Source organism: Lynx rufus, unplaced genomic scaffold (assembly GCF_022079265.1).
Source record: "Lynx rufus isolate CCGP_SWC_20201006 ecotype Redwood Valley unplaced genomic scaffold, mLynRuf1.p SCAF_2, whole genome shotgun sequence".
NCBI classification, from domain to species: Eukaryota; Metazoa; Chordata; class Mammalia; order Carnivora; family Felidae; genus Lynx; species Lynx rufus.
Window position 1 is genome coordinate 26,364,057 of NW_025814834.1, and position 67,298 is coordinate 26,431,354.

General features: G+C 36.5%; 1 protein-coding gene across 1 annotated transcript; it reads left to right on the forward strand.

Moving 5' to 3' along the window:
* Window positions 1–19,112: 19,112 nt before the first annotated feature.
* Window positions 19,113–40,700, forward strand: MYL1 (myosin light chain 1). Its single transcript, XM_047085591.1, has 6 exons — window positions 19,113–19,238; window positions 31,606–31,633; window positions 35,459–35,602; window positions 37,486–37,659; window positions 38,114–38,191; window positions 40,672–40,700. The coding sequence occupies exons 1-6, from the start codon at window positions 19,113–19,115 to the stop codon at window positions 40,698–40,700; spliced, it is 579 nt and encodes a 192-aa protein (XP_046941547.1).
* The last annotated feature ends 26,598 nt before the right edge of the window (window positions 40,701–67,298 follow it).

Genomic DNA, 67,298 nt, shown 5'->3' on the forward strand with positions numbered 1-67,298 from the left:
ATTGTGGTGAATAATTATTTTACTGTATAGTTGGATTTGGTTTGCTAGTATTTTGTTGAGAATTTTTGCATCCATGTTCATTAGGGAGATTGGTCTGTAATTCTCCCTTTTAGTGGGGTCTTTGTCTGGTTTTGGAATCGAGGTAATACTGACATCATAGAATGGATTTGGAAGTTTTCCTTCCATTTCTATTTTTTGGAACAGCTTCAAAGAATAGGTGTTAACTCCTCTTTAAAATAATTCTCCTGGGAATCCATCCAGCCCTGGATTTTTTTTTCTTGGGAGATTTTTGATTACTGATTCAATTTCTTTACTGGTTGTGGGTCTGTTCAAATTTTCTATTTCTTCTTGTTTTGGTTTGGGTAGTTTATATGTTTCTAGGAATTTGTCCATTTCTTCCAGATTGCCCAATTTGTTGGCATATAATTGCTCATAATATTCTCTTATTATTGTTTGTATTTCTGTGGTGTCGGTTGTGATCTCCCTCTTTCATTTGTGATTTTATTATTTGTGTCCTTTCCTTTTTTTTTTTGAGAAATCTGGATGGGGTGAGAACCAAGGCTTTAATGAAACTTGGACAACTATGTCTTTGCATCTGGGATTTATTTTTCCTTTTTCCCTAGGTTTTTGTTTGTTGTTTGCTATGGTTCTGACAGTTGCTGGAAATTTCACTCTATGAATATTGGGGTGACATTTTTGAAAGATCACAGATATTTAGATATAATTATTGGAACATATAACTGGTACAGCCATTCCAGGATACCAGTGCCAAACTTCAAGATGTGTATTTCTCCAGAGACTATATGAGAAAAATTCCAAAGCACTATATGGGATAAATTTAATCTGTAAACCCCTAAGCACTTGCCTGAGGAGAAAAGTGCAGCAACTACATCATGTACAGAAAAAAGCTAGCCACTCTCAGTGTCCTTTCCTTCCTGTCTTCCTTTCTTCCTTTTCCTGAACTCTTATGAAAGACTGAAAAGGCAAACAGAAAGCGCAGGAGAGCAAATAATTGTTGAATGCTCTATTTTAAAGCTTATTTAGAATATGTGGGGGAAGCAGTTTAGAAATCCTAAAGCATGTAGTTGTCACTTTTATGAACCTAGATTTATTTCTTAGGATCTTTATTTTTTAAAAGCCAGATTTTTATATATAAATCAAACATTACAACCAAATAATACATCAAGCCAAAAAGGACCTTGTGTCACCAATGGAAGTGAAAGAGGGGTACATTTGATTTTATACAAAATAATCACCTGGATAAAAAGTGAAGTCAATGTTGGAAGCAGCAGAGGTCTATATAAAAAATACAGAAATTCCAGTAAAAAATATCACAGAAAATGTTTGCACACAAGTTGATTAATGTTAGAATTCTTTCCCAATTTTTACCATTAAATAACCACACTTAACAGTTCTCAGAAGATTTTAGCACTTCATTTGGATTTTTAATTACAAAATATTTCACAAAGAAAAAAATACTAAAACAGGGGCACCTGAGTGGCTCAGTCGGTTGAGCATCCGAATCTTGATTTTGGCTTAGGTTATGATCTCAGAGTCATGGGATCAAGCCCTGCATCAGTCTCTGCACTTGAGTGTGGATCCTGCTTAAGATTCATTCTCTCTCTCTCTCTCTCTCTCTCTCTCTCTCTCTGTCTCTCTCTTTCTCTCTCTGCCCTCCCCCACTAGTGTGTTCCCTCTCTCTCTCTTATAAATAAATAAATAAATAAATAAATAAATAAATAAATAAAACTCATACATTCATCATGTAGCACAAGAAATAACACATTACAACTATAATTATACCCTTTTATCTACCTTCCCCAGACCCCATTTGCCTTCTCTTCTTCTTACAAAGAAAATTTCTATCTTAAATTCAGGGTTTGTCACTTTCATCAATGTTGTACTTTTATTCTGTTTAGACCACCAACAATACATAATATTGTTTTGCATGTTTTAAGCTATACAAATGGAATCATATGCATGTATAGCTTCTACAATTTGTTTTTTATCTTTTTTTTTTTAATTTTTTTTTTCAACGTTTATTTATTTTTGGGACAGAGAGAGACAGAGCATGAACGGGGGAGGGGCAGAGAGAGAGGGAGACACAGAATCGGAAACAGGCTCCAGGCTCTGAGCCATCAGCCCAGAGCCCGACGCGGGGCTCGAACTCACGGACCGCGAGATCGTGACCTGGCTGAAGTCGGACGCTTAACCGACTGCGCCACCCAGGCGCCCTGTTTTTTATCTTTAAGTGTAATGTTTGAGAGACTCGTCTATGTTGATATATGTACTGTTTTATTCATTTTTGCTTCTGGAGAGTATTGCATTGAATGCATTATATCAGTATCTCATATATTTCATGGTTTATGTTGCCACTCATTTGTGTTTTTACCTTTTATGCTTTCTAAATGTTTCACTACAACAATGCTCGGGGCACATTTTCATGCTGTGTGGCTGAGTATTCCTAATATATGTACCCAGGACTGGGATTACTGGGCCATCGGATATACACAACTTCAACCTCACTGGATACTGTTAAATTGATCTACAAAGTAGTTATGCCATAGATGTATACTCCCACAAGCACAGGATGAGAGTTCCTAATTTTAATTTTCTGGCAGTCCTTTTAAAATTCTCTTTAGCAAAGCCTAGCTACCAAATCACTTAAAGGAGAGTCAGAATGAATGACATTCTCATGATATAAAATGTCACCTGATGCACCACTGCTGAAGTTGGGTTTTACAGTCTTTGTACCTTTTATGGAAAGATAACTTGGGTAAGTATTAATGGAGTGTGGATATTTTTAAAAACCCCAAAGCATTTTACAAATAAGTAGGATATAAACTTAAAGTAGTTGTGTCCATAGGGTTAACATATATAAAACAGTTTTTGGTGATGAATTATGACTAAGGTAAGTAGGTACAGGATTAGAAATACCCATTCTGTGTGTTGGACATTAAATTTAATGACTGGAATAAGCTTCACCAAATGCAAGTACTCTTTTTTTTTAAATCAGAGAAAAAGAAAGGGATAAAACTACCCATGAGTGAAAGTGAAAGAATTGTCTGGTTTGTGTTGAGTGGGTTTTGAGTCTTTTAGGCATCTACTCAGATGATGAAAGTTAGAAGTTAATAGCATGCTTAATTATTTTTTATTAAAACTGATATGTATTTCTGAAGACTGGTAATTGTATATGGAAGTCACAGCACAAAACTTGCCCTCAGGTTCATGAGGGAAGAAATCAATCCCTTTGTTTGCTTTTTCATTCTCACTCAAAAAATTTTTTATTTGTGGAGAACACTCTATATATTGTTGTTTATGCAGGCACAGTGATAGGCCTAAGAGATCTCTGTGCACACAGAAATTGATATTGATAAGCACAAACAATATTGTCTCCCTGCATGCAGATATCTACTATGGTGTCTTCTGTGTCCTGAGCTATCCCTTTATTACGGGGTTGATGTGGCTACTGGCTGACTGAGGAAAAGAAGCAGAATGAAAAAACCTAGAAACTAAAGAGAGGCTTGTGAAAGCCAGCTTTTAACAGGCCTCCAAGGATTTTTGTCTCCTGGTATCCACACCTTTAGGACGTCCCCTTCCACATCAAATAGGTTGACATGAATAAAAATAGTACATTGAGAATAAAAATGCGTGACTCTCAAGGCAAGGTCATAAAAATCATTGTGGCTTAAGATTGCTCTCTTGGATCACTTGCTGTAGAGGAAGTCACCTGCCATTTTGTGAAGACCTTCAAATGGTCATAAACAGAGACCAATCTGGCAAGAAATTGAGCCCTCCTCTCAATATCCAGCCCCTATAAGCTAGCCAGGTGAGTGGACCACGCTGGAAATGGACCCTCCAGTTCCAAGCAAGTCTACAGGTGACTGCAGCTCTGGCTGACATATTGACAACCCCATGAGAATCTCTGATCCAGAACCACACATTTAAGCTGATCCTGAGTTCCTGACCCATAGAAATTGTGTGAAATAATAAATGTTAATTGTTGTTTTAGGCTGTTTTGAGGTAATTTGTTATGCAGCAATAGATAACAAATATAGGGTTGGAAAGAGGAATGAAAAGCAGCTCTCTTACTTCCTTTCTCCAAAACTGTAATGAATGTTTATTTTTACTTTTTTTATTTAAAGAATTAAATCAGTTGGGGCACCTGGGTGGCTCAGTAGGTTAAGTGTCTGACTTCGGCTCAGGTCATGATCTTGTGGTTTGTGAGTTCTAGCCCCACGTCAGGCTCTGTGCTGATAACTCGGAGCCTGGAACCTGTTCAGATTCTGTCTCTGTCTCTCTCTGTCCCTCTCCTGCTCATGTACTCTCTCTCTGTCTCAAATATTTAAAAAAATAAACATAAAAAAATTAAAACAGTCCTCTCCTGGGGAGAGGTTGGGGAGACATCTAAGACACCATTCTCAGAAAAAAAAAACCTATAGTAAAAAGAAAAATATATCACCAAAAATGAGTTTATTCATTCACTTATTCAACAAATATGTATTGAGCATACTATATGTCAAACACTGTGCTAAGTTAGATAACTACAACACTAAACAAGAGAGTCATGAATGCTGCCTCATGGGATTTGCATTGGAATAAGCAAGATGCACAACAATCAAGTAAACAAATAATTCAAATTCTTATAAATGCCATGAGTTCAGTGAATGAAGTATTGCAATATGTAAGAGGGGAAGTAGAATCTACTTCAGGTTAGTGTGATAGGTAAGGCCTCTCCAAGGAGATATCTAGGCTAAGATTTGGCAAATAGGAAGAAAACGATCATTGAAAGAAAGGTGGGAAGGGCAATCCAGGGAGAGAAGATAGCGTATCCAAGTATCCAAAGGTGTTGAAGTACATGGATAAAAATGAATGAACTGAAGAAGGGAAGAATGACAAGAATCCAATGTGTGAGGAGAAAAGTAGCAGGACCTGAAGTATGAGTTTATCCATGTGTCTTCAACATTCTAGGAGAAATACATCATGGTGAGAAGACTATAAAAATAATCTCACTCACATACAAGGCCTGCTTTAGATAGTCCTTCTCCTTCACACTTAAAGAAACATTTACAATTTGGTAGAAGAAATGGGATCAAACCAAACAACAAACTTGAGCACTCAACCTGCTGGTTCTTCACTCTTCCAAGCCCCAACCACATGTCTTCCTCTTTTTGCCAAGATATCTTGGATTTCTAGACTTGTAATATCAATGCACAGCACTATAGGTTTTCTTTAGAGACACATAATGGCAGAGTCTAGTCTTAAAGCTGGGGAAATATACAAGAATATGAATACAACTCAAAAAGCTAAATTTTAGGGAAAACCTAAGGCATATTGGATTTAACAATCATCGGAGGGGTGCCTGGGTGACTCAGTTGGTTGAGCATCTGACTTGATTTTGGCTCAGGTCATGATCCCAGGGTGTGAGATCGAGCCCCACATCGGGCTCTGCATTGAGCATGGAGCTTGTCTAGGACTCTCTTCTCTCCCTCTCTCTCTGCCCTTTTCACCCTCTCACATGCACTCTCTCTTAAAAAAAAATAATGGAGACAATAAAGTTTAGCTGGGAAGTTTCTGGCACTTCTCAGAGGATTATATGACTGCTTTGGAGTTTGAAGACCAAGTGTGCTCAGTGTTTGGACTTAAAATTCTGTCTCTGTGTAAGACCTTTCAGGCTGTGTTTGCTGAAGAAAGACACTGGAATGTAAAGTCTCCAAATCACATTGTAACATTGCTAGCTGACCAGGTGTTGAGGGACCTTATGCTATTTACTTAGCCACGTTGTAATGCCCTTTACAATCCCAAATTCATTCTTGCCTCCAGAAGATTATTGAGATGGAACTTGTGAGATATACAGCCTATTTCAACAAACAGCAATCGACTTCTTCCTTTACAGTTTCCAGGGAAGGAAAAAAAATTACCTTGCCAGCTGGTACACAGGCTGTACCATCGAAGCTACTTGAATCCTAACTGTCAAAAAGGCACCAAGGGGATTTTAATATATACAGTGTGGATGTGTCAGAAGACTCATTTTATGAGGAGTTTAATCTGTGCATTTGAAAGAGAATGGCAGGAACAGTCCTGTGGGGCTCACCTCCAGGGCAGACAATGTTTTCACTCTGTAAAGAATCCCGCTTGATGAGAATCAATACGTGTAGTTGGTCTTGACTACAAATAGTTCATTCCACGCTGAGAAAAGGGCCGCTGCCATTCCATTTACCTCCTTCATAGCTGTAATGGTCCCAACTCTCTCCATGTCAGAAAAGCCCACAATTACTTGATAGAGAAGAATGTATCGGGCAATTCAAAAGCTAGAAATCTCACGTGGAGATTTATAATTATAGGGGTGCAGGTGTCTCGCATTTTAAAAATCCTGGTGCTGGTTTACAGCAGAACAGGCAAGACCATTGTCCTGTCCCCTCCTCCAGAGCTCCTCCAAATGCACGAACTAAGGCTGCCGGTCCCTAGAGGATGCCTAACGTGCCACAGTGTGGTCTCCTGGAGACATGGATACTCTCCTGAGCCTGAATTAGAAAACCTTGACCAGGACCAGAAGCAAATGCACCGTCAGCCACGGGCTATTCCTGTCCCTGCAGTTGCTGCCTGTCCTCAATATGGAGACAGTGACACTCATGCCATCTGAAGCTACCAACACAAGCTTAAAAACAAAGCCCCCTGACCCTTTGATTCCATTTAATGTCATTCACTTTGCTTTGGAAGGTAGTATTACATCTTTTTCATAATTAAGTTTTTAATTAAAGTATGAGCTACGTTCAGAAGAGTGCAAAAATCTTCAGAGTACAGCCTGATGATGTTATCACCAAGTGAACATATTCGTGTAACTGCTTGCCACTTCACTCTCCATCCCTAGCCCACCCTCCTCTCAGGGGTAATGCCATCAGCCAGTTTCACTTGGCTTTGAACTTTAGATGAATGGCATCAGACAGTACATATTGGTTTTTGATCTGAGTTCAGTAACTCAATACTACATGAGATTCATCCATCTTCTATACATACTTGTACTTTGTCCATTCTTATTGCTGGGCAATATATGATCATATACCATACTTTACTTATCCTTTCTACTATTGATGGACATTTGAATTGTTTCCAGTTTTGTGCTATTGTGAATGTTACTAAAGACGTTTATGTACATCTTGATGCATATATGCAGACATTTTTGGAGGACGTACGCCTAGGAGTGGAGCTAAGCTATGCCTAGCTTTTAATGTGTGCACACATTTAGAAATTGTTCTTTTAAAAAAATTTTAACATTTATTTATTTTTGAGAGACAGAGAGAGACAGAGCATGAGCGGGGGGAGGGGCAGAGAAAGAGGGGGACACAGAATCCGAAACAGGCTCCAGGCTCTGAGCTGTCAGCACAGAGCCAGATGTGGGGCTGGAACCCACAAACTGTGAGATCATGACCTGAGCCGAAGTCAGATGCTCAACTGACTGAGCCACCCAGGTGCCCCCAGTTAGAAATTGTTCTTGATGCTTTTGTCCTAGAAGAAACTTTGTGCCTTCTTTCCCAGAAAAATATCAACTCCCAGAGCTGCTTCTGCCAGTTTGTTCTTGGAGCTCTACTCTCTATCACAGAATGATAGTGGACCAATGGACAGTCTTTGCCCTTGGGCATTTGGACTCTCAGCCCTCCTTCTCAGGAGGCAACCAAGAAGCATTCCTGAATGAGAGTCTGACCAATCAGTGAGTGTTCTCTTGCTGCCACAGCCCCTTCTCATGAGGTAACATCAATACCGTATGTCCTTCTGTGCCACTGTCTGGGATTTTCTGTCCCTTTCATACTCCCCTCTTGCCAGAATCACATACTACAGTATCAGAATTACACAATGAAGCAAGCTCTGAGCAATTTTAATCACTATAAATGTCCTTCCTTGAGAAACCCTACACCCCCCGCCACTCCAAGGGAAGTAGCATGCTAACCATGTAAAGAATCATGCTGTCTCCACTTCCACATGGCTCACCTTCTCCCTTGGAAGACAAGATTCCCAAGCACTGGCCATGGCTTACCCTGGATGTGGCATGACCTCTAACAAGGTAACTCTAAGAGCAGAAGGAGAAAAATAATACCCATCTCCTACTTACACAAGGATGGGATTTATGGAGTGTTAAAGAAATAATACGGTTAAAAACTTAGTGATGAAAGGAGTATAAATATTTAAAAAATTATCTTTATTACCCACTTCTAGTCTTTTAGCAAGCTTGCACTTAAACACCTATCTATTCTTAAGAGGAAACAGTTTCCAACATTTCAGAACACGTTTGAGTATCTCATAATCTCCAGTTGGTAAGTTCCTTCTTCACAACTGGAAATCTTTTCACTCATCCCCATTAGTCTCATATTAAGAATAGCTGATGACTATTCTCTTACTATGACACGTTACGTAATGAAAATTTCCCTTGAGCCACTGTTTTTCCTTCCTTTGACTAAATAACATCAAAGTCCTCATCTTTCCAGAATGGGCTCTAGCCATCAATTCTCTACTCACACATTGCCATACTCCAAACTCAACTTTTGGAGTTCCAAACTGTCTTGGGTCATTTAAGTATAACTGGTAACATCAAAATTCATGACAGTCTTCAATTTGTTTATTCATCCATTCGGTAACTAGATAATTGTTTTAAGCTTACTGTGAGTAAGAGCTTGAGCTTCAGTACAGAACTAGACAGATGAATCCCTCATCTCATGGATCTCACTTCCAAAATATATTAGAAAACAAAGTAAAAATATAAAACTTATAAAGGCTATGAAGAAAATAAAACCATATGTTGGCCTAAAGAATGACTGGAATAGGAGCTACTTAGGATTGTATGATTGTGGAAGGTCTTTCTGAAGAGATTTCACTTGGCTGAAATCTAAATGATCTTAGAAGGTGCCAAGGAAAATGTATGTGAAAAGGGGTTCCAGGCAAAGGATACAGCAATGACAGACCCTGAGTAGGGAAAGTCACTGTGACCACAGCATGATATTCAAAGGGAAGGGAACAGTGTGGGGACACTAGGGAGGCAGTTGGGAACCAGATCAAATCCAGCCTTGTTGGCTATCATTAGGAGTCAGTCTTGCAAATCCCACAGGTCATTGGTGATCATATATGTAAGTTTTTCTCTGGATAACGAATCCAAGAGTGTGATCCTATCACTGTCGCATGCGCACTTCCACTTTGTGGTTGCCAGAACTCCCAAGGTCTCTCTGCCATCAGCATTGCTAGCCTCCTTTTCTATCTTAAAGCCCCTCTTCTTCTGAAACACAACCTTCAAATGAATCCTTTTTTATAAGCTAAGATTTAATTCTACAATAACAGAAGGGCTGAGACACAATACACCTAGTTTTTGCCATGTAACTATCTTACCCTTGGCCAATAGGAAGCAATAGTTAAGAGATTAAGCTTTAGATTGAATCAAAACCAGGTTGTGTTTCTGTTTTTTGACACTTTTAGTGTGTGTAACTAGCATATTACTTTACCTTCCTGAGTTGTTTTTTTTAATCCGTAAAGTGGAAATTATATATCTACCTAAGAGTTGTTGTAATGATTAATGGAGATAATACACATTAACCCTCAAGAGATGGTCATTAATAACAATGACATTCAAAAAGCAAAAACCATAGAACTTTGTAGTAAAACCAGTTAGATATTACTCCATTTATTTCTCTTATTTTGTATTTAAGTCTCTCTGAAGCTAAATAAATTGTCAATGGTCACATAGTCAGAAGTTCACCAAATTTCTCAAGTCAATAGTCTTACAGAGGAATAATTCAACCATTCACCACTTGCTTTAGCTTTGAGATTGGGCTTTATGAGCTACATAATCATTATTTGAATAAATCATGCAGACATTCTGATACCTGATGGAGCAAATTGTGATTGGAAAAGTGTGTGGTTTAATAAATGCTATTTTTGAGGACTTGAGAGATTCAGAACCATGGATTCTACTTTTTATCCAATTTGTTAAGTGGAAAAAGTCAATAAGAAGATGTGGCTGTTATATAGATCTCATCCACCAAATGTGGATTGTAATTTATAGACAAAGCTCTCACAAGAAAATAAATTACAGGTTATAGAAGAGCTTTAGTAAGCAAATTTTTGGGCACAGTGAATATGTCATCTAAGGGCCAAAATCTAGAGAAGTAGCTGTTCTGGCATGGAATTATATGAAACCCTCTTATTTCAAGTGCCTGTCATTGGCAAGTTTTCACATAGTTATCACACAGACATGAACTGACCTATATAAGTGTGAGGGGGAAAAATCCTGAGCCTTAAGCATAAGTTTAAAAAGTAGGCTTTTTCATGAACTCTGCATATTATACTTGTACTTAGTCCTTACTATTGGGTTTTAAAATTATTTTATTATTTGCTTATTTATTATATAAATAAACTGCAATCGTAGGAGAAAAATAGGAAATATAAAAATATGAAGAAGCAAAAGGAAATTTATGTATAATTTTACCAGTCAGAGATAAGTATTATTAACATCTTGCCATCTACACACACACACACACACACACACACACACACACACACACACAAATTCTTCCCACATCCAAGTTAATTCTTATTTTATCTAAAGTAATACATCAAAGGAAATTGACACAAAGTTTTAAACCAAACATTATACTGAAAAGTGATTATCACAAGGGAAAAAACATTTTATATGAAAAACTTCAAATTTTCACAATTATTGTTTACTACATACTTAACCAACAACCTCTTTTCCTCAGGAATATATAAGGGATTTACGACAAAAAATTCCATTGTAATTCAACAAGACTTTACTAAACACCTGTAATGGTCCCAATATTGGGGGAAGCACAAAACAGTGTCTATGCTTTTGAGAAATTATATCTGCGAGGAACACACACAACAAATTCAGATACTTGAGCAACATGATTGGTAGAAGGAGAGAAACACACATTGAATTTCTGATTCTAAGGCGGTCAGTGCTCTTCTTTTTCAAAGTCTTCACTGTGAAATGGGACTACTACCTATATTTTCCTTTCCTCACAAGGAGAAAGACAGTAAAGTCCATTACACACTTTGTGTTCTCAAGATTTTTTTTGAGTTTGCTAAAACTCTGCTGGACAGATGGGATTCCTGAGTTATTTTGCAGACATGGACTCAGCCAACAAGTCAAGTTTTTAAATTTTAAATGTCTTTTTGATTTGGAAGACAATTGATGCAGCCACTTTAAATCTACTTTAAAATTTTACTCTCATTGAAGTACTGTAGTTTCTAATTTGCCTTAATATTTCTTTTATATAAATATTGGCTTTATTGCATATGGCAGCCCCTACCAGGATGGCTTGTGCACTGCTCTTCTCTTTGTCTAGAACCCTCATGCCTTCCCCCTCACCTATGAAACCCTCTCTTCCTCTTCTTAACCCAAATATCCTCTCCTTAGAGAGGACTTCATCATGCCCACAGGGAGGATTTCGTGATGCCCACAAGTTTTTCCAAGTCAGTGTTTTCACAGCCCTGTTTATATTTTCTCTCAAACACTCATCTCGGTTATAAGTTGATATTTCTTTGGGTAATGATTTACCAGTGTTTCCCTCACCAGACTGTAAGCTCAAGTTTTTGCTCACAACTGTATCTACAATGCCCAGAAGAATGCATAGGATATGCTAGATAACAAATGCTTGTTGAATAAAGTTCCCTAAAACCAATCATCTGGATGCAGTGCTCTACACAAGGTAGGTGTAGTATATGCTAAATGCTTGGCATTCACTGAGTAGATACTTGGGAACTCTACTACACATTTGCATTAATATATTTTTTTCAAGAATCATGAAAATCATTTTTTCACCCATCCCACATCTAAAGTAAGTAACCCCTCCTTAATAAAAACATCTTTCTCTAGGGGCATGTGGGTGGTTCAGTCGTGTAAGTGCCTTACTCTTGATTTGGGGTCAGGTCATCATGTTCACTGACTGTGGAGCCTGCTTGGGATTTTCTCTCTCCCTCTTTTTCTCTGCTCTTCCCCAATGCATGCGCACTCTCTTTCTTTCTCAAAATAAATAAACATTAAAAAATAAAATAAAATAAAATAAAATAAAATAAATAAGCATCTTGTTCTAAATATAGCAATACCCACAGCAGGCTCTGTACACTGCATTATCACTAGAAGAGGAGCATAGGGTAAATCTACACTCTCTGTCCGTGGCTTATGGAAAGGTTTGACTGAGTTTAACAACGATTCATCGTATACCTGAGAAATACGAATTCCAGGTCCGCTCACCTTCCCCATACTAAAAGAGGAACCCAAAAGTCCTGTTAAAAGTTGTTTCCATTTATTCACTTGCTTAATTGAGACACACATTTTTTTTTATTTAAATCATCTTGCTTTTCCTTGTGGTTTCAGATAAAACTCATTTTCTTTAAACAATTACATGTTATTGTCTAAAATTATCTATTCATCATAAACTCTGAGCATCTGATATGGGTCAGCCACAACCCTGAGTGTTGTCACAATTAAAGAAATCCAGCCCAAACAGGGGTTTACATTTTATTCACCTCTCTCTCTAAAACATCAAGGAAGTCCAAGAACTTAGTCCATGACAACTCTGACTACAATTTCCTGTCATCTCTTGCTCTCTAGTACTTCACAATTCCTAAGTCCCCCCTTCCTCTATTACCTCTAGAGACGTCTGCCCTGTCCTGCCATCTTGGTTCTCCGCCAGCACCTGTGTCCCCCACAGCCAGTTCCCCAAAGCTCTTACCTTCCATCTTAGTAATCCCTGAGTAGTGTGGTTCTTTGTTTAATTGCATTCCTCACAGGAACTACTCAGAAGACTTTCTCTTTCATCAGAGGACAAATGCTAAGAGGAAAAGCCATAATCTACATGCGTTACTATTTTTCACATCACAATTATAGGCATTCAAAATTCATCTCCTTTGACAAGTAATAAGAAGCTCTTAGCGTGGATGTGTGTGTGTGTGTGTGCACGTGTGCATTACAATGAGTTTGTGTGTGCTTGTAGCGTGTGTGTGTGTCAGTGAGTTTGTGTGTCCTTGTAGGGTTTGTGTGTGTGTGTGTGTGTGTGTGTGCACGTGCGCACGTGTCTGTGTAGAGTACGTCTCCCAGACATCCATAAATTGGGCACAACTGAGAAAGCATAGAGTGTCATTAAAGGGAGAGCATAACAATGAGTGAGACTGCAAAAATTGAGTCCCTGTTCCTTCTCCTTCCAGATCCCAAGTCATTTTCAGCTATCACCTTTCCACTGCAACACACTTAGCCATGAACATTTTAGGAAACATAGTGACATCATTTTCAAATTCATATCCTAAGATTGATATCATGCTTCATTGTTCTGAGGCATAATGGGAGGTAGTCTTCCTAATATTTCCCTACTGTCCCTGAATCTACACTGAGCTTGGATCTTTCCGAAGTTCCCATAACTCCTTTCTCACCTATCTGAACAATAGCTGACACAGACATGCATTGATATATGCATAAAGAATTATATAGATTTTTGTGAGTATATTTACACATATGGTATCAAACTATACTTCATATTCTGTAAATTGCTATTTTCATGTCTTACAGAACTTTCCATATCAGAATATATTGGCCTACCTCATTATTCCATAGAATTGTATAGGAAAAAAAAACCCACACATACCATGTCAATTTAACCAATTTTTATTGACAGGCATTTGTGTTGTGACCTTCTTCCTATTAGAAACAATGCTGTAATACCATCCTTGTTCAGACTCCTGGTTCATAGGTGTGAGTATTTATAGTTAGTGTTTCTCAAATCTGGCTTCACATTAGAATCCTCCGGAGAGCTTTTAGAAATACTGCTGCCCATGCTCCCTAGCCCCTCCCTCCACTAGGCCAGTTAAATCAGAATCTGGGAGTGGAGCTCAGGCATGGGTGTTTAATAAAATCTTCCCAAGTAATTTTAATATGCAATCAAGGTGGAGAATCATTACTAATTATGAAGAATTGGAATAGTTGAGCTGAAGGGTCTATACATTTTACATTTTGAACTCATTTTGTAAACAGTTAAATTATATACAGTTTAAATTATGTAGTATCATTACTTCTGCTCTAAGTTCTCAGGAAGTCCGAAAGCATAAACCAAGTACCAAAAAAGGGTCTCTGTTTAAGTTGAAATGGGAGCTCCTCCAAAATGCCTATATAAAGTGAGTGCCTGCTCCACCCGAAGTCATTATTTTCACAGCACTGGGTTTGCTTTCTTTGTATCACAGGCATGGCTCAGAGATGTTGCTGGTTTGGTTCCAGACCACCAAATTAAAGCAAACATCACTATAAAGTTAGTCAAATGAACTTTTTGTTTTCTAGTACACATAAAAGTAATGTTTACATGATACTGTAGTCAATTAAGTGTGCGATAGCCTTATGTCTCAAAAAACAATGTATATACCTTAATTACAAAATACTTTATTGCTAAAAAAAATGTTAACCATCCTCTAAGCTTTCAGCAGGCATAATCACTGAGCACAGATCACCACAATAAATATGATAATAATGAAAAAGTTAAAAATATTACAAGAATTATGAAAACATGACACAGAGATACAAAGTGAGCAAATACTGCTGGAAAAAAATGGCACCGGTAAAATTGCTCAACATCGGGTTGCCATAAACCTTCAATTTGTAAAAAAAAAAAAAAAAAAAAAAAAAAAAAAGGAAAGAAAAAACACAAAACAGTATCTGTGAAGCACAGTAGAGCGAAGCACAGTAAAAATGAGTATGTCTGTACTTGTGACAATTTGCAATCATTTCATGTCATTGATCTTTCACACCCCAAATCTCCAACAGAACTCCAAGAGATCAGGAACCCAATCTGTCTTGCTCACCCAGTAATCCTAATGCCTATTATAAAAGGACATAGAATTTAATACATGGTAAATATGTGTAGAATGAATCAGTCCCTGTGGTTGTTTAATCAGTCATTCAGCATATTAGGCTCTGAGAAGGACCAGTAAAATGAAGGAGAAATGCTGGTTGCTCTCATTTCCCAGGCCTAGAATTTCCAAATAGAAAACAGTATTTATTTTATTTTATTTTATTTTTTATTTTAATTGCAGTGTAGTTAACAAAAAACAAATATTTCATTTTAGCCAAAAAGAACCTAAAAACCTACACTACCATACAAGAAACAGATTAATGTGTGACGAATCTTGACCGTGTGGTAAAAACAAAACAAACAAAAAACATACACACACACAAAACACACACACACACACACACACACACACACACACACACACAAAAACAAAAACAAAAACACAAAGAGATTAGAAGGTAGAATATGATGAGCCATCTTTAGTAATACATTTGTCCCCTCTCTGCCATTCTCCTGCATTTTGGTAAACATCTAAGAAAACTTATACGGCAATGGTACAGTTAAGCATGAGGAACACTTGGAAGATCTGGGCACAGAGCATATCAGCTGTCACTGAGAACATGATTCCTCAGCTGTTCCCCTTCTTTCCCCTTATAAGTAAGTCTTGTCACATAGTCCTATAAAAAGGAGGGGTCAAGACAGCAATTTTGTTTTGATTCTGATTATCATATTAAATTACTCAGGATCATAGTTGTAGAAGGTCTCTAAATTCTACTTTCTCAAAACCTAAAGAATATTAAAAAAAAAAAAAAAAGGCAGGGGGCACCTGGGTGGCTCAGTTGGTTAAGCGTCCGACTCTCAGTTTCAGCTCAGGTCATGATCTCATGGTTTCATGAGTTCGAGCCCCCCGTCAGGCTCTGCGCTGACAGTGCTGAGCCTGCTTGAGATTCTCTCTCTCCCTCTCTCTCTGCCCCTCCCCCACTCACACTGTCTCTATGTCTCTCAAAATAAATAAATAAACCTAAAAAATATTTTTAGAAAATTCTACTTTCTCTACATGTAAGTTCTGTGTATAACAAATAATGGCTAACCAAGTGACATACACATTGTGCCCAATAGGACTAACCATTTTTAAAAAGACCTCAGTGTTATAAATTATGAACATGTTTAGACTGTCCTTCTATACTATACTGGACTAAAACACAAAGAACATTGACTAAGTAGGAATGAGACCTCACATCTCTTTTATTTGAAGTTTCAGGATGAATTTTTACATGTTTTAGAATTTCTAAATTAATTTATTTTAGGATATATCTAGGTTTATGGAAAAGTTGAGGGAAGTTCCCATGCACTCCACACCCAGTTTCTCTATTATTAACATCTTATTTCAGTGTGGTATATTTGTCACAATTAACAAACCAATATTGATGTGCTATTATTAGCTAAAGTCCATGATTTATTCATATTTCCTCGTTTTCTACTTAACGTTCCTCTTTTATTTCAGGATTACATCTAGGACACCATATTACACTGACCCATCGTGTTGCCTCAGGCTCCTTTAGTCTATGAAGTTTTCTTAGTCTTTCCTTGTTTTCGATAATCTTGACAATTATTAAAAGCGCTTATCAGGAATTTTGTGGAATGTTCCTCAATTTGGATTTGATTGATGTTCTTCTCATGATTATACTAGGTTATGGTTTTGGGACGAAGCTGTCAAACATTACCTCAGCAACATGGTCAAGGTTAATATCAATAGTAATATCATATTGATAGCATGTACCCTTGATATGATATGAATGGCACGTGTACATTTGTGAGCTCCAGTTTTTAAGTAGAAAATTCTATACCAACATACTTTCCTCTGGTCAATAAATAAATCTGAGATATATAATTGGTAACATAAAGAGATTTAGATATATAGTGAAATCAAGTCATTTCCCCCTTAATATGAAGTAAAGTATTCTTATTTCAATTTTTTTTTTTTTTGACTCAGAACATAAAAAGTTCTTTTACATGTAAGCCTGTCATAGATTTTCAGGGATTTCCTTTTATTTATTTATTTATTTATTTATTTATTTTATTTTTTTTTTTTTTAGACTTTAAAGGATTTTGCACACAGGGAAGTATTAAAATAGGCTGTGGAGGCTCCTGGATGGTTCAGTCGGTTAAGCTTCCAACTCTAGATTTCAGTTCAGGTCCTGACCTCACAGTTCAATTTGTGACATTCACCCCCTAGTTGGGCTCCATGCTGACAGCACGGAGCATGCTTGGGATCCTCTTCCTCTCTCTCTGCCCCTCCCCTGCTCGCTCTCTCTCTCTTTCTCAAAATAAATAAACCTTAAAAAATAAAATAAAACAGGCTGTGAATTAAAGTAAGAGTTTATCCATCACTCAGTAACTTCAGAAAAACCCTATTCTTCCCTTGATAGTCCAAAGGAAAACAAATTGGTGGCTACATTTCTGTTATTTAAAATACAGTGTTTCTATTATAAAACATAGCATTCTTTTTTAAATTCTATTCTAATTATTTAAATTTGAGATATTCCATATTCTTAGGTAAAATATGTTCAGGTACTCCTGACTGTCTTGTAAATAAAAAATGAGTACCAGTAGCTAATGTAGGTAATGATTGAATCCTTGGTGTGGGGTAGCGAAGGAAAGAACTAATAAAATACTTCTCCTGAACCTATGTGGGTAATATAGTCAAGTAGATCATGCCACTTCAGGGTATAAGGAGACTGATAACTATGGGTCAGATGTGATTTAAGTGAATTATTGCTAATATGAGACTTTAAATCACTCTTAGCTATAATATATGGAGAGGAATAGTGACCTTCCCCAAATTGGGGAATGCTTTTATATCAGACCAAAAGAAAATGGCTAATAAATCTATATCTTTAAATAACAATATGCAACAATTAGAATACAAATATGTGTACTTACACATACATACTTATACATGTATGTGTATATATGTATATGCTCTTATATATCTTATATATCTGATATATGCTTTTGTAAAACCCCAAACTAGCTAGTGGGTTTTTGGGGTTTTTTTGTTCGTTTATTTTGGTTTATTTTGTTGTTGTTGTTTACTAACTAATAACTACTCCTTAATTAAATATCTCACAAGTTAAAAGAACTGAAGTGAAGATGGTACATTGTTTAATCTTATGCTTCTTAATATGAGAATCGAGCTTCATCAACTGAGGAACCCAAAGACAGAAAAGGAAAAACTTTCAAGTTACCCACCAAAATTCACACAGTATTAGTAATTAAAGTCCTTCTCTCTCTCTTTATTTGTCTGGCCACTTAGATTAAAAATACACCTTATCTCCCTAATACAGATTAAAAAAAATCAGGTGATAAATAACTAGGCTTTACGCCATTTAAGGAGTAAAATGGATGTGTCTACTTTGATTGACTGTTATTTTATTATTAGAAAAGCTGTTTTGCAAGAAGGTAAAACTTACATCCTGTTTAATTTTTTCATTATAGAAAGAAAATTAAATTATAGGAAGTAGTTTTGAATTATTTTTCTTTAATATGCAGTTCATTACAATTACAAAAAGAGAAGGAGAGAGATAGAGTGAGGGAGGCAGAGTTTGTGCTCCCTAGAAGGGAAAGCTTTTAATATTTGATGGGCTCTCCTTATACGTCTGCTTTTTATTTTTAAACACCACCACCTCTTTGCTGACCAACAATTTCTTGCAAATTATGGCAAGGGGGGCGGAGCATGAGCAAAGGAGCTGGGTGAAAGTTAGTGATACTCCCTGCCAAAGTTCCAAGTTGAAATCAAATCCTTCGGTAAAGTTTCTTGGACATGAAAAAAAAAAAAAAAGATTTACAACTTCAGCAGAACTGTAATTCTACCAAGAAAAAGTATCAGTCAATCTACTTTACTGTCACCAAAGGATCTGAAGCTGGCTTTGTCATACTTCTTTCTCCTTTATATATGGAGGTGGGAAAAAAAAAAAAAGCAAGAGGAGTTTAAAAAAAATTGATGAAGCCCTGACCCTTTAGATTCCATTTATAGTCTGAGCCTGAATGCCATCCCCCTTGACTAGCGAACCGTCCAATCCAGCCGCATGTGTCAAGATTCTATTAGGCACTAAGTGAAATATATATGCATGCCCTTATACCATTTAACACTCTGGGTCCACCTTCAAGACACTGGGCTGTGGATCAACTGAAGCACCACTCCTCTTCCAAGAATCATTTTGACAGGTTCTTTTGGAGGTGCTCCTTTTTTTTTAACCTATCCTTTTAAACAAAATGGCACCAAAGAAGGACGTGAAGAAACCTGCTGCCGCTCCAGCCCCTGCCCCGGCACCTGCACCTGCACCTGCACCCGCCCCAGCCAAACCCAAAGAAGAAAAAATTGACCTCTCTGCCATTAAGGTAACTAAAAGGGGTGAAATGTTTGGTCACTGAAACATCTTTCAACAGTAGGAAACTCTAGGAACTTGCAAAGGGGCATATTTTTCATTGAGACAAGTGGCGTTACTACACAGACTGGTAGATTTGGGGAGAAAAGAACCCAAATTAAAAATAAATAAACTCTGTCATTACTATGAATGTGATATTGCCTATGGAGCCTGTATTTTGCTCCAGTTTTTGTTCTCTGGTTTTCTTTTTTCCCTAAATGGTCAAAGTGCAATTTAGGGACAAAATGTGTAAGTGTGAAAAGGTGTTTCGCAAATACTTAAACCAGTGTTTTATTTTGTTCTGTTTTGTTTTAAACAAAATCTCTGTGGAAACTGGATCCCTTACCTTAATGCTACATCAAAAGAAATTTTTAGCCCCGACTTGTTTCCAAAAGTTTTAAAACAGCTGATGACCCAGTTGTCCTGGGCGTATTTATTTGACAGCTGCTTTATTTCTTCTGAAAAACAGAGGATTTTTGCAATTCAAGTTAATTCCCCCTTCAGCTTTGCTTAATAAAATTTGATACAACACCAAATTAGATCTCAGTGCAGACAATTATGCACTCAAGTGTTTCAGTGACTATAACTGTCATCTTGTTTATTTATATATAGTATTTAATTCAGAATGTGTGAGTTGCTTCTAAATGAAACTAACCCCCAAAATACTATAAAACTTGGTTATATGGCTTTTAGCTTATGTCTTTGAGCTCTTGCATACTGATCTTCAACTAAGGAGAATGTGATTGATTTTTGTGTCGACACTTTGCTGTGATCAAAGTTCTCAATTGCCACAGATTATCTGCTTTTGGGAAAATGACGCTGTGCATGTATGTGCCTGTTACCTCTCAGTGATGTGATCCATCAAATGTGCTCCTTCTCCTCATTCACTGGGGCTTGACTGGTCTGAATGACAGTTTGGAATCTTTCAGGAACTCTGCCTTATATGGAAAACTAATGGGCAAAATGTCCTATTAGGTGATCTTTTCTCTTAAGCCAAAAGTTCTGTACATAATAAATCTAAATTTTGCTAATTTAATACTGTTGACCTGTAATGACCAAGCTGACCTATAAATAAACATTTCATTGACTATTTTAGTATAATCATAGATTTAAAAAAATACTCCCCACATAAATATTGAATTGGATCATCCTCAGATCTATGTGATGACATTAAATAAATACATTCATAATTTTTATAGCATTCTGGTTAAACATGAAATTATATGTTCCAAAGTAGGAGTGGATTAATACAAATATTTTATCTTGAGTTTTTAGGTACCTAAAGCCATATTTAAAAAAAGTTGGTCAGAGAATCTAATACTGGTTAGGAACTCTTCTTAATGAATATCCACTTAGGAGGAGAAATGCATGTCAGATTTTCTGATAAATGGTGTTCTAGCTAAAGGACTGCATATAGTTCATTAAGAAAAAAACAAATTTTTCATCTCCAGCAATTCTAGTTAATGTATCTTTATAGATGCACACTGACTACATTATACAATGAACGTGATTATGGCCACTACAAGAATCCTAATCATCCGTATTATTTGACTCTCCATTCCATACTAAGACTAGAGATATGAATCAGTGTCAAAGCTATTCCACTATATTTATTGTGATTTATAAGACAATGTTACCTCTTTGTATCCAGTATTACAAATATCTGTGGAGGGATAGGGGATGTGCCTTCTTAAGAAGAAAACAAAATATCCCACTAATGAAGGCAAGCATTATTTTTCTTCCCTGAAGAAATACAAATAACACTGATTGATGATTGATTGATTGACCGATTGATTAAAAATTTAGTTTGGCAGTAAGTGTCTAAGGAAAGACAAAACATCACTTTTTTAAATCCAGAGATTAAACTGATTGTCCACAGCACAGAAGTGATGCTGTTTTGAATCTTGAAGGTTTATACTTTCATCTATATGTTGAATTCATGCTAGGGTGGCTAATGTAGCTAGCACAACTAAGCAAAAGAAGAAAACAATCTTAGGGCGTCTCTGCAGTGATGAGGTATGTAACATCTTCACTAGTTCATTACAGAACGAGAGATGCGATGGATCCTGATAAGGGACGCAAACTAAAATGGAGCAGTTAAATGCATCTAGAAGAAACAGGAGGAATTTAACCTTTATATTTCTTTCAGAGGGCCTATTCTTAATAAAGAGAGAGAAAAGGAGAAGGATAAGACTGAAACTAACATGTTTTTGTAAAGGAATTTAAAGGCCTTCAATGATTTGCATTCATCACTATGAAACCAGTGCACATTTATAGGTATTATAGTCAAAGAATGGACTACATCTTGAGAAGTATATAAAATTTAATTTCATCCCAGTAGGTAACAAGGCAAATTAAAATGTACATTAAAACATTTCATATTATGATGCTTTTAATCACCTAATGATATTTCTAGATATATTACCTCATATAAGTTATAAACTTTTTTCAGGCAGAGAAAATGAACTCTAAAGAAATTAATAGAGCTGTTATATGTGTTCATTAACTTTCTGAAAACTCGATAAAGAACAAAACTTAATTGGATTTTAAACTTTCTTTCATAAATCATATAATATTAGAAATCCAGCTGTCCTTGAGACTTTGAGTAATGCTAAAGTTTAAGTAACTATCTCTGTAGTATTATAGGCATGGCAACAGTAATATTTAATTCTGCACTACTATTCCCAGCTACTATCTATGTTTTGCCTTATAATATACCATCTTTAACAGCTATATATTTAAGTCCCCATAAACTCTGAACAATCTTTAATATTGTTAATTAGTTTTATCAATTTCTTTAATGTGCTTTGCAACCTGATTTCCTAGTTTGTTGGTTATTTAGAACATTTGTTCAGTTGTTCTGACATAAAACCTCTGATATTCACTGAGGGAATGCTTACCTGATATCCTATGACCATGGATTTTCCAGGAGTGTCCTTTTCAAAAACACAAAGACAGCTGATATTTGAACACTAAAGTTACTTTCCTGGATGGTTCTAAACACTCTTTGCCTTCAGAGAGCTGACACTTCCAGCAACAATGCCCGACTAAAGAACACTGTCTCACAGACTCTCAAGTGTAGGAATTAAAACCCCTCATGAGCATAGTTGCAGGCGCAAACACAAGAATTAACACCTGCTGCCCAACACTTCAGCCAAGTGTTGAAATAATGAAAAGAAAATAAGTAATGAGATAACTATGTGCCTAGATTTTAAAAGATCAATGTGTAAATAAATTTTTTGCACGATGCATGCCGCAGCTGATATGTCAGGATTGCCATGAGGATATAAGACTTTGAATGATGTCTGTCCTTGTGCTGTTTAAGTTTTAATTCTCACTGTTTTCACTGTAATTCAATCAGGTCATCTCTGACTAGATGCTGCAGGTGGTATTTACAAAAAGTGGTAAAGGTACAGAATGCATTGACAGAAACTTATCAAATAACAAATCTAAATGATTGAACACACACATGGGGAGATTTAAACTTTCAATTTAATGGTAATGTAGGAATACAGCATTCCCAATAAATGCATGTATTTACTGACGGGTATTTAGTGGAGGCAAATATTATATATACACTGCATTACCTGACTGGCTCTGGTCCAGGTATAGGATTATTTGTTTTAATCTACAAATTCATTTTTCCTCAGCTCTAACAAGGCTAATACAAACCCAGTCCCATTTTGAAGAATTGTTGAGAAAATCAAATGAAGTCATGGCCCATGAAAGGCTCTGAAAACTACAAAGTTCTTTGCAATATAATAATAAATATTCATTGTGAATTAACTCCTGTGCCCTATTAGCTTATTTAATCCTCAAAACATTATACTGGGGTGGTTTTTAGCCTTGTTTTGCAAGAAAAGAAATTGAGTCTAATGAAGTTCAGTGCTATGTTCACAATCAGATAACTAGTAGGTGGTGGAGCTAGGATTTAACCTTGCAGGCCAAGTCCAGAGTCAACTGTGGTAATTGTATCCCAAACTACCTCCTGTTCATAAAGAGTAAACTGCTGTTAAGAATACATGAAGAAGGCTTTTTTTATTCTTAAATGTATGGGGTAGAGTGGATCTCATATTGCCCTGCACAGTCCTGTGTAGCCAGAGTTAGGGGTGATAGACACAAATCAGAGCAGGTTCACGAAGACTGTTGACCTTGGCCGTTCACTACTTTTCTGTTCTCTACAGATTTCCCCTATCTTAGCACCTGTTACTGACAAGTTGGGTGCTCTCTTTTACAGATGAAAGGTGGGAATATTAGGAACCTAGAAAGACTCCTAGTCACTTTGTTGTAGCTTCCTATAAAAAATTTGTAAATGGGACATATATATTAAAAAAAAGTCGTTATGTGAGTAGATTAGTAGTTGTCAGGGATGGAGCTGGGGATGGGGTAAATGTGTAAAGGTGGTCAGAGGGTACAAGATTCCAGTTAGAAGATGAATAAGTTCTAGGGGCACCTGGGTGACTCAGTCACCCAGTTGAATGTCTGACTTCAGCTCAGGTCATGATCTCGTGGTTCATGGGTTTGAGCCCCGCATCAGGCTCTGTGCTAACAGCTCAGAGCCTGAGCCTGCTTCAGATTTGGGTCTCCCTCTCTCTCTGTCTCTCTGTCTCTCTGTCTCTCTCTCTCTCTCTCTCTCTCTCAAAGATTAAATAAACATTAAAAACATCATTTAAAAACTTTTTTAAAAATATGAATAAGTTCTGGGATCTAATATACAGAATAGTGACTACAGTTAATAATACCATATTGTACACTTGAAAGGTGCTAAGAGAGTAGATCTTAAAAGTTCTTACCACACACACACACACCATACACAAATTGCTTTTTAATTTTAAAAAACTATTAAATAGATGTATCAACTAACCTTACCATGGTAATCATTTTACAATATCAAAATCATCACACATCAAATCATGTTGTACACCTTACTTAAACTTACATGATGCTATGTCAGTTATATCTTAATAAAGCTGGAAAAAATAAACTATACCAAAGTATTTTTAAAATGCTCTTAAATGTGAGGCACCTGAGTGGTTCAGTCGGCTAAGTGTCCGACTTCAGCTGAGGTCATGATCTCACACTCCGTGAGTTTGAGCCCCACATCAGGCTCTGTGCTGACAGCTCAGAGCCTGGAGCCCGCTTCAGATTCTGTGTCTCCCCCTCTTTCTGCCCCTCCCCTGCTCATTCTCTGTCTCTCTCTGTCTCAAAAATAAACAAAAACATTAAAAAAATTTTTTAAATGCTCTTAAATGTAATTAAACAGATTGAATTTTAAAATAATTTTGGTTTTGTTTAATTAAGTATACACATATACCAAAACTGACCTCCAAATTTTGCCATCAGGCCAATATTCTGAGAAAAGTATGGGATCTCTATTTTGTTTACAAATAGCATGATTTTAACTGTAAGGAAATATCAACCATATATCTTTTGGAGTGATACGCAGAAATATAATACCACATGTATAATGATTAAATCTTAACCTTAACCAGCTTGAGAAAAAGAACCAGGAAAAGAACACATATAATCAATTTCTGATTAGAAGTATAGATATTACTGAAAACATCTATAAGGTGTCTCTAAGTTTTCTTTAGGTAATTGTAAGAGTTTGTTTTTTTATCTTGACCTTTCAATAACACAAATTAATTTTTAATACAACTATAATGTAACAAATTGCGATATCAATCCATTTGCAGTGTGAATATAACCTCAGGAGCAAATAAAAAATTATTTGAGATTACCACTAGATACCATATCAAGTTTCCACTTTTAAACATCTATGATGTACAAGAAGGGAACAGGTGGAATGGAGTGAGAAAACACTAAAGGGCATTCTGTAACTCTCCAAAATTACATTTTGAACGATATGTACCTGGATAATATCTTTGCAAAGTAAAATGCAGTTTGGAAAGGAATAGATATGTTCACCAATTAATAGTGAATAGCACTTTTAATTTTAAAGATAATGAAATCTTTGCAAGACAAGGAGACCACAAAGTGACAGTGACAAATTTAGACTCTTGACATTCTAATGTTGCAAATGAATCTCCTGGCAAGTTGTCTTTAGAAGTCGTTCCATAATTACCCAGCATTAAGCACCATCTGACTCATGGAAATTATGGAAAGGATTATATTTAGTCTGCTGATACTACACTTTCTTCTGCTTCTCCTCATACTGAAATACTTTTTGTATGAAAATGAGATCTATAGTTTGTTTCTACATCAACTTCTACAGTTTGTTTCTCACTCCAAATCAGAATTTGGAGGGCAAAAGTTGCAATATACAAGGTGTAGTCGCTTCAATTATATTAGTTAAAAATTCAAACTATATGGATGACAGATCCTTGTTATTCTGGCCATAAATTAATAATAGTGAATTGAAGCCAGAGGAAAAAAAATTACCTTAAAGATAAAACCACATCTACTCAACTTTATAGTCTTTCTTCTGTTGTGGAGAGTGAAGTCTTTGTACATGGCACGTGCCTAATGGTTCAACGTCTCATGTTTCTGAAGCATCTGACTCACTTGAACACAGTTTATGAAATTATATTTTAACTCCTCTTTATCTAAATTACTTCAAAATAATGTTGCTTAATGAGTTTTTAAGCACTAAGCCCTTTTCCATTAAAAAAGGAGGTTGAGGGGGCGCCTGGGTGGCGCAGTAGGTTAAGCGTCCGACTTCAGCCAGGTCACGATCTCGCGGTCCGTGAGTTCGAGCCCCGCGTCGGGCTCTGGGCTGATGGCTCAGAGCCTGGAGCCTGTTTCTGATTCTGTGTCTCCCTCTCTCTCTGCCCCTCCCCCGTTCATGCTCTGTCTCTCTCTGTCCCAAAAATAAATAAACGTTGAAAAAAAAATTTTTTTAAATAAAAAAAATAAAAAAGGAGGTTGAGGTTGATTCTACTAACAAAAGCATGGAAAATTCACACCAGTGCAGAACATAGCAAACCTAGAAATCATACAGAGGAAGCTGCGACCCAGATAAGTTATTTAATCAAAAGACACATGCTTTCTTATAATAGAACAAAATTCTGAATGTTTCAATCCCTGTCTAGTTCCATTCCCATCATATCAAAAGACCTGAAATCTCTAAAATGGTAATGCCAATATTCATAAATCCCTGTGGTCACAAAAAGAACTTTTATTCCAGATGAGGAAAAAGCAGATACTTTAAATTTCTTAAAACACATACACCAAGAATTTTTCGAATGCTCACATTTTTTAAATAAAAAGAGGAAGGAAGGAACAAAAACACGACTTGGATTTTTAATAAATTGCATATAAATAAATGTACAAAGTAGAGAAGGTACAACTCTTAAAAAATCTTAAATTTATCAGTTATTAACCATAGGTAAGCTGAAGAAGTATAGACTTAGGCCACATGTTTAAATTTTTATTAAAACTCACCTAGGCCTCTCATTAAGTCTTGTAGGTCTGAATTGTGTTATCTTACAAATTCAGCCTTTGCTCCAATGTGACTGAATTCAGTTGACTAGTCCACACTTTCTCAGCATAGAATTACTTATTTCTCCTTCTGTTCAGATAAATGTATCCAATATAGCCATCTACTCTCTCTTATATTGGACAGCCTGGACTGGTACTGTATTCTCATTGTTCTTAATTTCTCCCTTTTATTTCATATTATAGTCACCAGCCTAAGTATATCCTTTGTTGAGGTAAAATAAAAAATGAAATGAAAAATATGTATTTCCTTTAAATCAAATAAGTTACTCTGAGGCACAAAATTCTAATTTCCAAAACAGTATTTCTGCTGCCTTTTTATGGTGATTCACGGTAACTCTGTGAGATTAGAATGAAAAATAATAATCTAAGTTTTTCTTAGGTTTTGCATACATTCTAGGTCTTCAAATGCCTCTCTGCCAGGCATTAAATCAGAGAACATGCAGCAATGTTTTCTTGCTTGAAAACTGGCCCTGCTTAGATTAACTTCTTTACTTAGCCTTACCAGTCATTAGCCTCATTATGTCTTGCAGGGAAGATGAAGACTGTTTAAAGACCATAGTCTATGTTCCTTCCTAGGGCATTTTCTCTCAGTATTCAACGTCACGGATCTCCCAGATCATCCTTAATTATAGCTCTTCTTGATATACTAAAGCTTAACATACAACAATTTCAGAGCCTGTTTGATTAAATTCATCTTAATATTTTCCCTATAAATTAATTCCTTCTATACACTAGAAGCTTTATTTTGTCTTTAATCAGTTAACTGAACATCACGAGTACTTTTCAAAGTGAGAAAACATCTGTAAACATTGCAATAAAAATCCTTTTCACCACCAGTCCCTTGTAAACTACTACTTACTTAAATCCAGTACTAAAGAGCACAGGAGTCACAAAAATATGGCATATAGCTGTTGTACTAACAGTCTAATATAGGTATGTAGGCTAAGATGGAAAAGCAAATTGAGGGTTGGCAAATTAGAATTCCTAAGCATAAACATTTACGTAAAATCTAAGGAAAGACTGTGGAAATATAAAGGCACATACATCAATAATTCAAAATGAGCATCCCTCGTATGTGCTTGGCAGTTCTAGGTGCTGGACCTATACCCCTGAAGAAGAACATATCACCTTCTATAGAATGTAAGCTCTTTGAAGGAGATGATGAAATCTCTTCCCTCATGGAATATAATATTCTAGAAGAGAAGCTCATGTTTGAGGTTGGAACTTACTGTGCATATGCTCTAATGATTTTAATTTATAGAAAATCTGTTGAACAACTAATACAGACAAGGTATTTTATAGAGCTATGGGAAATGAGTTATAAAAATAAGGCAGAGGAAGCACTCTAGGGGGAAAAAATTGGGGTGGGCCCATGCCCAGTTTGCATCATGGACAAAGGTAAATGTTTTTCACTAATGGCCTGGACTTTCCAGAAGTTTACAACCAGGAAGGTTAAACATCTTTCAGTGGGAAGAAAGGAGCTGAGTAAATAGAGAGAAAAGATTCTTTCAAGAGGAGATTTTATCAGGGCTTTGAAGAATAGTTAATTTCTAAGAAACAGAGATGAGAGGAGAGCATTCCAGGTAGAATGGACTTAAATCTAATTTTTTAAAACAAACCAAATGATGACAAAGCCAACGGAGGCCAAAATCAGCTGACATTTTGTATTAATATCATGTCTTTGTTCAAAGAACTGATTACTTCATCATTCCAACACCAAGAAAAGAGATGCAAAGGAAACTCTTCATCATTTGTAGGTGTACCAGAGAATAAGTAGCAGTTCCCATTTATTCTATGACCACAGCGTTCAGGTCTTTTAACTTTTAAATTGTAGTTTATTCTCTAGGCTAGAATACACTGTCGCTTTTCTGCTGTTATCAATAACTTGCTTAAGTGTTTACTTTGATTCTCAATAGATACAAAAAAAAATCTAAGCTCTCATCCTTTATGTAGTAAAGTTATATAGAGAAAGTAGAGTAAAATTGTCTGACAACCGCCTGCCACTTCTATTTTAATAATAGTAAACGTTTACATAATATTCAAGTGGTTAGGAATAGCTTAATCATAGTATAAATACAACTTTAAGAATTATGTTCCAGTGTACTCCACAAGTATTATACAAATTGACCATATTTTATATGTATTCAAGGACACATTTTTCTGCTCAAAAAAAAACCTCGCAAATAAGCATTATGTAGGGCAAATGATAGGCATTCTGTAGGGCAACTTTGATGGATTTATTTTGTATTATTTGTAGTTTTTAGTTCTACTAAAGACATATACTAGTTCTCAATGTTAACCATAGGGCAATTTCAATTTAATGACACAGTACATAAATATAATTATAAGACTAAAAAGAACACAAAGAAATATGGTCTGCTCTCATGGCTTTAATTTGGGCATCAAAAACCATGAGGCTCCAAATTACACACTTATCAAAGGTTAGAAATTTCCACCTTTGTCCCTCCCTTCCATTTCCTCCTAATAATCCGAAGCATCTAAGTTTTTCTATTAACTTCCATTTCTCATAAATTCTCAAAATGTCTATTTATTAAAGTACATTTTATTGGGTACTAATATTTTTTAAATTATGTTTTCAGTCCTCACTTTGGGACTTAACACCCTATGAAATTTGTTTCACTACTTGTAAACTTGGGACAAAAAGTGATATGCATTTAAAATTTGATTTCTTCCTAAATGTTTTGAAGTAAAGCCACAAAGGATTCTTCTGTCTAGTGAATGGAGACTTCATGCTTTTTGTGACCATTCTCTTAAAAATAGTTGCTGAGACAATACTTAAATCAAAATTTATCTCCAACGTTCTTTGCACATATAAGCTGCTTTAGGTATGTAGAAAACTGATAAACATGTCTGAATGTTCGTGGACATTCTAGGACTGATCTTTCCTAAGGACCACTTTTCACAGTACCATTCCAAGAATGGAGTTCCTTCCTATTTTCAGGTAAGCTGCCATGAAAACCCACTACCAGCCAACCCCTTAGATACCTTTAAAATCCTAAAGTGCCAACTGGCACTTTACAGCCCCTGCTTTGGGTTTTTCTGGTTCTCAGTCTGGACTCTGAGGATGGAGGAAATACCCATTTTACTGTACAAAAACTAAGGGAGAATGGTGAAAATGGAGCTTTGAACTATCCTGGCTTAGATAAACTCTATACATCTGAGAACACAACTTGCAAAAGAGTGGTCTTTAGTTAGAGATTTCAAGAACTGACCACACCTTCACTTGAGTGAACTCTAAGAAACCCGAAGAATGTGCATGCCCTTTTCAAGTCTTCTGAACTTTACCACCAAGGACAGAGCTCCGCAGGCTCTTCCTTCTATAGTAATTGCCATTTGAAACCCCAACCCAGTCCCATCCAATAAATTCCATTAAATATCAAAACTTGCTGATGCAAAGTTTGCAAAGTCCATAATTCAACGAGAGAAGGGGTCAGCCTGAGTGTTCGAGAAATTCTAAGCTCCTCTGCCACTGAACAAGTAAGAAGCTTCTTAAAGGAAGAGGCTCCAAGAGAACATCTCAGGGATAAAGACCATAAAAGTACTGACAGGCTTCGTCTCATTATGGCTGTCCACTCCTATGTTCTGGTTTCCTAAAAATAGCCCTCAGGGTACAGAGCCCTCCTTCCCTTTGCCCTAAGAAAGCTAAAGAACTCTCCAAGGGGAGTGGCCACTTCTCTCTGAAACCTGATGCTAGCTGTGAGGTCACAGCTTCCCCAGAAATAAAAGGCAGCCTCGGCAAGCAGGCCCCACTCAGGGACTGGAGCGGCCCTCAACTCACTCTTCAGCTTTGCCGCTGTTCCTCAGCCCAGAAGTTCTGCCATGGTGGGTCCTGTGAGAAAACTCTTTGTCCTTTACAGGAGGATATAGTCGTGGATATGACCTTACTGAATAGAAAGGCAGTCAAGGAGCAGAACTAAGGAAAGAACATATTCAGTATAAGTCTGTAGAATCTACTTTTGCTTTCGTTGAGGTGGGGTGAGGATAGATGAATTCGAGCTATTATGCTAACTGAAAAAGTACATCTTACTCCCCAAAGCAGTACTTTATGCTTCACTAACTTTTGTTATATGACATAAGGTTTATTATATCTAAACATGGGGGAAGAGGAAATTGCTACTATAGCAAAATACTATACTTTTAAAAACAGTCTGATGAAGACAGCTAAAATAAGTAAGCTATTTCCGACCCATCAGACACATGGTCGAGCAAAAACCTCCTAGTTAAATAGAAGAAAGACTTAAGGTGATCTTTTTAATGCAGTGTATCTCTATTTCTTAATTCAGTGTATCTGTATTAGACATATTTTAAATACATCACAGACTATTATGTTATTCCAGGAAGTATTTTACTTAGCATTTGTTAAATCATTGACTCATTGATTAAGATGCAGAGAGATGTTCCCTAATTATCTTTTGCAATAGCTTATTTTTCCTAGATTCCAAAGTATCCTAAGGCCACCTCTTATTCTATGACACCTACATATTCTCCTAGAAATCTCAGAACAGAGAGCACTCATGCTTCTGTCAATGCATTTGAAAGAGTACTATTGTTTCTTTCTTTCTCCCTCTCTCGCCACTGCAGTCCTTCAGTGCCGACCAGATTGCTGGTAAGTGAATTGAGCTTCTCTACTCCAGATGTAGGCAGAGCACTGCCTGGTTTCTGAAATATCCCTTATCTCTAAGGCATGTTACTGCGTGGCTCAACCTGTTTGTGTCCAAGCTATGCCTGACCTCTGAAAAGTAGGCTTGCTTTTGGAGCTTACTTTGAAGAATACTCAGGGAATGAGCTTGGATACACTTAAAAATAAGGACATTTTTGTTTGGTTAAAATATTCTTTGTGGTTAATTTCTTTCTAACAGATCGAGTTCTCTAAGGCACAGCAGGATGGTAAGTTTAAAAGATACAGTTGTTAATGTGTGCACACTCATAAAGATGGCATGTGAGAAAACCAACTCCCCTGAGATGAGATCAGCTCTTCCTAATTATCCCCACTGGTGTAGCCACTCTAAATATAAATGCTCTCAATCATTCTAAATAGAAGTTTTCTCAACTTGAACCTCTTGCTTATAATCAGTAATCAAAGGTTTATGCAAACAAAAGATAGACACCATAAAATAGGTCCTTGCAATCACTGTTCTAAGTAAAACCATTTTGATAGAGTAGCCAATACCATAGATAAACCCAAAAAAAGTTGTAGATTTTGAAAGGCTAACCTGTTCATCAAATTCCTGAAGACAGATTTGAGAGGTCTGAATTGTTCCATTTAGAAAATAATATTGATTGTGAACCTGCCAATTACCAAACCTACATAATTTCAATGGGCATCACAGTGAGTTGAGAGAAACAAGTGAAGTGGATATAGAATAAAAGTGAATTCACAGACAGATAAGGAAGAAAAGTTTATCATAAAACTGTGCAAGAAACATTAGACATCTCCTGGTCTGTCTTTAGAGAGCTGATAGGACTTGTTCAATGACCCAAAGTATTAGTAACAGGCCCAAACTCTGGTATTAGTTTAAACTAATTAGAAATTTATTTCACAAAAACAGTTACTAACTAGAAGATTTCAAATTCTTAAAATTCAAGAGAAGCTGAGTACTTTCCCTAACATTTCCTTCAGGTCTTTGGATCCAAGAGACCCCATGTCCCACGAAGTTTGTTTTTTCACTAGAAGCGTAGGAGAGAATGTTTTATGGACTGATAGTGTCACAAGTTCAAACAAACTGAGAAAGAAATTACTTCTAAAGAAGTGAGGGAGAGAAACACTTTAGTTATATGATAGCATACATAAATAATTATAATTATAGGTGTTTAATAAGAAACTATTCAAATACTTGGTTCTATACCTAAGAAATGCCACATTTTTCAGTCTGTTTCAATGCCTAGAATATTTCATGTCTGGACGTCAAGTAAGAAAAAAAAAGGATATTTGCTGTAGTAAAAACCCATATGTATCTACATCATGGTTGATGATCTCATGTCAACAGATCAGGTGATTCAATGACTCAGAACTCAAGAGCATTTGAAATTATACTACAAAGGACTATTTTTTTCTCATTGAAAAAAAATGGTAATCCTACTATATTTTGTTTGAATTTTAATGCATTTTTAACGAGTGATGCTGCTACATTATCAGCTACTGCATCCCAGTCCTCTCAAATATCCAATTTATGGTGTCACTTTGGCTGCCAAACTATGGTGGGACTAAGCAACAGAAGACTTACTGTTGGCCAGAAGGACAGAAGGACTTACTGTTGACCATTAAACCTATAACTACATATATGAAAGAAGTTTTAGATATAAAAGTTCAGGAAGCATTGGTGGGGTGGACTGGTTTTCTCCTTGTGCCAGGAAAGCGAATGTAAGCTCTTAAAATTTCAATGGAAATACAATGCTTTTGGAAATGAATGAAAACTTCTTTGGTTTCCTTCCTTTTTCAATGATTAAAGAGTTTTGGTCATGGCTGCTCCATTTGAATGTATCACAGGTTGGAAGAAAAGGGAAAAAAAAGGAACATGATTGCATTCTAAAGGTCTAAGTCCTGTGATGTCCAGTGGAGTTGCTACTTAGCCACATGTGGCCATTTAAACCTGAATTTTAATTAATTAAAAATAAAAGCATTTAAGCAGCTATTTTCTCAGTTGCACTGCTCATATTAGTGCTCAGGGGCCACAGAGGGCTTTTGGGGCAGCCCAGACATAGAACATTTTGATTGTCACAAAAAGGTTTCTAGTGTTGGTCTATACCAGGGGCTGTCAAATTTTTTTCTTACAGGGCCAAATTGTCAATATGTTAGGCTTTATTGGGAGTACAGAAAACAACTCCACTCCATTGTTGAGGTTTAAAAATAGCCATAAACAATACATAAAATAATGGGCTACATTCCAATTAAACTTTATTTTAAAAAACAGGTGGCCAGCCCCTAGGTAGCAGTTTGCTAATCCATATTCTAGACTCTTGAAGAGAATAAATCTTAAAAATCTGGGGTAGGAAGAGCAATATCTGTCTGTCCTTGGCATTTAAATCAACAAAGGGTTAATGTCAGAGAGATTCTATTACAGCCCATAAAATCCTATTTGTATATCAGCATCTAAGCAGGGTAATAGTGAGCCCTCTGAGCAATCTGTGCATGAAAGCATGGAGCCAGTAACAAGAATAGTTCAGTTTCACATGTCCCTTAGAAAGATGAAAAATAATATTTGACTAATAATCCTACTGTGCCTGCAGCGTGCTTTTTAGGTTAAGGGAATGGTCTGATATAGTCAAATTGCATAGAATCTGAAGGGAAACCTTTAGCCAAGAATGGTGACATGCTCTATAGTTGATTGTGAATATGTCTGGTACAACCTTCCATCAAGGGATAGAGGGATGATAAAATAGGGCATTTTGCTGAGTAATCTATCTAGATGGCATCTTTTGATCTAAGGCCATTAATGGTCTAAAAACACTGTTTTCAGCTCATTAAAAAGTGGTTGTTCTGAGTGTTGTTGGGATTAATCCAACAAGTTGTCATCAATACTTTTGGGTTCTCCAGAAAGTCTAATTTAGTTAAGTTTAGAAAGTTTCAGTTAAAATGTCACTTCTGGCCCCTTAATCCATAGTAGTACCCTTTTCTGTCTTTTTGGCATATACTTTGTTAACATAATCCTGAAAGGCAAAAACAATTCCAACAACATAGAGTGACAAAATTTAGGGAAAGTCAGCAACAAAGTGATTGTGATAAAAATAGACAACACTTTAAGATATGTACTTATACACACACATAAAAGTTCAAATAAAACTAGAAATATCTGAATAAAATTGGTGGAGTCTATCAATGTGAATATTCTGTTTGTGACAATATTGCCATAATTTTGCAAAATGTTACTATTGGGGGAAACTAGATAGAGTATTTAAGAGATCTCTCTGTAATTTTTTTTCCTTAACATTGCAGGGGAATTTACAATTATCTGCATAAAATTGTAATTTAAAAAATGTGTACTTAAATTCTAAAGCCAATATGGCGACATGCTGTCATATGTATTATCTGAAAAAGAGTAAAGTTTAAACAGATTATGATAGTGATATATCCAAACAAATATTTCTCCTTCTGAATCGATTACATTGGGAGCCCATTAAAGTCATACAATGCAGTGGTGAAACGACACTATTGAACTCAGAGATTTGTTTCACCTTTCTAATTTTTTTTTCCTGAGAAATGAAGTTGCTCCTGAAGATAACTAGTCCAGGGGGGAGGCTAAGAGATTTGTCCTTCAGGAAGAGGGTTTTCTAAATAATTTGAAAAACCTGGGTTAACCTCTTATAACACAACCCTGATTGAAAATTTGTTTTCTTGAAATTTTATTAACTTTCTCAATTATGAGGAGTTCTTAAGGTTTCTCAAGACCTCAGAATTTCTTAACCCAGTCATACTTCTCAGGCAGATGAAGGAAATATGAATAAATACATCAAGGAGCTTCAATTTCCATATCTGATTAAAAATAATATATGATTTGAGGCTGGAAATGCTGCTTTAAAATAGTCCCCAAAAGAAGTGTCAGAAAGGATTGCCAATGACTGTTTGAGCTAAGAAAAGGAAGAGTTCAAAGATAACAACATAAGTGGTTGCAAAAGGTGAAAACAGAGGAGAGTGAACTGGATCCTTGATGAAATTAGGGGTAATTTATAGGTCTAAGGGAGAAAAAGTATCCTAAAGCTTCTTGCTTCTTGCAGAATTCAAGGAGGCGTTTCTCCTGTTTGACAGAACAGGTGATTCTAAGATCACCTTAAGCCAGGTCGGTGATGTCCTTCGGGCTCTGGGCACAAATCCCACCAATGCAGAAGTCAAGAAGGTTCTGGGAAACCCCAGCAATGAAGGTAACCGTGTTTTCCCAAGAAGTTGGGAAGCAAGATTGTGTGTGCATGCGCACACACACACACACACACACACACACACACACACACACCACAAGGAGGGGGGAGGGGAGAGACACAGAAAGGGAACTTTATTGAGAAATAAGATCCATAGAATAGAGCTTAACTTGTTCTTGATGGTAAATGTGCTTCTTGTCTGTCTAGAATCTCAGTTTTTCCTCATAAAATAAGTGAACCTTCCTTTGAGAATTTGCAAGCATGATAAAATTTCATGCCAATGAAAAGAAATAAAATCTAATGCTAACATTGTCATCCTCATCCCATCTAATGCTCATAATTTAAAGGTTAATGAATAAAATCATATCCAAATCTGCACATTTTTTCCAAACCTTCAAAGGCAAAAATACATTTTGACAAAGATGTTTAACATGGCCAAAACACAATACATTTTGTGAACAACTCAGCAAATTGCAATGGCACACTTCTAGAAAAGATCTACTCTGATAAGAGCTGTGGAAATAAAATCACAGTGCTTTCAAGAGGTTGACAATGCCTGCTGACTTTGCCCAGTGCTCAGTCTCTTGACACCCTGCTCTGTGCCATTTTAAAAGAAACTCACCTCTCCTAATTAAGAATAGACAGGATGTCATTTTAATAAGAGTATTTTCTATTCCCAAAGAATCACAAGAGGACTTAAAAATTGAAGCCAAAATGTACATTCAGTCCCCCAAAGTAAATCCCAGTACAAAAGACAGTAGATATTTAAGTGGCAAATTGTAGACATCATTTGCTTGATATGGTCATCCAGTTATTAGTCTGGAACAAAAATATTTTTTTAATTCCAAAGATTCATGGCACAGTGTAATAGTCTATTGGAGAATAGCACACTGAACAAAAAAGATGAGAAAAAAACTGAAATTTTTTCAAGTAGATATTTGAGCTGTTTATCTTTGCCATGAGGGGGAAAGAAGGAGGGGAGAAGAAGTAATTTCATTTTCCCCTTGATAACTGAAAAGACTATTTTCCTTTTATATGAAAGCGGGGGAAGTGGAGCTTGAATTTATGCAAACGGACTTCTAAATCATTCCACTGGAATTTTTCTCAAACTTCACTTTCTTTAGAGGAAAATGTCTAGGTAAATCATTCAAAAGGTAGCTGAGAGCAGGAGATAAAGTGAGAAAATGATAAGCCAAATCTTACTTTGTAAATGCCATTTTGTAAATTACCAAACATCTATCTTTAACAGCATTATTAGGTAAATAAATGTTCATTTATTCAATGTTCAGATGTGGTCTTTTCAATATCATTCAATTTCCATTCTATGAGGAAGGACTAATAAAAGGGAATTTTGACTTTAGGGCTACATAACTTTGTCCATTCACATACATCTGGATAGTCTGTTTTACACTTTTGTTGTAAATGCGATTTACCTTGTTTGTTGTATATTTTTACATTGCTTCTTTAGTATTTGTAGAAAATATTAAATTGACAATACTAATAAAAAGCAGTTAACACTTTTCAGCACTCGGTTTGTCCCAGGTATTGTAATAAATTTCGCATGTGTTATCTCATTTAGGGCTCACACTAACACTCTGAGGAATCTCTCTTTTACAGATGAAAAAGTTGAGGTACAAAAAAGGGTGAGAAAGTTGCCCGTGATCACACAGTTATAAATGGTGGATTGGGGATAGAACTTTAGGCACTGGGACTCCAGAACTCATGCTATCATCTATCACCAACTTTTTGTCATCAGCAATTTACTAACTGAAATTTAAGCTATATGAAGATATTTTAGATCAGCTGGAATGAACTTTCAAGTTCAATTTGTGATTCAGAGATGACATTTTATGGTAGCTAATAACTCTCCAAATTGCAATTTCTTCCAGAGATGAATGCCAAGAAAATTGAATTTGAACAATTTCTGCCCATGATGCAAGCTATTTCCAACAACAAGGACCAGGGCACATATGAAGACTTTGTTGAGGGTCTGCGTGTCTTTGACAAGGAAGGCAATGGCACAGTCATGGGTGCTGAACTCCGTCATGTTCTAGCCACATTGGGTAAGGAAAATTTATTTCAGCAGGCTTCATAGGACAGAATATATAGGAAAGAGCATGACTTAAGGAAATCAAGTTATAACAAAGTAGGTAGGGAAGAAAAGCTATTGGTAAAAAAAGAATAGTCAAAAATTAATGACCATTTCTACTGGCCTCCGTGCCAACAAGTTTGTTTGGGGAAAGTGGTAACTTAAGTTACTAGTAATGAGTAAGTAAAGTAAAGCATGGTAGTCCACATCGGATAGAGCTTGGATGATCAGGTATAATGTGTATTTAAGTCATTCATTAGAAACAATTCATTGACAACATACTAAGTGCCAGAAGAACAGGATGGGCTTGATTTCTATCCTCTAAGAGCTTAATCACAGTCTCAAGGAACCCAAAACTGATCAGTTATGGTGAAATTTTGAAAATATTCTCTGGCCTTCTTTCTGAACAAAGAGTTTTCTTTCATCAGGTGAGAAAATGAAAGAGGAAGAAGTGGAAGCCTTGATGGCAGGTCAAGAAGACTCCAATGGCTGCATCAACTATGAAGGTACAATCTCATGTGCTTTGGTATTTACAGCAACTCTTAACTGATGGGGTTGTTGATGGACTCCTTCCAAGCTTAAAATAACTTCATCTCTGTCTTCTTTACTGAACATATACATGTTATTTATTATCAATCAATTACACAATAACTCTAAAAAGATATTCTCTAAGAATCTGGCCATGTACATAAGATTTTTATTCCTGTGGGTTTTGACAATCCTGGGCATTGTTAAATAGCTTAAAATGTTTTCACATGTATTCTTTCTTGCTAGATCTTTACCACATTTCTGTAAGATAGACAGGGTTTATGCCAGAATAGGGTTTAATAGAATATTAAAGTTGGAGATATCTCAAAATCTTTAACAGCAAGTAATTATGAAAATGAGGAAACTGAGGGCCAAAGAGGTTAGTTACTCAGTGAAGGTCACACCATTAATGGAAGGGCTGGTACTAAAATTTAGTTCTTCTCCTTGTCTGGTGTTCTTCCTTTCATGGCCAACTCTCTATGCTGTGCTACCAATTTAGAGCAGCTTCACCCAAAGGGTTGGAAAAACAACACTCCACACAAAATACAGATGCAAAATAAAATTCCATGACATAATTTGTAAAATTTAAATTTTCCAAAAAAATTGAGAAACTTTTCTATCAAAAAGACTAATCTAGCCACTTTTCAATAAAGCTATGTTGATAGCTTTGATGTAAATGTCAAGATGAAGTCTAATGACTTGGGGAAAAGTAAGAACAGAAAAGCAGGGAGAAGAAGAGGGGAGGAGAGGGCAGGAGAAGAGGCAAGCAGTCAGCCAAGCACATTTTCACTGACAATCTTAATTAAACTGCACTTTTTCCCCTGCAAACAATGTTTTACGTTTGGTTATTGCCATAAATGCATTATATAAAAGAAGAATCATTCAATAAATATTGTTTGCACCGGTGGCTAGTCATTTAGAAAATAAAGTCAGATCTGGATCTCATACCAGGATAAATTTCAAATGGTTCAAAAATTTAAATGTAAAAGCCAAAAGCATAAAAGCCATGGACGAATTCTTTTTTTTTTTTATTTTTATTTTTTTTTTTTTTTAAATATTTTTTTTTTTTTTCAACGTTTATTTATTTTTGGGACAGAGAGAGACAGAGCATGAACGGGGGAGGGGCAGAGAGAGAGGGAGACACAGAATCGAAACAGGCTCCAGGCTCTGAGCCATCAGCCCAGAGCCTGACGCGGGGCTCGAACTCACGGACCGCGAGATCGTGACCTGGCTGAAGTCAGACGCTTAACCGACTGCGCCACCCAGGCGCCCCGGACGAATTCTTTTATAACTTTTAGAGTGGGAAGGTCCTTCTAACACTGATAAAAACCCAGAAGGCATTACAAGTTTTGATAAATTCAACTACATAATTTTTTTAAATTCCATATGGCAAAAGCCACCAGAAGCAAAGCCAAAAGACAAATAGCAAACCATTAAAAAAAGTAATCAGTATCAGAGAAATCTCATTTTCCTAATTAAAAAAAAACTATTGCATATTAATAAAAAGACTACAACCCAATAGCAAAATTCATAAGTACATTGGAAATTCACATAAAAAGAGATTTTAAAAATCTATAAATACGATGTTAAACTTCACTAATAATAAAAGAAATACAGATTAACAGTACAAGGAGATACCATTTTTCAATAAGCTGATTGCCAAGCATTAGAAGTGTGACAACACTTTGGGTTGAGGAGAGTGGATGGAAACAGGAAATCTCATGCATTCCTGTTGGGAAGGCATATCATTAAAATCCCAATATGGTTATGTAGTACTAACTATTAATTCTAGCGAATCTACATCACGGGATGTAGCTTTTAGATATGCTTGCACTTGAAACAAGTGATACATGATTATTCACTACGTTGTTGTTGGTAATAGCCAAATGTTTTAACAACTTAATGTCCACTAACATGGTATGTATCAAATATACTCTGGTACACCTACATAATAAAATACGCCTACACAATGAAATTCCCCACAGCTCCCTCCCCACTCCCCAAATAATAAGGATACTCTGGTTTGCAGTCATTAAGTGAGAAAAGAAAAAGAAAAATAGTTTGTAGAATATGCCACCATTAGGGTGAAAAAGAGTTTCAGAAACACATATTTGTATTTTCTTATACATGCATAATACCTCCACCAATTTCACCATAAAGAGAGACACTATGGATGGGAGGCAGTGGTGAGGAATATTTCTTTTTTATTATAAACTCTTTCATACTTTAAAGAAACTTCTAACCATGTGAATGTACCATTTATTCCAAAAATTAAATTTACAAAGTCAGGGGAAAGGCCATGAATCCAGGATGAAGAATAGTAGACTATACCGAGCTTTAAAAAAATAAATGCTAGTATTACAGCTAAGGAAAATTAAGATTGAACTAACTTGCTAAACCTCTCTTTTATTAAACTTGATGGTTTTCTAACTCTAAACTGTCTATATTATGCCCACAGCTTTTGTCAAGCACATCATGTCTAATTAAATGGAGCTCTCAAGGTAAATATCTGTTTGCTCTTTATTACATAAGCTCTTTCTTTTTTAAATTTTTTTTTTCAACGTTTATTTATTTTTGGGACAGAGAGAGACAGAGCATGAACGGGGGAGGGGCAGAGAGAGAGGGAGACACAGAATCGGAAACAGGCTCCAGGCTCTGAGCCATCAGCCCAGAGCCTGACGCGGGGCTCGAACTCACGGACCGCGAGATCGTGACCTGGCTGAAGTCGGACGCTTAACCGACTGCGCCACCCAGGCGCCCCTACATAAGCTCTTTCTTGATGCCGTATTTTTTTTATAAATTTAACAGTTTCACTTTGTGCTATAAACATAATTAGTATTAGTTCATAATTAAGATTTATTTATATTTACCAGAAAATATCAACCCGTCGAAAAGGGTTATTTGGAAATAGAGGGCTTTTGTATAAATGTGTAAGCAAAAATCTCTGAGACCTTTGCTTCCATCTATAAACCCTAGCTTTGATTGTGTTGTAATTATGCAGTGAAGATTCAAACAAGCCAGAGACTAGTTCATTAATTTATCTGGAACATAACACTAATAAAAGTAGGGGCCTAAGTTCTTTGAATAATAGATGTCGCTTTTAACAATTACTGCCCTAGAAAACGAGGTTATCACAGTTCAAAGTTAAGCACTTGAAACGAGGTTATTATAAGTAGGAAAAGGCTTACCTTGGAAGTGCTGGTTCATTTTGTGTTTTTTCTTCTTTTGCACTTCAGACTATTTCCTCCCCAGCTTTCTTTCTGAAAAGATGCAATCAACATCTAACTCATTTTCCCTTTTCCTTTGTAGATCAAGCATTTTTAGGACAACTGGCTGGAAACTTATTGCAATAACACCCATGACTCACTGCCCAGATCTGCGTCCCATCATTCAGAAAACAAAACGATGTGGACCGTTCTAGATGGAAGGACTCCCTGAATTTTTATATACTTCACGTTCCTCTATGAATTGTATTCATACCACACAAGACAAGTGTCTCCTGCTCTAGACAAGAAGGATAAAATACTCACAACCTCAAATTCAAGCACCACTCTTTATTTTCTACCATGAGTCATTGAACATCCTTAAAACACTAAATCAATAAATAATTCTGGTCAGTCGGGAACATTCAAGTTGCATTGTGTTTTTACCTTCTTCCTTAGAGAAAATAATTTTTAAATTTTCAAGTCTTTTGTTAATGTACAGAGTATGGATGAATTGTAAACTTCTAAAGAATAAATCCTTGCAGTCTGCATAGTAATCACAAATGGAATAATCATCATCAAAATATTATTGAAAATATGAAATAGGGAACTGAGGAAATTCAGGTAGATCAGAGACATTTTAATATAAATTATCCAGGCAGTTTAAGAATGAAGCAGGTTTTTTCAGTTTTGTGTAAATCATCGTGTACTTGCCTTGACTTATCACTTCTAGTGACACTCTAGCCTATTCATAAGAGAAAGTCCTACGAAGCCCTGATCCTTCTCACTGAATGTCTTCAAGGATAAAATTTAAAGTGACCTTTCCGTGGTTACTTAAAAAAACCTCTCTGTATGAGACTGTTACTCAAGAACTCAAGATCCTGTCTATTAATATTCTGTCTCCAACTATGTCCCCTCTACTTCGCATGCCCATGTCCCTGAATCTTGGTTCAACCTTTTAACACTTGTCCTAAATGGTAAGACTAATTGATTGAAAAGTTCAGAGTGTAAACTTACTTTATAATCTCATCATGCTATCAGGTATCACTTTTTTCTTTAGAACAGAGGAAGAATTTGCAAATTAATAGTCATCTATACGTAAGAGATAAAGTGACAAATAGTTCTCCCACTCTCTAAAGAGAGACCCGTAATATATGTGATTATAAAATCTCTGAAAAGTACCTGTCTGCCTATACATTTTTGGAAGCTGAAATTTTTGGGTGCTTCTGGTCAACATGACCTTCCACCTTTAGCAAAGGGCACCCAGAGCTCGGGGAGCCAACAGCTTCAACTCTGACCTATGCTTTTGTAGCCAAATGATGGTGAGACATTATAATCACTCTTTTTAAAAAAAAATTTTTTTTGTTTATTTACTTTTGAGAGAGAGAGAGGGAAAGAGAGAGAGAGTGAGTGGGGGAGGAGCAGAGAGACAAGGAGACATAGAATACTAAACAGGCTCCAGGCTCTGAGCTGTCAGCAGAGTCTGACGTGGGGCTGGAACTCAGGAACCGCGAGATCATGACCTCAGCTGAAGTCGGACACTTAACTGACTGAGCCTCCCAGGTGCCCCTATAATCACTCTTTTAAGGAAAATTCACTATGGCCTCAAGATCCTTGAGGCCACGTTTTCCTAAGATCAGGATTCAAAAATCTTGCACAGCACTGCCTACTAGAACTTTCAGTAAAAATAGAAATCTTCATGTACATTGTCCTATTTGGTAACCACTACCCACATGTGGCACCTGAGCACTTGAAATGTGTCTAGTGTGACTGAAATTAAATTTTTTATTGATCTAAATAGCTACATGTGGCTCATGAATACCATACTGAACAGCACAGGTTTCAATATATATTTAATTTGGTTGTCACATCAGGCAATAAAAAGGCTCTTCAAAAATGACAAATGTCACCATGGAGAGAAGGTGGCTGGTACAAATAATCCAATCATAAAAGACTCGTTTTTGTTTTGGAATATGTGGCTAAATTTCACTTATTTAACATTTATACTTCTTTAATATTTTTTAATTGGAAATGTGGTGTCTACAAGGTACTAAAGTTTTAGTCTCAAGCTTCCTCTTCAATGCTTTTCCCTGAAGACCTTATAAAACTGCTTTAACTCCCAGTGGAATAACATCTTGTACACTATCATGGGACTTAACCTTATTAAATTACCATGTGTGAAATGCCCATAACTCAAGTAGTAGCAGGTGCAAAATAGAGCAGCGAGCAGGAGAGTGACAGTAATTTTTAACATCTATACCAGCTGGCAGAAACGACAGGTGCTTAATTCCTCAGTCTTTAAAAATAACTTTTGAAAGCCTGTGCTGCATAAGCAAATATTCTCAAATTTGTTTTTTTAACTACCTTCAAATTACCTTCCTGAAAAAAATGTAATATTATACACTGTGGGCCTCAAGGTATATATATATTTGAAACTTAGCATACAGGAACTTAATTTATTCCCCTCTATGAATAAAATAAACAATTATTAAATCAGGGAAATAAAAATTAGTTTTTGAGACTTCATAGTAATATTTCTCAAAAAACATATCAGAAAGAGCTCTTAACATATATTTTTCTAACTATATTTACATGTTTTTTTCTATACTGGCAAATAAAACTTGGAACTTCATAAACATTCTTTATCATAGAATGGATAAAGAATGTCTTCCTTTAAATTCTAAGTCTATGGGGCGCCTGGGTGGCGCAGTAGGTTAAGCGTCCGACTTCAGCCAGGTCACGATCTCGCGGTCCGGGAGTTCGAGCCCCGCGTCGGGCTCTGGGCTGATGGCTCAGAGCCTGGAGCCTGTTTCCGATTCTGTGTCTCCCTCTCTCTCTGCCCCTCCCCCGTTCATGCTCTGTCTCTCTCTGTCCCAAAAAAATAAATAAATAAACGTTGAAAAAAAAAAATTTTAAATTCTAAGTCTAGTGAAAACCATGAATCTATAGATTTATTTAGCGAACCAAGTCTATACCACCCCCTCCAAAAAAAGAGATTAAACAGCAAGTATCAGCAGTTCAGACTGAAGAGTTATGTTCCCTTAAATTACCAGAATAACTGAAACTAAGGAAGAGTATAATGATGGAATAATTCAGTCAATGATCTCAATTTTATAGTTCAATGAGTAAGCCCCAGACATGTAGGGGTAGGCCTGCTGAGAAGGAACAAAGTCAGACTTTTCAGGGACAGATCTTGAAGTTGCCCAGAAATGCTCCAAAAAAAAAAAAAAAATAGAAATACTTCTCTTCTTCTTGAACTTTTAAAAAATAACAGAAGTTAAATTCCTTTGTCAGTAATCACATAGGTGGCCAAGAAAAATTTGAGTAGGAAATAAGTTGGGCTTTTCTTTCTATTCTTAAAAAAAAAAAACAAAAAAGCTTATCCTTTTCTGGGGTGCCTGGGTGGCTCAGTTGATTAAGCATCCAACTCTTGATTTCAGGTCAGGTCATGATCTCATGGTTTGTGAGATAGAACCCAGCATCAGGCTGTATGCTGACAGCACGGGGCCTGCTTGGGATTCTGTCTCCTCTTTCTGCCCCTCCCTCATGCTCACTCGCACTCTTTCACTCTTTCTCTCTCTCAAAGTAAATAAACTTAAAAAAAAAGAAAGATTATCCTTTCCGATTGTCTTCCTCCAACCTATGAAGGAGAAAATCAACTCATCTCATAATATTCATTGTGTAGGGTAAGAATAAGTATAATGCTATTAGAATAGTAATGGATAATAATGCTTAGTGGTACAATTAAAAAAATAAAAAGTGAATTTAAAAGTGATGGGCAGGGGCGCCTGGGTGGCTCAGTTGGTTAAGCATCGACTTCGGTGCAGGTCACGATCTTGCAGTTCATGAGTTCAAGCTCTGTCTGTGCTGACAGCTCAGAGCCTGGAGCCTGCTTCAGATTCTGTGTCTCCCTCTCTCTCTTCCCCTCCCCTACTCATGCTCTGTCTCTCAAAAATAAATAAACATTAAAAAAAGTGATTGGCAAAAAAATATTTGCGGAGAATTCTTATACTTAAAATATGTATATTAAAGACTTAACCCATAACTTGTATAAAAGTGTGCTTAATGATAATCATTCGATGACCACTGGTAAGATTCACTGGAACCATAATTCAGCAGAAATGTTCAAATAGCAAACATGTACTTTCTCTTGCTTACTTTTCCATCGTCATCAGTTAGATATTCTTAGGAAGACCTTGAGGGGCACCTTAAGGGGCAGGTGCTTTAGAGTCAAGGCTTGGGTTTGATCCTTACTGCTACTACTCCTGTAACAGCAGTAGCTGTGTGACCATGGCACAATCACTCAACCTTTGCAGGTCTCAAGTTTATCTCCCATAAAATGTCTTTTAAAAAGGAAGGATTGTTTTATGGATTAAAATAAATTAAGAATGTGAGGTATTTGGCATGTGGCAAGCACTCAACTATTTTTCTTCTCGGTTTCTTTAGTACTATCCTCTGGGTTTATATGGAGTATTGAGTTAAATCTTTAATAACTCCCCATTACTGAGAGAATAAAATTCTGAAATTATCAAGACACACAAGAGCTTTTAGGAACTTTTTCAGTTTTGTCTCCTGGTATTTCTTCTTAATTACTCTTCCTCCCAATCATATTGAATGGTACAGTGGGTAAGAGCTCTGACTTAGGTTTCAATCTTTTCTGTCACATCCTAGATATGTAATATTGATTACATCATACATAAAATAGAATACTTAGGAAGCCCCGCTGTGTGAGTTAAATGAGGCAATATAGATAGAGTGCCTATGGAAGAGCTATTTATTGTGAAATCTAAACAAAGGAAATGGTAGGTATTATAATCATCACCTCTTGAAATTGTTATGAAAGTTCCTACTGAGAAAAATTATTTCATATCATTTTTAATGTTTATTTATTTATTTTTGAGAGGGACAAAGAGACAAAGAGAGAGACAGAGAATCCCAATCAGGCTCCATGCTGTCACCACAGAGCCTGACTCAGGGCTGGAACCCACAAACCATGAGATCATGACCTGAGCCAAAATCAAGAGTCAGATGCTTACTGACTGGGACACCCAGGTGCCCGTTACATCTAAGACTTTACTCAGCTATCACCTCTTCCATTGGCCTTTCCTCACTTCATCCACCCAGAAATCCTCACCAAGAGTGTAGAACAGTGCCTGACACATGGTTAGCATTAAATATTTTTAAAAGCATGAATAAATAGATGAATGAAACTATATCTAATGTCTTCCCTTCCCTCAATCTTGAAATAAAAACAAAAACAAAACAAAACAAAACAAAAAAAAAAAAAACATGTCCTATTGACATGTGTATCCTGAATTTTTAGGTGAATAATAAACTCAATAGGTATTCAATTCACTAAAAGTTCAGTGAATGTATTCATGAATTAATTTACATAAGAATGTATTAATAAATGAAAATTCCTACAACTCTGAATACAATCCCTACACTCTGAAGTATATAACCACCTTCTAGGACCAGGTAACAAATGGGCACAAACTCTTTTTGATTGGTAGTGTTTGTCTGGAACACCTTTTTAACCAGAATTATGTGGCTATGCCCAAGTTCAACAGGAAAGAATGCTGTGATTGATTAGCATCAAAATAAGTATTGTGAAGTCTGCCCTAAGATAGGATGGGTAAGTAATGGCATGCATGCCATGAATTTGTTGCTTCTGAGAGTCTAGGGAGTTTTCTTCATCAAATCAGTCCATTTCAATAATGTCAGATATTATAAGATCAATACTGAACTGATCACATTTTAAAATTATTCATTGGGCCATGTTCTATCTCAGCACATCAATGAACAAAACATAAAAATACAGCAGTCATCATGGACTTCCATTCTGCAGGTGGGAAAACAGATAACTAACCAAATACATAAATAAATAATATAGGATTTTAGAAGGCTATTATGTTATAGAGAAATGGAAAGTAGGGAGAGGGAATGCAAAGCAAAAAGGAAAGGAGAGGGCTAGGGACAGACCAGGGAAGAGCAGAGAAAGCTGAGAAAAAACTCGGAATAGGTTAAGCCAATTGTTTCATGTATTTAATTCCAAAAATGGTTTCGTCTCCATTGGATTACATTGATAAGTAATCCAAATCACTGCCTTGTTTTCCCTTGTGGATCCCTTGTGAATATAGGAGTTTAGAATTTATCTGTCAAATCCCTTAAGTTGTGGGGGCACCTAGGTGGCTCAGTAGGTTAAATATCCAACTCTTGATTTCGGGTCAGGTCATGATCTCACAGTTTGTGAGTTCTAGCCCGGCTTGGGATTGTCTCTCTCCTCTCTCTGCCCCTCCCCCGCTCATGTGCAGGCACGTTCTCTCTCAAAAGTAAATAAACATTAAAAAAAATTTTTTTTAAGTCCTTAAGTTGTAGCCCCTGAACATCACATGGCAAATAAAATCTACCAATATTGAATCCAGTAAAATTAGTATATCTCTCCAGTTGATTTTTGTCTCAATATTCCAAATTCAAGTTCTATAAGTTACAGCAAATAAAACACAATAAAACTTTATGCTGCAAAATATACACACACACTCAAAAAGCTAAGAAAGATACAAGTATTGTTGATGTCGATATGGATAATGATGAGATTTTTGCTTGTTTGTTTGCATGTTTTCTTTATGTAGGAATTCTTGACTTTTCATAGTAGGGGTATATTGCTTTTGTGATTAGCAATTAAAAACAAAATAAATACTTCTTTTAATTTTGAAGTCTTTGAATTTTGAAATACCACATAATAGTAGAACTAATGTCAAAAGGAAGATACGGTAACAAAAACATTTTTAAAAGACAGTTTACTTGAAAGGAAGATTGTAAGGAGGTTTAGGTTTTAAAAGGAATGGGTATCCATATCAAAAGTAAAGATTTAATGAAAATCTCCATATAATTACCACATTACCCAGTTTTCATTTTTCAGTTGTTTATGGTTATAATAATACAATATAATAATTAATATTATTATAATATATAATATAACTAATATAATATAATATAATATAATATAATATATAATATAATAATTTTCCCACGTGATTTGAAAAGACAGGGATAAAGCTATTTCTGTTAGGCAGTACTTTGCAAGAAGGCTGAAGTTTTTACTTATTATGAGAACTATTGCTAAACAGGTGTTCTAGTATTGTTGGTTTCTCTACTTAGTTTTTGCTCTCATAACATGATGGGTGCACTAGCCAAGATGAAAGTAAGTGTCAGACTGTTTTCACGTAAAACCATCTACTTTGCCTTTTGCCTTGGTGGTCAGGAAGCTCACAACAAATTCGATATATTTTACAATTCTCTCCATATAATATTTTTCTCTTCTTTACATCTTTTTTATCTCAATTTTTACCTTTATTTTTAACTGTCCTATTGAAATTTATTTTATTTTAAGCCATTTCAATCTGTTTGCAAAGATTGGTGGTATAAACTATAATAACCATATTGATAGACTTCATGGTTTCATCTTTCCAGATATAAACTTTATTTACTACCCATGAAAATCAACTTCCTGGATCAAATAAAAAGATGATAAAATGGCTCATAAGGTTTCTGGACATCAAGCATTTTCCACCAAATAATATTTCAATGAGTAATGTATAACTAAATCAGAAACAGATTTAATTTCCCTTGAAATTCACATGGCTTTAGGCTAAGAGTTTAACACTTATTATTTGCTGAGTTTGCTAAACCCAGATAAAAAGAGAATTAGCTAAAGTTTTCGAAACAACCAAAATTCTATTTTTTTCCTGTTCTAACTGAAAAAAAAAAATCAAAATCAACAAGGGTCATCATAATATAATAGAAAATATGAAGACCCCCCCCAAGATAGCAATAATAATGATAAATTCAACTCTCTTAGGGTGGGTGTCCTTACTTCAGAGGCCAAACTGACACTTGAAATTCCCTTCATACTAACCTGTAGAATCAGGATTGAAATTAAAACCCCATGCCATTCTTTCCTTGATTGTGGTACCATCACTTCATCGTGTGTGTTATTTGTCTCTTGAACTACACTAAGCTTGAGTACAAATAAAAAATCCGTTCCAAATACGAATTTGTTTCCAGATTGTTAGATAGGCTTAGAAGTCAATGTTGCCATTTGCAAATTTCTGTACTTTACTAGAGAAGTTGTAGAAAACAAGAAACAATTCTACCCATTGAAGACTTCTTTCCAAAATGGCATCCTCTTGACTCTTAAAGGGAGAGACATCAAATATTCGTATGCATAGGTTTTCTCTTTGAATTTTTTTAATGTTTATTTATTTTTGAGAGAGACAGAGACAGAGTGCAAGCGGGGGAGGGGCAGAGAGAGAGAAAGACACAGACTCCAAAGCACACTCCAGGCTCCAAGCTGTCAGCACAGAGCCTAACGCGGGGCTTGAACTCACGAACTGAAAGATCATGACCTGAGCCGAAGTCTGACACTTAACTGACTGAGCCACCCAGGCACCCCATAGATTTTCTCTTTGAAAACTTGTCCTGAACAATGGATTTTTTTTTCTAATTTTGTGACACTGTAAAACCTGTAACTGATTTAGTTTCTATCTCCCATGATCTATGGGACACATTTGCAACCCATTTCCAGCAACTGTGCCAGAAGGACTCTATGATATGAGTTTCTGTGCGAATCTTTGAGGTTCAACTTTTGTACAACTTATTCTTTTAAACACTATTCAGTGAAATTCTTTAATCTCTTTTCATACGCTAAATTAATATGGGGGTTTTGTTGTTGTTTTTTGGTCTCTAGTCAAATGGATGCTTCCACCTATCTCTCTCTGTCATTTCCTGTCAACTAAGTTTACCTTTCGCCAGGAACACTGAATTTGTTCAGTGGACTGCCTGCACCTCTGTCTTTCTGGAATTAGTTGAATATTTACTGCATTTTGTACCTATTCTATAAAAATGAGTTAAAAACTGAAAATTGAAAGTTTGTGATATTGATAAAAGCATAGGCTCCATAAATATAAAACAAATCAACAAACATGGAAATTATTAAGTGTACCAAAGCAGCAAGACAGCCTCAATTCCATATTCATGTGTTGGTTGACTAGATATTCGATTATAAATTAAAAGAACATGTTGAAAAACTGGAAATGTATAATGCAAATACTGAGACTAAAAGGCAGAGAACATTTCTTTTGTTACGTAACTCTTTGGGTCCACACTTGCAATACAGACAGTTTTTGTACCTATGTTATGGTAACTTTATCTCTCTTGATTCACCTAGTTTGCTTTTATATTCCCTGTAGGTAGTGCTTTTTTTTTTTCCTTTGATAACCTATTCAGTTTACTATATTTGCTCTGATAAGCTTCCTCATCCTTTCTGGAGTGAGGTAGAACACACAATTATAAATTAAAGATTTATTGAATAAATGATGGCTTGCTTACCGTTTTATAAAGTAATAAGAAAGTTATTTGCACTTGTTTTGCTCTTTGGGCAGGCTGTTTTGTTAGAAGGTTATGGGCTAAAAGGCCAGAAAGATTTAGATATGAAATCATAAGCAAGTCACTTAATCTTGCTGAATTTCTGTTTCCCTTTTTATAAACACAGGGATAAAACTGCATTCCCAGGCATGGTGAGGACTGGGTGATCTTGCCTGCATTTGGCATATATAATAATTACTCTCTAGGTGTAAGCTACTATTCTGATGTGCAGCTTATGGCTCTGTGTTGTAAGTTTTGCTACGGGTAATATATATATCATATAGATAATATAAGATACCATATCATATAAATATGACTAAATTAAATTGCATATAGTTCATATAAATATGATATCTCTGGTTAACTTTTCTTCCAATATTTGTGCTGAATGCTCTCCAAAAGGTCCCACTGGAATTGAATCTACAACATTTTAGGGTGTGAACTACTGTGGCTTTTACCTTAATTACTCACAGCATTTAGGGAGTCACCTAGGTTGTCATCCTGAAAAGACATGTTACTATACTGACAGGGATGAAATACTTTTGGGAAGGAAAATATATGGATCGGCCTCTTAACAAACACATATAAAGGCACCACAATGGCCTATCTGAAAAGAGGAAACATTTGAGTCTGTATCTAGTGACTCCATGTGGTATACAGCAAGAGCACCATGCTGAGCTTGCAGGAAGAGCAGAGGCAGTTCTCCGATAATGTCATTGCAATGACCCAAACCTTTGAAGTGGAGAAGAGCGGAAGGGGGATTAGCATGTTTCAAAAAGTAGGATTAAATCTCTCCTCCTCCGAGGAAAAAGTCCCTATTTACTTAATTACTGACACTTATTACCTCACCTTGCAAGCTCTAATTATGTAAAGCAAATGCATTGGTGGTTCTCTTTTAATAGTGCTGTTTTGGAACAGGACGACCATTAAATAATTTATAACTGGAGATGGTCTCTGTTAGGAAGCCTCCTGTCCCTTGTCTTCCATCAGACAGGGGACAAAGTCAACAAATGAAAGGCTTGCTTTTCACAACTTCCCCCTCGCTTGTCCATTTAACTATACCAGTCATGTTTTGTGGAATGAGATGGAGAAAACTACATTTAGTAGGATTTTTCTCGGGAAGAGTGTCGTATATGCTTTTAAGAAATGCCTTAATATAGTGCCGGAAAGTAACAGGAATGTTTTTATTGCGTAAGAGTGAGTGGGAGATATATCACAAATGGAAAATTTGATCCGGAAGGGAAGAGATTCAACAGAGAGACTCAAGAAGAGTGGTGAGGCTAAATGAAGCTGTTTTCCGCTTGTACCCAATCAAGGCCGCCCACTCAAAAGCATGGCTATTTTGGGACTCTAATTCCTTGTGATCCTACCTCTTTCACAGCAGAAGAGGATGATGGCTGTGTAGCTATGCCACCGCCTTTGTACTGCGTCATTGCCCACTCTCTGCAAAATTAATTACTAAACCAAATACCAAAAGAACTTTTCTAAGTGATTTTCTCACCTCCCCAAAAGTCATTTTCCTCTTCATTGAATTCAACCAGTCAGTTAAATTCTAAAACCTATTATTTGTGCATCACTTATGCAATGACCCTCCTCATCACCTCCTTGTCAATTTGCACCTGTTCAGCCAGCTCGCTTTTATTAAAGCTATTTATGGGGTGTGGAGGATCATTCCTTCTTATATTAAGAATTAATTATAGGATTATTTGGATGTGGCTTGAACAAAAGTACAAGCCTATCAAATTTTCTTTCCCAGAAAAGAAAAATATAATATTCTTATAGGAATGGCACTGGATCACACATGTTTTTTTCCTAAAATCCTTTTAATGTTTGACCTCGAGCAAAATATTAAGGGTGAGCTACATTAAGGAGCATATCTCTAATGTTTTATTTGTGTAACCTGAGTTACTCCAGGCTTCCCACCAGATTGTGGGAACAGATGGGCAGATGATAACAGCAAAAACCCAGACTTCACTCATGTTTCTTCCCCCCCGCCCCCAACACCCCACCTTGTTAAGGCAATACCTCTAAGCTCCTACAAAGGGTACTGCCTGCTCCCAGCAGTTGTTTCTGGAAGTCCCCAGGTCTTTTTCACAGGTGTGTATTCAAGTCCCCCATGCTGAGCCTCACCGCTGCCTTACTGAGTAAGTACATCTAGTACAAACCACCATGCACCTTAGCTTGGTGGCAGCTGCTAAATCCTACCAACTCTGCTGTGTACGTGCCATTTTCCACAGGCACCCACTGGACACCAGGATGTTGTTGGACACCTACAGTTTGCCACTGTGTGTCTGCTGCATATGGCCATGTAGCTGGACACCACTATTCTCTTGCCCCTATTGAGCGACCAAAGTCTCTTAAGTTGTCAGAGCAACACAGTTTTCTATTTAAAAGTAGGAGAGGGGCACCTGGGTGGCTCAATCGGTTGAGCATCCAACTTCAGCTCAGGTCACGATTTCGCGGTCCGTGAGTTCGAGCCCCATGTCGGGCTCTGGGCTGATGGCTCAGAGCCTGGAGCCTGCTTCCGATTCTGTGTCTCCCTCTCTCTCTGCCCCTCCCCCGTTCATGCTCTGTCTCTCTCTGTCTCAAAAATAAATAAACGTTAAAAAAATAAATAAAAATAAAAGTAGGAGACAATGTCACTCTCCACCCTTACATTAAGTTCTATGGAAGGGTCCCTACCTACTGCTGCTGATGTGGTCAATATTTTATAGTCTAAATGAAATTAGTTTTTATTAAGGTACAATTTTATAACCTCCCCAAATAGGGCACGTTAGGGCAACTGCATAAGAGTACACAATTGGTCCCCAAATGAAGAGTCAAGTAGGGACTGTTAGTGCCGACACTTCTAGGAGGTACATCTCCTTGGAGGATGAGAAGTCTTTTTCTTCTCACAAAGGCTGCATTATCTTGCTGAGCCACTGAGCCTTGTGCCGCTGGGGCTGCATCTGACCAAAAGTGGTGCCTTTTCCTAGTTTGCACAACAGCACTACAAGGGCTGCAGCAACCCATGGCACATGTATCTACTTAGTGAGGCTGGAGCAAGGAACCAAACCAAGAGACCCACACTGTGCAGTTTCAGAACCACCCTTCCCTCCACCTTCTCGGAATCAAGAATCATGGCTCTCTTCCTTAATCAAATGCATTGTGCACACCTCCATTTTTCTTCAATGAGTGATCCCAGAAGGCCCCTGGATCCTTGTGCAAAGGAGCTTCTGAAAAGCCCTCTCACCTAATTTTCCAGACATAATCATGCATAGATTAGTATCCCTTAGACAGAAGCCATAATCCTACAATCATGAAATAGTCCTGTGTATTATCTCAATGCTGGATATAATTTTTCATGAAATAATTTGTGAAATAATGTTTTATAGTTTGAATAATACCTTAATCCATAAATTGAAGGATAAATATTTATATACTGCCAGATATCAACTATACTTCCAGGATCCATGCTCACCTTGAGTTGCACTGTCCTGCCCTTAAGATGTGCCATTTCTCCACATAGAGGCGGCAGCAAGTGAAGACATACAACCTGTTCCTCCACGAGTCTTTCAGCAACATTTGCTGACTTGAGAAACACTTTGATTTAGTGAGAAGAGCACCAGATTCAACAGCAAAGGGTTTGGGTTCTAATCCTAGCATTGCCACTGGTTCTGGCCAACACCAATTTTCTAAGCCACAAAATGATGGCAAAATCAATTCTGCTTATTTTATGTGGTTGCTGTGAATATCAAATGGAAATATTTGAGAAACTATAAAAGCACCAGATAAATGTAAATCATTGTTATCATCTGCTATCCACCAGGACCTAGAAAACCTTTTATAATGAAAGACTCTTCATATAATGATGCTTACTAAATGGGATATTGTTTAAACATACAAACAGATGTATATATATATATATATATATATATATATATATATACCATTACTGCAATACATTTTCAAGAAGTACTTTTACTACAATTAGATTTCAAAAGATAATTATTCCTTTTATTTAAAAATTATTACACAATTTGCTAGTGGCAGCAACATGCATGTATATGAACAATTCATCTCCCAACCTCATGAAACATATGATAGAGCACTGAAGGGAGAGTGCTGAGCCCTGGGTCTACGTCTAACTGGCTCTAAGACTTTGAGCAGGGTGCCATGAGTGTGCTCATTTAAATAAACAGAATCAAACACTTGAACATAGTCTTGCCAAAAGAGCAATACACTGCCTTAAGAAAATCTGAATTCTTTCCTAGGACCTGCTGTAGACATCTTTCTTATTTCTCCTATAGGTGACTAGTGAAACTAAAGAGACAGAAATTATTGTATAAGAGAGGTACTCTGATAGTTGAAAGAGGATCAGGCAGAGGCAGGATGCTAACGAAGTAAGATTAATTACTGAAAAACTAAAACAGAGAGGGCCACAGAAGAACCAAAGTCAGGGTAAGTGGAAGAGTACTCCTCATTTACTTCTAATGACATTTTAAAGATATTTTTCTTATTAATTTACTTATGTATGAAAGTAATGCCTTTTGCTCTTGTATGTAAATCTTATTTTTTATTTCTTATATATTAGCTCTGAATTTCCATAGAGTCAAGCCAAAATGGAAACAGTGGACTACACTGCTATCATCGCCTACTAAAAGAAGCATTAATAATTCTTCATGTAAACACAGTAGAGTTTATGGAACCCATGTCCAAGGAAAATTATGTCAAGAATGTAGGGGAAAAAAGCTAGATAATGATGAGCTAATAAGACAAATATGTGGAAAGTATTGAGAATACTTTTCTAGTCTTTAAATGTTGGAAAGTCTATTGGGATAGCAGTTAATTGTTCATGTTCAACAAGGCATGAAAATAGGAAAGGGTTCTTTGTGTTACTTTTTTTCTAAGTTTTTATTTATTTATTTTGAGAGGGCGAGCAAGCTGGGAAGGGGTAGAGAGAAAGAATCCCAAGCAGGATCCACGCTGTCAGCAAGAAGCCCAATGTGGGGCTCAAACCCACAAACCGTGAAATCATGACCTGAGTGGAAACCAAAGGTTGGATGCTCAACCAACTGAGCCACCCATGCACTCCTCTTTATGTTACTTTTAAATTGGATGCCATTCTTCTCCCACAACTCACTATTCATTTCTAAATGATGCATCTATTTTTATGATTTTTTTGTGTTTGTGTGTACGTTTCTTGAGATCTAGCAGGATTTTTATAAGCTTTTTGTTTTGTAGATTCACCTGAAGTTGCAAATAAATATACAGGCAACTGCCATGAATCATTCTTCCTCCACCAGTATTGACATCTTGTACATCTACTATATAATAACAAAACTAGGAAATTGACATGAGTGTACTCCACAGAGCTTATTCAGACATCACCAGTTATACAGACATTCATTTGTGTGTGTGTGTGTGTGTGTGTGTGTGTGTATGCATGTGGTTTTATGCAATTTTATCAGATGTGTAGCTTTATGTAACTACCACCATAATCAAAATACAAAACTTTGCCATAACCACAAAACTTCCTCTTGCTACTCCTTTATAAACACACTCACTCTTGGGGCGCCTGGGTGACTCAGTCAGCTAAGTGTCCAACTTCTGCTCAGGTCATGATCTTGTGGTTCATGGGTTTGAGCCCCGAGTTGGGCTCTGTACTGACAGTTCAGAGCCTGGAGCCTGCTTCAGATACTGTGTCTCCCTCTCTCTCTGCCCCTCCCCCACTCGTGCTCTGTGTGTCTCTCTCTCTCTCAAACTAAATAAACATTAAAAAAAATTTTTTTTAAACGCACTCACTCTTTCTCCCAAATCTCTAACATTCAATCTATTCTCCATCTCTATAATTGTGTTATTTCAGGAATGTCATAAAAATGGAATCATACAAGATTAGCTTTTTTCACTCAGAATAATTTCCTTGAGGTCCACCCAAGTTGTTATGTGTATCAAACTGAGTTTAAAATCCAAATGAAGTCATCATTCTTCAGATGTCTCCTTTGAAATCTGCCCATGTAATTACAAATGCTTATCCTCATTTGGTAGAAAAAAAATTTACTTTTAGATGAAGCAACTATTTATCAGACGTGATCCTATTATTTCTGTCTTGTTTTAAGTAATACTGCTCTTTATTCAGATAATTATGCTCAGAACATCTGATTAGCTACAAAAAAATCTTAGTCTTACATAAGACTTCTAGATTAATTGGTTCAATGGCATACAGTACACTTCATTAGAGAATTCAACTGAACTTGCTTTTGCCAATAATCTGTACTTCATAAGGAAAATATAGGTTACTTCATAAACATTTTATCTCAAGTTAAGGTAGCAATGATTGACAGCAACATTCTTAAAACAGTTTGTGGTAGGATGAACAACTGTTAATCTCTTAAAAGAAAATGCATTGGATCAGTTTAGAGAGAGAAGGAGTGAGAGGGAAAGTATATCCCTCAATCTCTTGAAGTTCCCTTCCTCTTCTTATTGTAACCAATATTTGACCTTCCCCAGAGACTCGGTTTGCCCTGCAAGTAGTACCTATTTTTTTTTCCACACTGAATCACATATACATATATACATCATATCTATGATATTATATATTATATCTGGAGATGAAGTGAGACACTTCCAGAAAATTCTCCCTTCACCCTAGAACACTCCAGCTTTGAAGTTCCTGCTATCAAGCCATGTCAGCTGCTGTCCCTTCTTCTTGTAGTCATCTACAGATCCCTAGGTCATTCCCTCTCACAAGTATTGAGGATTCAGATATCCATTCAAATGATATTTCTGACATTTTGACCTTACAGTACCACGGCCCTTTCCACTTCAACGATCTTGTCCTCTAACCTTGTCTCAGCCACCTACTCATATGGTCATGCCCTAAGCCATTGCCATCACCCATCACTACACACCCTCCAAAATCTCAAATTTCAGCTTCATAGCACTCCCTAATTTTCTTCCTCACCCTCTTTGGTAGCTTGACCCCAACAACTCAGCAAACCACAGATCTTATTTCCATTTGATTTTCTATTGTCTCTCACCCCTTCACATCCTTTATTACATCACTTCACACTTTATCTAGTTTAGCTTCCATGATACATAATTATAATTACACCCCTGTACACAGCTTCAATTTCCTCACCCTTTTGTTGTCTGTAGTACTCACATGGCCAAACCTCAACCTTGGTGAAATCCATCACACAGCCTACTTTGTGACACCTGGCACGGTTGAGAGTGACTAGAAAAACAGTGGTGGTGACTAGTCTCCATTTAAATTTACTTTGGTTTAGTAAACCAACCATGACGTTGGTTTAGTAAAACTATTACATTTTCCTCAGACATTTACTTTCTCACTCTTCTAGATGATGATTTCTCACTTCTTCCTCCCCTCTCAAATCTCTGAACTTCCTAGCCCATCTCACTCTCAGAGGATGCCCTTACTTCCTACATCACTGACAGAATAGAATAAACCAGAAAAGAGCTTCCACAAGCCCTCCCCAACCTTTCTACCAGCCTATATGCATCTGTGCCCATACACTTTGCCTTATCTCCATTTTATTATGGAAAATCTAGCTGTGGCCACCTTTGTTCACTTGTGCATGGATTCCATCCCCTCGTGGCTCCTCAAGGACATAGGTTCTACAATCCCTCCACCACCAGCATTATTAATATTCACTCTCTACTTGATCATTTCCATCAATATACACAATTGTAATACCGCCCATGTTTTCAAAAAGTTACCTCTTGACATAACTCTCTCTTCCAGCTCTTCCCTAATTCTCTGCTGCCCTTTACAGAGAAACTAGTAAAGCACTGTCTCCACTCAACGTTTTTAATTTCTCCCCTCTAATTCTCTCTTTTGAACCCACTGGACTTTCTCTCCCACCACTCCGCCAAAACTGTTCTGATCAAAGCACTTCATTTCATAAGTGAATTCTCAGTCCTCAATTTAATTGATGTTTCAGTTGCATTTGAGAAAGTCAATCATTCCTCTTCCTTGAAACGCTTACTTCAAGACTCTGCTACTTTCATGGTTTTCCTTCTATCTCCTGAAAGTTCACTTGTTTTCCTAACTTCAGTCATTGGCTTTTTTCTTCATTCACTTCCTAGGGGATCACATCCAGTCTTATAACTTTAAATACCATCTATATGCTAATAACTCCCAAATTGATTCTCCAGGCCAGTTGTTTCCTCTGAACTCCAGGTTCATATATCTAAGTTCTGGTCAACCTCTTCATGTAAATGTCTCAGTTACCTCAAACATAGTATATTCAAAACTAATATTCTGATTTTCCCCCTCCAAAATCTCCTCCTCACACATTATCCCCCATCTCAGTGAAAACCTTGGAATCAGCCTTGATTGGTCTTTTTTCTCTCACTTGGCACACCCAATCTTTTAACAAATCTTGTCAACTCTATCTTTAGAATAGACTCAAATTCTGACCTTTCCTCACTCCACCACAAATGCTAGAACCCTGGTTTTCAAGCTACTATATCTCAACTGGATTATAGCAATAGCCTCTGAATTCATCTACCAATTTCCATCTTGTCCATCTTACAATCTATTCTCTACAACACAGCCACAATTATCCTTTTTAAAATAGAAATGGAATTATCTCACTCCCTGCTTAAAACTCTCCAATCCATTTCCAGCTCACTTGGAGTAAAAGCCAATGACCTTACAATGTGCTGTAAGGTCTTATATTGTCTGGCTCCCACTACATCTCTCACTTCGTCCCTTAATCATTTTCCCTTTAGCACATTCTTTGCTTGCTACTCCAGTCCCCTTTCTGTTTTCTGAACATGGTAAGCACATAGGGTCTTTACATCTGTTATTCTCCTAACTGGACAACACTTCACTGATTACACTCTTGGCTCACTACATTACTTCCTATGAATCTCTGCTCAGATAAACCATATCACTGACCTTGACCACCGATCTTTCTTGTTTTGCTCCATTCATCCCTCTAGATCTTATCATCTTCAGATACACCATCATTTGTTCATTTATCAGCACCTCCCTCCCCCAGCAGAATTTAACTTCATAAGGGCAGGGACTGTGTGCAGCACCTTGAACAGTGCCTAGCACAAAGTAGATATTTCAGTAAATATTTACTGAAAAATATTTGCTTATTTGTCATACAAAAAATAAAAAATAAAAGCTATCCAAGTAATCTTTAAATATAAATGTTTTATTGTTCTTTTGAGTTAAAATTTTTTGTTTTAAAGAATTTTAAAAGAAATTTTAAGGGTGTAAAAGTTGTAATATCTTTAAATTTTATTTATTAACATTCAACAGAAGTTATTTGGGCATTATCCTCAACACAAAGAACTAGAGAAAAGATATTTATACCCTGGATTAATTTTTTTAATTTACTGTAAAACAATTTCAAGCTTATAGGAAAGTTGCAAGAATAGTACAAAGAACTCCATGTATACTTCACTGTATTTGTAATCACTAACATTTTTCCACATTTACTTTATCATTCCCTCTCATGCATGCACATAAGGGACTAAGTTGTAGATATCATACTCTTTTATTCCTAAGCACTTCAGTTTACATGCTGGCTTCTCATATCTACTAATTTCAAATGGAAATAATAAGTAAACTAAAAATACCACTAATTGACTAACATGGAAAATTATAAACCCACATGCAATTCTTTCTAACTTTATGAATTCAGATTAGTAAAATAATTCATATAATGAGTTATTGTGACTCAATTTTTTGATGAGCAATGTATGTTCTTTATTTTATCCCTCTTATAAAAAAGTACAGAAATACCTAATAATATGAAATAACTTGGTCAGCTTGAGCAATGAAAGGACATGTCCTACAGAAAAAACTTGAATTGGGGATGTTGGTCTTATGTATTCATATTGCTACCAGAAAGATAAATGCAGATAGTATATTATGGATGCAATAGGGGGTAACCAAAAAGTTCTAGGAAGAAAAACCAATGATAACAGCAATCCTTACAGCAATTTCTAAGTACAGGAGATTATGTTGTGCAGAGGCAAAGGGCTTCAGAAAGAAGGTAGTATTTGAGCCGAACTGTTACAAGTGGCTTGGATTCCAATAAATAAGAAAAGGAGAGGAGGCCACATCTTACAGAACACATGGAAAGAGTAAGGGCCCAGAAGTAAAAAAAAAATAAGTGAAATGTGTGCTCAGGGAGCAGCGAGGTGACCAGTCTGATTGGAACAGGTGTGTACTGAAAGAGAGCAACACAAGAAAATGCTGGCAAGGGAAGCGAGGCCTTACTGAAGAAGACCCTGCATATTGGCCTATGGGTTCTGAACCCACTGAAAGTGAGCAGAGAAGTGAAATGGAAACCACTGAGAGCACCAGGCTGGCTCAGTTGGTAGAGCATGCAACTTTTGATCTCAGGGTCATGAGTTTGAGCCCCACGTTGGGTGTAGAGCCTACTTAAAAAAAAAAGAAAAAAAGAAAGGGGACATCTGGGTGGCTCAGTAGGATAAGCATCCGGCTGTGGCTCAGGTCATAATCTCACAGTTCATGAGTTTGAGCCCCTTGTCAGGTCTGTGCTGACAGTTCAGAGCCTGGAGCCTGCTTCAGATTCTGTGTCTCCCTCTCTCTCTGCCCCTCCCTCTTCATGCTCTGTCTCTCTCTCTCAAAAATAAATAAATATTTAAAAAAATTTTTTTAAAAAGGCAACTATTGAAGGTATTAAAAAAGAAGTATAAAATGCTCAGAGTAGGGCTCTAGGAATATTTTTTTGGACAAGAAGACATTGAAAAGCAATTCAGAGAGTATCACAATGATCCAGTTATGCTAGAGCCAGTGGGAAGGTAAAATATTTTTTTTTATTAAACTTTTTTTTTCAACACTTATTTATTTTTTGGGACAGAGAGAGACAGAGCATGAATGGGGGAGGGGCAGAGAGAGAGGGAGACACAGAATCGGAAACAGGCTCCAGGCTCCGAGCCATCAGCCCAGAGCCCGACGCGGGGCTCGAACTCACGGACCGCAAGATCGTGACCTGGCTGAAGTCGGATGCTTAACCGACTGCGCCACCCAGGCGCCCCGGGAAGGTAAAATATTAAAGACCTGATCAATGAATGAGAAGTCATTTATTAGACCTAGATATCTAAAAAAAATGGTAAACAGTATTGTGATAAATCAGGAACTCCTTAGAGGGTAATCTTTATTGAGAAAGGCAATCAGATCATCTTTGTTCAGCAATGTATGTATCCCTTGTGGCTAGTGTACATGGCACCTGGTGATTATTCGGTCCATATATGTTCAAAAGATGAGTAGACTGGGGTGCCTGGGTGGCATAGTCAGTTAAGCGACCAGCTTCTACTCAGGACATGATCTCGCGGTTCATGGGTTGGAGCCCCACATCAGGCTCTGTGCTGACAGCTCAGAGCCTGAAGCCTGCTTTGGATTCTGTGTCTTCCTCTCTCTCTGCCCCTCCCCTTCTCATGCTCTGTCTCTGTCTCTGTCTCTCTCTCAAAAATAAATAAACTTTCTTTAAAAAAAAGAAAGATGAATAGATTAATTTAGGAGAATAAATTAAAAGATCAGTTTAGGACAAAATAGATTTTTGAGAGCATATAGAGATAACCACCAATTAGAAATAAAGAGCTGAACCTTAGGAATTTGTCAAACTGAATTGATCTAAAACTTACCAAATGTTTTTAAATATACTTTGCTCTTCTCAACTTCAATGTGTTGTTTATTAGACTAGAAATCCAAATTTTAGATTGTTTTTCTATATAGGAATAATCATTTGATGAGATCTTCAAGGAAAGGAAGGTACAGAAAAAGACAGAAGTCTTAAATTAGAATATTTAAGAGCACCTATTTAATGGGTGGGAGGAAGAAGAAGAACCTAAATAAGAAATAGACAAAGACTTTTCAGAGAGGTCAGGAGGAGACTGAAGGGACTGTAATATCACATAAGTCAGCAAAAATGAAAGTTTCAATGTGTGTGATACTGTTGAGAGTTAGGTTATTGAACAGCAAGGCTACTGGTGAGCCAGGAAATGTTAGCAGTAAAAATGGATGCTAGAAGAAGAAGACTAAGAAACTAAAGACCTAGAATGTGAGCTACCCTTTTAAGAAACTTGGCAAAGAAAGAAAAGACACAGAAGAAAAGGACAATTAATTTAAAAATCAAGGGAAAGTAATTGCCGTTTACAATACTACAAAACTGACTTTTTTCCAGCAAAGAAGGGATTAGGGACAGAAAAATTGGCAATCACCTTCGTTTTTGCTATTTCTGTGCTCTTTGCATATTTCCCATGTCCAAATCACACGACAATATAATTAGGTCTGTATTTTTGTCTCTCCTTCTTGACTGCACTCCTTAACTATCTCATTCTCCTTTGTAGCCCTAGCTCCAGGCACATAGGGGACACTCAAAAGTTTGTAGAGCTTGAACTGAAAATTCAAAACACAAGAGGATCATTGAAAGAGCATGGTCTTGAAGGAAGTGGGAGAGTTTGAAGTGGAGGAGAAAGCCTCTGGAAAGGAAAAAGGATGCGTCTGCCTTTGTGACAAAGGGAGAGAAATGGATCTATGAAGTGGAGGCACAGTGGAGAATAGAGAGGAGGGAAACTGAGGAAATCCCATCAGATGAACTAGATCTGGTTAAGCAGGATAGGCCTGGCAAAAGATACAGGAGGGAAAGCTGAGGAGAATGGAACACGTTTGCACAAAAGCTAGAGAAAATGGGATGAGAATTGATAAAAGATTGTTCAAGGCCAAGCTAGAAGTGTTAGTCTCACGAATACTAATAATACTTAGCTCAGTTGTTCTCAATCCTAGATGCATAGTAGAATCACCTGGAAATGCTTTTTAAAAAATAATTTATATTCTTGCCCACGGAAATTCTAATTTAAGAAATCCGGATGAGACTCTGGCATTTTTAAAACCCTCGAAGGTCACTAATGTGCAGCCAAACATGAGAACCTCTGGCTTCATAGAACTTTGGTATTTAAATAGAAAAATGGAAAGTACTTAGCATCAATTATTGGTACTGTGTAGATTTCATAAAGAGAAAAAATGACAGTGTACAGGTAACATGTCTATAAAGACAGTGAATTGGGTAATTCTGTGTACTACAGTTCACTACTCTCTGCTTTAACTATTATGAAAGAAATTATCAATAATGGTGCTAATTTCTCTCTACAGACACACAGACTTCTATGAAGGAAAGTCACCCTTAATGGTAGTTTTCTTTGTGAGTCTCTGTCTCTGCCTCTCTCTCTCTCTCTCTCTCTCTCTCTCTCTGTGTGTGTGTGTGTGTGTGTGTGTGTGTATCTCTCTCTTTTAAGTTATAGATTGGAGCCCCCTCTGCTAATCTGAATCCAGTTTGTTATTTTATGCAAATTAAAATGCAAAATTTAACATATTCCTATAGAGTACCAGATCTCTCAGGTCCAGCAATAGAAAGATCTCAGTTTATTGATATTTTTACTACCTTTACTGACACAATGAGATCACTTCACAAGTCCTGCTCTATAAAGCTATAATCACATCATCAATGAGTGGAAATGAGCCTGCATTTACTTGACAAACTGATTAGAGGAGATTGAATGCACCATGTTAAGGATAAAGTATCTGTGGCAAAGAAAGGAAAACACTCTAAATAAAACACCACACTCTACCTATCTCTGACATAATGGGAGTAATTAGTGTCCACCATAAATAGAAACATGCAACCTGTTCTTGGAAATTTTTATTTATTTTATTTTGTTTCAATTATATACTTAAGAAGCAACAAAAAATGTTTCGACAGAATCTAATGTTTAGTATTTTTTCAAAACTACAGTTGACCCTTGAATAATGTGGGGTTAGGGGCAACTTAAAATCTGCATATAACTTTTGATTTACCAAAAACTTAGCTACTAATAGTTTCCTATTGACTAGAAGTCTTACTGATAACATAAACAGTAGATTTACACATATTTTATATGTTATATGTGTTATCTACTGTATTTTTACAATACAGTAAGCTAAAGAAAAGAAAATGTTAAGAAAACCATAAGGAAGAGAAAATACATTTTATAGTACTGTTTTGTATTTATGGGAAAAAATCCACATGTAAGTGGACCCATACAGTTCAAACCTGTGTCGTTCAAGGGTCAACAGTACAACACAAATTTCTTCCACCCTAGTTTAGTGGAAGAATAATAGCTAACATTTTTTAGCTTCATATTACATGTCAGGCACTGAGCTAAATGTATCATTTCATCTAATCCTTACAATATCACCACAAAATAACAGCTATTATTACTCCTATTTTACATAAGAGAAAATTAAGTTTCGGGAAAAAAAAGGGTCCTGAGGATTCTTTTGCACAGAACAAGAGAATGCTGATATCAAGTAAGGTTTTGTCACTGACTTTCTTTTTTCTTTCTTTTTTTTTTTAAGTATGAATTTCAGTCTACTTGCAAAATAAACTATTTGTAAGAATTTTGAGACAAAGTTTGGATAAGTAGTCAATATAAGCATATTGAAGGACAAGGGCTAGGAAAAACTACATAAATGCCTCTACTGTTAAGATTTATGTTACTCTATTGCCATCTTCTGGTTTTATTCTAAAATGCACTTTATAAATGTTAATCTGGTTGCACAGCTAGATGAGAGACACCATCACAGCATTATGTATTTCAAGATGTGAATTCTGGAAATTGCAACACAGCATTTTAAACTAAGCTCTTCACTTTATATATGAGTTTACTTATTTTTTAACACATTTATTTTATTTTTTAAAGTGGGTATCCTTTAGGGTTTGTTTTTTGTTTTTTTGTTTTGTTTTTTTAATTTGAGAGAGAGCGAGAGAGAGAACGAGAGAGAGAGCATGCACATGATGGGGGAGAGGGACAGAAGAAGAAAGAAAGAGAATTTTAAGCAGGCTCCACACTGAGCAAGGAGCCCAACGTGGGGCCCAATCCCTCGACTCTGGGACCCTGCCGAAATCAAGAGTTGGACACTCAACTGACTGAGCCACCCAGGCACCCCAATACATGTATTAATTAAACAAATTTTAATGAATCTGGGACTGAGCTGAGTGCCTGTGATAGAACAGCCAAGACATGGTCATCCCATCAGGAAAAGCTAGAGCCCTAAGTACAAGAAAAGGCTTATTCAAAGCCACCCAGGTGTTCCATAGACATATGGCAGCCTGAGTTTATCATCACCCAGTTACATGTATGCTCTACTGTTATATGAAACGCTTAATTAGCACTATTTGAAAAAAATCTAAAGCAATTACAGAAAACAATATCTAGCCCTTGTCTACACCATTCCACTCCTACACCCCACCCTTCTTCCCTTTAACTTAATGCCCAGCATTATTAACACATTGTAGTCAGCTGCACACAAGCTGGAGAATGTTGTCCATTACCATACTTAAAACACTATAGCTTTAATGTGAACCAATAAACTCAAATGTAACTATAGGAAAAGACAAATCCAAAATCAAATGTAATTATCCCAAACTTTTAATACCTTAGAGTTGACATTATCTGTACTATACAAGAAGCAAATTAAATAACATACTAACTGAAGCAATCTATAGTCCCACTTTGTTAGCTCTGCATAGTGGATTTCTTTTTTAATTACTTACAAATATTCAAATATTAGTGTGTTTTATATAAAATTATAACTTTTGACTGTGCTTGAAAAATTGGAAGATCTACAATTGCATAAGCATTCTTCCACGGTAATAATGGGCTAGCCCCAAGCAGACAGTGTCCCCTTTGGATGGGGCATGATTTCTAGTTTGCCTTAATCCTGACTACATCTCCCCATATAATCCATTTTATATGTAAAATTATTCCCTATTTAATATAATAAATCATACAAATACATACAATTCTATTTTATCCATTTTAACTCTAGTATAGTATTCTATTGTAGGACTACAACTGAATTTATTTATACATTCTTACATTATTCAATACATTATTTACACATTATTCTACACTAATGAATATTTAGGATACTTCTCATTTTTCCAGTATTATAATAATTCTGCAATAAACATTCTTGTAGATGTCACTTTATGGTCACACATAATTTTTCTCTAGGGGAGTGGATCTCAAAATTTAGTGTTTAACAGTATCACCTGGAGAGCTGGTTAAAACACTGTTGATGGGCCCCATCTCCAACATTTTTTCCAATTCAGATGGTCGGGGTGAGAACCTAAAATTATCAATTCTAAAAAGTTCCCAAATGACCCTGATGCTGCTGGTCTAGGGATACCCTTCGAGAACCACTCCATTACGATCTACACTGAAGAATGGAACCACTCCATGCACGATCTACACTGGCTTCCATTCAAGATAAATACATCTTGAACTTATTTAAATATTGCCATATTGCACTTCCAAAGACAGTATAAGAACTGATAATTCCATTATCAGTTTTTGTAAATTCTCTTTGTTCAACATTTGGTATTTTCATATTTATATTTGTCAACTTGCCAGATTTGAAATGCTA

What these genes read in the sequence shown, in the direction of transcription:
- MYL1 (XM_047085591.1), top strand. Translation starts at nt 19,113, where the DNA reads ATGGCACCAAAGAAGGACGTGAAGAAACCTGCTGCCGCTCCAGCCCCT. An exon ending in GGGAAACCCCAGCAATGAAG is followed by an intron (nt 35,603 to 37,485) that starts GTAACCGTGTTT and finishes AATTTCTTCCAG; the next exon opens with AGATGAATGCCAAGAAAATT. An exon ending in TGGCTGCATCAACTATGAAG is followed by an intron (nt 38,192 to 40,671) that starts GTACAATCTCAT and finishes TTATGCCCACAG; the next exon opens with CTTTTGTCAAGCACATCATG.